At 62.3% G+C, this 67063-nt stretch overlaps 4 protein-coding genes across 12 annotated transcripts; 2 read left to right on the forward strand and 2 right to left on the reverse strand.

Annotated features, from left to right (window-relative positions):
- Positions 1-2924: 2924 nt before the first annotated feature.
- On the reverse strand, positions 2925-4015 carry LOC140903694 (heparan sulfate glucosamine 3-O-sulfotransferase 1). Its single transcript, XM_073325390.1, has one exon. The coding sequence runs from the start codon at positions 3925-3927 to the stop codon at positions 3013-3015; it is 915 nt and encodes a 304-aa protein (XP_073181491.1). The 5' UTR covers positions 3928-4015; the 3' UTR covers positions 2925-3012.
- Positions 4016-11919: 7904 nt separating this feature from the next.
- On the reverse strand, positions 11920-26647 carry POLM (DNA polymerase mu). Of its 4 annotated transcripts, none has more exons than XM_073324846.2 (14): positions 26521-26647; positions 22006-23377; positions 20700-20947; positions 19231-19441; positions 17936-18116; positions 17719-17808; positions 17293-17463; positions 16693-16764; positions 15463-15583; positions 14917-15049; positions 14578-14638; positions 14051-14284; positions 13544-13623; positions 11920-12218 (listed from the first exon to the last, which is right to left on the reverse strand). In XM_073324846.2, exons 4-14 carry the CDS (start codon positions 19410-19412, stop codon positions 12014-12016), a joined length of 1530 nt encoding a protein of 509 aa, XP_073180947.2. In that variant the 5' UTR covers positions 19413-19441; positions 20700-20947; positions 22006-23377; positions 26521-26647; the 3' UTR covers positions 11920-12013. The 4 variants fall into 4 exon arrangements, with proteins under 4 accessions (XP_073180947.2, XP_073180948.2, XP_073180945.2 ...); XM_073324847.2 differs by having other exon boundaries at positions 14096-14284; positions 14536-14638; positions 26521-26646; XM_073324844.2 differs by having other exon boundaries at positions 14536-14638; positions 26521-26643.
- LOC140903496 (N-acetylglucosamine-6-sulfatase) lies at positions 16247-35804 on the forward strand. Of its 5 annotated transcripts, none has more exons than XM_073324841.2 (13): positions 16247-16497; positions 27763-27822; positions 28411-28614; positions 29839-29904; positions 30555-30653; positions 31742-31906; positions 32233-32315; positions 32814-32932; positions 33151-33254; positions 33588-33689; positions 34208-34318; positions 34887-34994; positions 35297-35804. In XM_073324841.2, the coding sequence occupies exons 1-13, from the start codon at positions 16414-16416 to the stop codon at positions 35438-35440; spliced, it is 1449 nt and encodes a 482-aa protein (XP_073180942.2). In that variant the 5' UTR covers positions 16247-16413; the 3' UTR covers positions 35441-35804. The 5 variants fall into 5 exon arrangements, with proteins under 5 accessions (XP_073180942.2, XP_073180939.2, XP_073180941.2 ...); XM_073324838.2 differs by lacking the exon at positions 16247-16497 and adding an exon at positions 20376-20558; XM_073324842.2 differs by lacking the exon at positions 16247-16497 and adding an exon at positions 22183-22431.
- Positions 35805-37484: 1680 nt separating this feature from the next.
- Positions 37485-55447, forward strand: SH2D6 (SH2 domain containing 6). 2 transcript variants are annotated; one of them, XM_073325156.1, is made up of 10 exons: positions 37485-37651; positions 39464-39498; positions 46078-46198; positions 46350-46402; positions 47121-47202; positions 47631-47744; positions 52893-52942; positions 53259-53342; positions 54508-54661; positions 54980-55447. In XM_073325156.1, the coding sequence occupies exons 1-10, from the start codon at positions 37639-37641 to the stop codon at positions 55324-55326; spliced, it is 1053 nt and encodes a 350-aa protein (XP_073181257.1). In that variant the 5' UTR covers positions 37485-37638; the 3' UTR covers positions 55327-55447. The 2 variants fall into 2 exon arrangements, with proteins under 2 accessions (XP_073181257.1, XP_078706769.1); XM_078850643.1 differs by having other exon boundaries at positions 54503-54661; positions 54980-55191.
- The last annotated feature ends 11616 nt before the right edge of the window (positions 55448-67063 follow it).

Below are 67063 nucleotides of genomic sequence, written 5' to 3' on the forward strand. Positions count from 1 at the left end.
CTGTCTCAGAGAACACACACAGCACAAAAACAAAGCCTTTCTTCTCTCTTTCTTCCCCCCCTTCCTTGGTCCTTGTGGTCAGGTGCCACCTAGGTTAATAGAACTGATTAACCCCTTACAGGTAAGGGGATTCTGTACCTCTGGCCAAGAGGGATTTTATATTACTGCATACAGAAAGGTTGTTTCCCTTCCCTTTATATTTATGGCAGCTACCTCCCAGTACTTAGTTTCCTCCTATCCTCTATCTAGATGGTTTGGCTTTCTAAACCTTTGGAACAGTGCTACTGTGAGCTGAACAGTGAAAATGGGGCTCTTGCATCAAACAGCTAAACGAAAAGTATTTGATGCTGGTGTTGCTTCTGGAATACTGTGTCCAGCTGTGGTGTCCACAATTAACAAAAGGCGCTGAAAAATTGGAGAGGGTTGAGAAAAGAGACATGAGAACCATTAAAGTGTTGGAAAACATGGGGTATAGTGCGGGACTCAAGGAGGCTGAGCTATATAACGCCTCAAAGAGAAAGTTAAGGAGTGACTTGAATGTAATCTAAAGTATGTATGTAGGGAAGAGAGACTTGATAGAGGGCTCTTTATGGCTGCTTCCAAGGGGCCCATCCTCTTAGCCCCCAGTGTGTGGAGCTCTTACAGAAACGTTGTCAGGTACTGGGGAAGGTGCTCAGCATGGTAATGTCCGTTCAGGTCAGACCTGGAAATTGACATCGTAAATGGTCAGTGTGGGAATAATCATCTCCCTTCTCCTGTCCGGTCTGGCAGTTATGTAACAGGATGTACAGGGCAGCAGACAGGGTGGAAAATCCTCACACTCCTGCCAGGGGCATGTATTGGATCTAACCCCATCAGTGGAAGGGCTCCTGCGTGTAGAATTTTAGCATTTTCCATTCAAAAATACATATTTTAGAGGGAAAGTTGTCTTATTTCAAAGCTTTGGATGGAGGGGAAAAACTTTCCTCTCATCTCTATTACAGAGCAAAGCCCTAAATTGGAATTTGGCCCTGGGCCTTTTGCTCAGGACTCCATTCTGTGCTTCAGCGTAGCAGCCGTGTTAGTCTATATTTGCAAAAAGAAAAGGAGGACTTGTGCCACCTTAGAGACTAACCAATTTATTTGAGCATAAGCTTTCATGAGCTACAGCTCACTTCATCAGATGCATACTGTGGGAAATATGGAAGATGTTTTTATGAAAAAATGGGTGTTTATCACTACAAAAGGTTTTCTCTCCCCCCACCCCACTCTCCTGCTGGTAATAGCTTATGTAAAGTGATCACTCTCCTTACAATGTGTGTGATAATCAAGGGTGGGCCATTTCCAGCACAAGTCCAGGTTTTCTCTCCCCCCCCCCCCACTTCATTAACATGCACTGAGGGAACAGGTTGGGGGAACAAACAACCCCAACAATGCAGACACCATTTCCCTAGTGTTTATTGTACCCAATTAAAAAAATCTCAGCAAACTTAATGTGCGTTCAGCTGGCAGCAGCCAGCCTCAGTGCCGGCAGCAGCCCCTGCATCCGCCCAGCTGGGTCTCCCTGACAGGTCAGACAAAAAGTTAAAGCCCTGATGTTCAGTGGGATACAGGAATGAGAAGACAGCCCCGTTTGTTACCCTGGGGGAGGGAGCCCCTAGGGCTGAGCTCAGCTAGGGCTGGGTGTGAGGCTGTGCTCTAGCTAAGGGCGTTCATCCCTATTTCCTTTGCTGCAAGGCCAAGGCCCTTGATGGCTCAAACCCCACGCAGGACCGGGGCCTGGCACTGTTAACGCTCACGCGGGGTGGGCCGGCGGGGGCCACGCTTCAGTGCTCCGGGTCTGAGGCTGTGTTCTGAGTTACGTAGCAAACGGGGGGAGGGGGACGTGCCCACCCATGGGCTGTGAGTGACTCCAGCACCAGAACCGCACCCCCTGCCATCTCTAAGGGTGCCGCAGGCAGCTGTAGTTCCCAGAGCCAGACACTAGAGGGCGGTAACCACAGTGCTCTCAGCGGCCATGACACCTGTGCGGGCGAAGGTGCAAGGACTGGGTGCTTGGCCTGGCCTGTGGCTGCTCCTTCCCTCGGCGTGCTGCCGGCGGGTGGGCTGGCCCAGCTGCTCCATGGGCACCGGCCTGCAATGGCCACGGGCGACCGGGGGCAGCTGAGCTCGGCATTGGCTGGGCCACCACAACCACCAGTCCCCCCTGCGGTGTGGGGTGGGGTTCTCATGGGGGGGGGGCGCCTTGTGGGCTGCAGCCTGAAGGGCTTGTGCAGTGCACTGGGTGACCACACCCTGCCTCCCCTCCAGGCGGGAGTCAGCCAAAAGCCAGAGTAAGGGGGCGCCTGTCTTCAGCTGCCAGCCTGCCACAGCCAGAGTGAGCCTGACCCAAGGGAGGGGGTGTCTGTTGCGTTTAAGGGGAGCTCTGTCGTGTTTTCACCTTAGGCTGGGGCTTGCTTAGGAAGGGCTGGGGCATAACTCAAGGGGGGCCCATAACGCTGTGTATAGCCCGCAGAGAAGACCCTGCAGGCTGGCTGGGGAATTCAGCCGGCAGGAAAGGGGGCAGCCTGGAAATGCCTCTGTTGGGAGAGGTGGGTCTCCAGTCCCCCCAGGGAGGTGGCAGGTTGGGAGCTGGTAGCCTGAAAGGGGGGATATGGAGGCAGATGCCCTGAATTGTAGAAGGCCCCTGTCCCTTATCCCCCCTGCTATTCTGCCTCACCCCACGGCTCTGTGGGGCAAATGTTTCTTTCTGGGCCCTTTTGGGAGTGTGCTTCTGGGGCAGCTGTGGACCTCGGCCTTGTCCCGGCAGGGAGGAGCCCCCTGCTCCTGCCCTGATTGGTTCCTCCCACCCCCTTTCCCATCTACACTCCTGTGCCCAGGGGATCCAGCCCCAGCAGGACCCCCCTCGCAGCCTGCTCTGAGCACCTAAGTCCTCTGAGCTCGGGGGTGGGGGGAGCTGCCCTGCCTGTCCTGATACCAACATTTCACAGCCTCTGCCTGGGGGGGCTCTGCCCCTGCGGGCCCCAGGCCCACTCAGCACCAGTTGAACGTGCGCCCCACCAGGCTGAAGAAGTGCTCGTTGTGGGCGCTGAAGTAGGTGCAGAGCTGCTCCAGCAGCAGCTTGGCGATGGGCGGGTGTGGCCGCCCCTTGGACTCGTCCAGGCAGCGCTGGCGGGCCCCGGCCTGCAGGCAGTAGAAGCCCTTGGTCTGGTTGAAGTAGAAGTTGTCGGGGCCCAGCCGGGGCGCCAGGCCCAGGAACTGCTCCACGCGGCGCAGCTCGGCCAGGGGCTCGCGGATCAGGCCGCCACCGTCCACCACGTGGATGTGGGCTGGGGGGAAGGCGGCCAGCCAGCGGGCCAGGTGCAGGGCGTAGAGGCTGCGCTGGATGGGCTTGTAGCGGGTGTCGAGGCCCCGGTCCCCCCGCACCAGGAGCTGCTCCAGGGGCGGGTAGGGCTTGCAGCGCGCCTGGCGGTTGTGCAGGATCTGGGTGTAGTCCGACACCAGCCGCTCCACCGGGTCCCGCACGATGAGCAGCAACCGCATGCCAGGGGCCAGGGCACGGACGCGCGCGGGGACCCGGGGGGAGGAGAAGTAGCCTGGGGTCTTCTCCACGGTGAGCTGGCCAGGGCGCGAGAGGGGCATCTGCTGGCGGTACCAGCCCAGCCCCCGGCGGTAGTTCTCCTCCCGGTTGAAGAAGTGCACCTCGGAGCGGGCAGCGGCCACCTGGGGGTGCAGCGCCAGCATCTCCAGCAGGGCTCGTGTGCCCCCCTTCCGCACCCCGATGATGATCCCCTGGGGCAGGCGGCGCTGCAGGCTGCTGACTTGGAACCCGGACGCGTTTCCCAGCCGTGGAGCCGCCTGCGCCCAGGACTCCAGCGTCCCCTGCTCCAGGCAGGCCCCCCCAGCCTCTGCCAGCAGGAGCAGCCAGCCGGCCCACCAGCAGGCCATGGCTGCCCTTGCCCAGGGAAGATGGGCACAAGTAGCCTGGGCTCTTGGCAGCAGCTGGGGGTCTCACAGCCACCCCCCTTCCATGGCCAGGGTTAACTGCAGGGGCTCCCTTCCCTTGCTCCCAGGGGGCCCCGCCCTGCTGCTGGCTGGCAGAGCCCCTTCCCTGGCACTGTCTCCGCTCAAAGGGGCAGCGGGGCGCTACGGCCCCCGTGCATCTCGCAGGATTCCAGCCCCGCTCCGCTTCCCAGGGCGGCTCCGGTGCTGGAACCCTCGTTCGATTAACCGGCTCCTCAACGCCTGACGCAGCCCCCTGCGGGAGGAAGGGGAGAAACGGGGCATCAGTAGGACGCACAGGGCTCCCTCTGATTCCCCGGCACAAAGTGACCCAGCCGGAGCAGCCCGGGGATGGATCGGGACTGACCTGCGTGAAATAACAGCCCCTGGGGCAGGCACCTCCTGGCACGGAGTGCCCAGTTGGGCATCAGGGCCCCCGCAGAGTGCATGCATGCTCCCCCTGCCATGCTGACAGTCCCCCCCAGGTCCATTCTCAACCCCCCACCTCACCAGCCATGCCCCCCCAGCAGACCCAGAGCAGCTCCTCCGCGCTGGGTTTAAAGACCCCCAAGGTCCACCCTCCCCCATTTACACCAGTTTAAACCGGCAAGTGACCCCTGCCCCCACTGCAGAGGCAGGTGACCCCCCCCCCCCGCCAATCTGCCCAGGGCTTGGGGGGGGGGGTTCTTCCCGACCGGTGTGCAGCGATCAGCCCCCCACACACACAAACACCCCCCACGTGCCCACACAGGCCCGGCCAGCCCCGCCCCACAGGAGCTGCTGCTCCGGCTGAGCGGGGCACCAGGGAGCCCCCCGGCAACGCACGTCCCCCGCCTGACGCCCTCACTGAGCCCCCGGGAGCCCCGCTGGCGTCAGCGAGCGTCGAGCCCCGTGTCCCGGCCCCCGGGGGAGGGTGTGTCGCCGTGGACACCGCGCGGGGGGGTTCCGCGCGCCCCCGCCGGGAGGGGCCGGATCTGCAGCTGGGGAGGGGCTGCTGAGACCCAGCAAACTCATCTCTCGGCGGCGCCCCCCGGCCAACAAGGGGGGCAGATTCCGGCCTCTCTCCGGGCCGGGCCCAAGCGTCTGCCCGGCGGCGGGAAACCGAGGCAGGAGGGGCCGCTCCCAGCGCCCCAGTGCCGCGGGGGAGGGGCCCCGCTGCCGGCCCGGCTCTGGGGGGGGGGCACAGACAGACCCGGCACCCGCGCCCCCACGCTGACGGGCAGGACAGAGCCAATGTGAACCCCCCAGCTCCTGGAGGCTGGGAGCCAGGACTCCTGGGTTCTCTCCCGGCTCCAGGAGGGGAGTGGGGTTTAGTGGTTGGGGGGGGGGTCTGGGAGCCAGGACTCCTGGGTTCTCTCCCGGCTCCAGGAGGGGAGTGGGGTTTAGTGGTTGGGGGGCGGGTCTGGGAGCCAGGACTCCTGGGTTCTCTCCCCGGCTCAGAGAGGGTAATAGTGGTTAGAATGGGGGAGGGCTGCGAGCCAGGACTCCTGGGTTCTCTCCCTGGAGTTAAGGAAATGTGGGGTCTTGGATGGGTCTCCCCTCTCTCAGCTTCCCCTCTGGGGCTAGTGACATCCGCCCCGGAGGGGCTGGAGCAGGGCCGGGGTCACTCCCAGCTCCTGGCACTGCGGGTCCTGCCCGTCTCTCCGGGGGCCGCTGTTTGGCTCGGTGACGTGTTTCGCTCTGACGAGGCGGAGCCCCCGGGGACGATCCCCACTTCCTGGCGGATGCTAATTAGAGGGGAGCCGGGGGTGGCAGCGCAGACTGTCACCGCGGGCACGGGAGGGTGTTTAAAGGGACAAAAGCCTCAATATGGGGGTGGGGGAGATTGAGCCCCAGCCCCCGGGGGCCCCCTGTGTGGCTGCAGCGCCCCCCCCCAGGAATCCAGCTGACCGCCGAGGAGGGGAGAGGGGGCCCCAGGGCTTAATTTGTGCCATGGCTTGTCTGGGCTGAGCCTGGCCCCCCAGTTATGAATGAACTGCTCGAGCCCCAGCACCTCTCCTCGGGGGGCACCGCGCACAGGGGGCAGATTCAGCGCCTGCAGGGCACCCAGTCAATGCCCCGGGTGGCATCATGCCAGGGACCCAGCCGGGACAGCACCGTACCAAGGGCCCGGCCCCCATCTCCTTCCCCGCACGCCATTGTACCGGGGACCCAACCCCCCCAGTCCTGGCACCTGTACCGGGGCCTGCCCTTCCCCTCCAGGGGCACAGACCTGGGCACACAGGGGTGAGAAACACTCCTGCTCCGGGCCCCCTAGCCCGGCGCCCCTCCCTGCCTGCCCCCCCCCCCCAGTGCAGGCGGCGGCGTCTCCGGCAGGGCTGGGAGCCAGGCCCCCCCGGAACGAGTGTAAATGGGTTACAACGCCGCCCCCCACCGGCGCCCAGCTCTGAGGAGCCCCTGACTCAGCCTGCCCCCTCCCCCCACAGCCCCCCTCGCCCCCCCATATCCATGTCCCCTCCCCGCCCACACCCCTCATCACTCGCCCCCCTGCCCTAGTTCCCGAGCTGGTTGCCAGACGGGAGCGCGCCCTGCTGGGGGGGACGGGGGGTGTCGGGGCTCGCCTTGGGTCGGCAGGTCCCCGGGATGCCCCGGCGCCACCCTTGGGACCCACCTGAGAACACGTGTTCGGGTCCAGCCGCCCGGGTCCGCACGGGCAGCTCCACACTGCGGCGCCCCCCGCTTCCGCCTCCGCCCCCCGCCTTCCAGCCGCCCCCTGCCTCAGTTTCCCCAGCTGCCCTGGACGTCTCTCGCTACGTCCGAGCACGATCCCAGCCCAGGGGAGGCGGCAGCTTGGAACTGGACCGGGGGCTGCTCCCGGAGCCGGGCTGGGGGAGGGATCCGGCCGGGGGCTGCAACTCACTGGCTGGTCCGGGAGCGAAGCGACACCGCCGATCCGACCCCTGGGAGGGACCCGCCGCTGGGCCTCGGCCCGGCCCGGCCCGGCCCGGCTCGGCTCGGCTCGTTCCGTCCGCGGGGCGGCTCCTGCAGCCCGGGAGTCAGCGCGGCTCCGGGGTGCCGGGGCCAGCGGCTTTGTAACCTGCCGGCCCCCCCGGCCCCGCCCCCGAGCCGCCCCTGCCCCGCCCCCCTCTGGTTGTGCCCGGCCCCGCCCGGCCCCAGGCCACACAGAGCCCCATGTGCCCGACTCCCCGTCAGGGGCTCTGGCTCCGAGCCCGCTTCCCCCTCGCAGGGTGGGGCCAGGCATCCACAGAGCCGGGGGGAGGAGGAACTTACCCCCAAGCCCACAGCAAGTCAGAGCTGGGATGGAACCCAGGCGTCCTGGCTCCCAGCCCCCGCTCCCCTCCCCGAGCTGGGATGGAACCCCGGCGTCCTGGCTCCCAGTTCTGCGCTGTAACCATAAGATTTAATGCAGGGATGCGAAGTGCAGGCCGAGGGCCAGAGGGTACCACCCCCTGCGCCCACGTGTGGTCCCTCCTCTGGTGTGTGTGGGGCGGGGGGGGGGGCAGGTAGCCATTGGCCCCACTCCCTGGCCTCAGCATTGCACAGGGGCCCAAAGAGCCAGGCTCTGGGCTGGGTATCCACCCTGCCCGCTCACTGCCACCCCGAGAGCTGGGCTTGCCCAGCCCGTCCTACCCACCTGCCAAAGCAGGACACCTGCCCTTTAAATGGGCCAGCTCTTCCCACCCCCCCACCCCCCCATGGGTGTGTGTGTGTGTGTGTGACACAATTACACAGATTCCGTAGCTCAAGTTCACCCAGAGTTCACAACCCACTGACCTCCCCCTCGCCCTCCCGGGGGAGCAGCAGGTGTTAAATCATTAAGGGAGGCTTCAAAAATTAATGTCTGGCAGAGAGAATCTCTGCAGTGCCCCTCCCCGACTTTCCCTCCCTCCCTTTGCAGCCCGCTGCCTCCCCTCTTCTCCCCTCCCCAGATCCTGCCCGTTTCGGGGGCTCCCCCCGAGTTCCAGCTCAACCCCTTGGCTCTGCGTGAGGTGGGGCCCCCAGTGCCGGGCACTGCCCCGGGGAGCTCACAGCCTAAACAAAGAGGAGAAACTGAGGTACAGCGAGACTAAGGGGCTCAGCAACCACTCAGCTCTCTTGATTCCAGCGCTGGACCCACAAGCCTTCTGCCCCCAAGACCGCTTTCTTCCCCGCCTGCCCGTTTCTCTGCTGCTCTCCTGCAGCAGGCCTCAGGCCCAGGTCTCCTGCAGCAGGCCTGGTATCAGCCCTTCACGCCTCCGCCCTGCCCGAGCCAATGGCAATGGCTCGTGGGAGCTTGGCACACGGGTCCATTTCCTGGGAGCAGCAGTGACGGGAAACCCAGCCCCCCACACGGGGATACACTCAGAGAGCAGGGCCCCTTCCAAGGGGCACCGTCTTTGGGGGCGGAGGTTGGCAGCCACCCTGACACAAGCAGAGAATCATCCACAGCCCCCAAGCCCCATGGACCCGTATTCACTCCCCCGGCGCCGTCCAGGGCTGAAAGGGGCAGCGGGGAGCTGTCGGTCCCCCCAGGGTACAGGCAGGCAGGGGGCAGCGTGCACAGCCCCACACCTGCTGAGCTCTGTCCAGAGCCAGACAATTGTCCCATCTCCCCCTCCCAGCACTGCCCTCTTGCTCGCCCGAGTTGGGAAGCAGCCAGTAGGAGCCCAGCCCAGCTGCAGGAGACCCCGAGCGGGGCAGGCAGCCAGGGTGTGGTATCAGGCTCTGGGCCTGGCTGTAGCTCAGCTTGCTGGGGCCTGGGGACGAGTCTCTTTGACCCCCTCTAGGGCTGGAGCCGCCAGCACTTCCCAGCCACTCAGTCATGCAGAGTTCGGGTTGAATCCCCCCAAAACCATCCAGGGGTCTCACTCAGAGGGTTACTGACCCCAAGGCCAGGGGCCGCTCTGGTCCCCACTGTCCCCACAGCCCCTCCCGCGGGGGCCATGCTGTGAGCCCCATTGGACAGAGGGGACTAGGGCCAGAGCCTGAAACAGGAGCTGGGCTTGGTGGCAGACCAGGGCCATGCAGGGACGTGACCCAGGCCTGCCAAGCTGCATCTAGTGGCATCGCCCCAGGCCTCGCCGCCTCCGGGAGCAGGGACAGGCCCACAATGGTGCCGAGGGGCATCTGCCATTGGCATTCACAACCCCATGCCCAGCTGGCACCTAACCCTGCAGGCGTCACCTCTCCGCTGGTCGGCATGTGCAAAGAAGCCTGAATCCGAGGGCTGCTGGGAGCCTGGGCACCCCCTGACATGGGGCTCCCACAGCAGGTGGCCCCCATGGGGGCCACCCCCATAGGCACCTCAGGAGCAGGCCTCAGCCCTGCAGCCTGGCCTCACATCCACTGGGGCAAGCAAGTGCTGGGGCCTGGGCCCCTGCTGAGGGCAGAGACCTGGCCCGGGGCCCCTCCCAGCCTGGCCCAACTACCCGCTGATTATTTACACGAAGCAGAACAGTGCCAGCAGGAGCGGCTGAGCTCCCCACCCCCGCAGAGCCCATGGCCCGGGAATCGGGCACTCACAGGCCACGTGGGTTCAAGTCCTTGCCCCAGATCAGGGCCTCGAACCCAGCTCACGTCTCAGGAAATGCCCTGGCCACCAAGCTGTTGGCTGCCACGTGGTGCGTCGCTCGCGCCGGCTGAGAACTCTGGGCAGAGATGGGCACCGCTCTCAGCCTGGCAGTCAGATGCCTGGAGGCCCGGGCCAGCAGGAGCTAAAAACCTGTGAGGGGCAGGGCCTAGGCCCCCCTCCTCTGCATTTCACTCCTGGACGGCTTAGGCAGCTGGGGTTCTGGCCTGGGAGCCAGCTCTCCCCACGCATGGGGTGGGCAGCCTAGACACTCAGCTCAGGGGTCCCCTGGGTGGCAGCACCTCTAGGAGTTAGGCACACCAGTGCCTGAGTCCAGGGGCGAGTGCCCACCCCAGGTGCCCAGCCCTGGCCTAAGGACTTGGGGCCCACGCCCATCAACAGCAGGACCCCGGGGGGGTGAGGGGGTTGGGTTTCTTTTAATTCAGCCTATGGGGCAGGAAGGGGGCTGAGTCTGCCCATGGGGAGGGGGGCTGGGTGTCCTGAGCCCCCCTCTCCCACGTGGGAAACTCCCTGATGTGGCCCTGCTCGGCGGATCATTGCCCGAGCAGGGAAGGCTGGCCTGAGGCCTGGGCACTATGTGGGCCCAGCGTGGGGAGCTGGCTTGGCACAGAGGGGGTAGGGCCCTGTGCGGACAGAAGCGAGAGCCATGGGGGCCCAGCACCAGGGTCTCACCCCATCCATTGCTGCTCGGCCAGGGTATCTCCCGCCCCACTGATTGCCCCTCTGCTAGCTACAGCCTTGCCCAGCGAGCCCAGCCCCTCCCTGCAATCACCCCCTGGCCCCGCTGCCCTCTGAGTGCGCCTTGCCGGGCCACCCCAGCTCACTGCCACGCTCCTGGTGCTGCCCGGGCCCCATACCCCCCACGGCTGGAGGAGACGCTAATGGAAACGGACCAGGAGCTGCCTGAGACCCCCCCACCGCATCAATAATGCAGGGGAGCAGCTTCCAGGCCGGCTCACAGGTGACGCTTTTCACACTTCGTTATCTGCCATTTCCGCCCGACTGGCCACAGAGGGTGGCACGGGGGTGAGGACAGGCAGCCAGCTGCTTACCCAGCCACCATGCTGCCACAGGGGCTGAGCCCCTCCCCCACCTCAGCAGGGTCAGGGAAACTGAGGCACAAGTCGATAGCACTGATTGCCAAAGCCACCAGGGGTGTGATGCCAGTGTCATTCATAGACATGGTGCCCCATGTCTTGGGAGCTCCAGGCCAAGGGACTTGCCCACGGCCACTGCGATAGAACCTGGGCCACAGACAGCAGGTCAGGAGTCAAGACCTCAGCTCTGTTCCTGGCCTGTAGGTGGTTGTGGGCATCACTGCCCCCCCGTGCCTCAGTTTCTCCATCTGTCCACTGGGGCTCTGAGCCGCCTGTGGTCTCTCCAGCCCGGGAGCTCCTTGGGGCAGGGCACATCTCTGTGCAGCGCTGGTCACCACGGGGCCCTGGTCTGGGGCAGCCCCTCCAGGGTTACTGGGACAACAAGGGTAGGGACTGGGAACTGACCAGGAGCCAGGCTGTCCCTCCTCCCAGCACCCACAGCTTGGGCCCCTCCCCCCTGGCCTGGCCTGGCCCACTCCCTTGCAAAGCTGGGGCCAAGGCCCAGTGACCCAGGAGGCTGTCAGAGGCCCCAAGGGGGCACAGGGCCACGGCCAGATGTGCAATCCCACCCCTGGACCCCAGTCCCACCAAGGGTGGGGAAAGAAGCCCCCATCCGTATGCCCAGCCCATAGCCCCCTCTCAGGGCTGGAACCCAGGAGTCCTGGCTCCCACCCGGCTCCTCCCACCCTGAAGACAGCCGGGGATCATGTGCTCGCGAGCACAGTGAAGGCCCTGGGGACCTGGCCATGGTCCCCCCCATGCAGAGCAGCGGTGGCAGGAGGTGCTGAACCCTGACTGACCCCCGGGGGGGCCCTAGGGGCAGACAGCCCCCCCAGCCAAAAGGGCTGGGTTTGATGGGGCGGGGGGCAGCTTGTGATGGGGTCATGGTGGGAACCACCATGAAATATTCATAGCCCCGCTGCATGCCTGGCACAGAGCCCGGCCAGCTGGGCCCTGGCAGGAGAGACGGAGATACCAGCCTGGCTCCCCTGGCTGTCCGACTCCTGGGGAAGTGGGGCTGGGCACCCCCATGGCACCACTGCGGGCCCCCTCCCCTGAGCCATAGGAGCCAGCTGTACACACCCCTGGACCCCCCCGCTCCCTGGACTCCCCCCCCCGCTCCCTCCCCCCTGAGCACCCAGCAGTGGGACTGATCCCTTCCCCAGGGGACCCCATCCCTCTCCTGCTGCCGCGGAGGTAGACAGAGCCCTGCTGGCCAGGGGCGGGGGGGACGCACCGCAAACAGGGGCCACGACCTGCAGAGCTGCTAGTGTCCCCCTCCCCTGAACCAAGCAACCGGCCAGCCAGGAGTGCGGGGAACACGGGGCCGGGGGTTTATTGATCAGCCCTAGGGCGCTGGGCACAGACGCGGGGGGCTCAGTCCACAGGCACCAGCCTGGCTGGGTCACTCGGGGAACACACTGGAGGCAGCCAGCACGGGTGGCAGTAGGGGCCGTTTCCAGGGCTGGAGAGGGGATTCCTGGGCAGTGAGGGGTCTCTGCGGGGGGCACGTACTCCAGGGTTCAGGCGTTTCTCTGTGCGGGGGGCACATACTCCAGGCCCAGGTGCTGGAAGATTTCTTCTTCGGACGCAGCGGGTAGAAAGAGGTTCTGGAAGGAAAGAAACCAGCGCCCGAGCTGACAGCGGCTCCCCAGGGTGATCGCAGCCGGCAGGGCAGGGGACGGGGGGTCCTTACGCGGCAGCTGGAGCCAGGCTAATGCAGACCCTGCTACCGCACTGCTCAGGCGACGTCCCGCCCCGGAGCTACCATATGCCGGCGCTGCACACCCGCCCCCGGGGCTGTGCCAGGGGAGTTCAGCGCTGCACAGGGAAAGCCCCTCTGATTGGCTGCCCTTCCCCAGGAGGCGGAGCAGTGGGGAAGGCAGCCAATCAGGATGGTTACAGGAGGCGGGCAGAGTGTTGCCCCACCACCCCTTGCGAGGTATAGGAGTGTTTTGGCAGGGGGAGGGGAACAGCCAGCATCACTCCGCGGGGCTGGGGGAGGAGAGGGGGCAGAAAGAGACCCGCAGCTTTGGGCAGCTCCACCCCCTCTTCCCCCTGTGACCAATGGGTAAGTCTGCCCCTGCCCCCCGCCGGGACGGGCAAGGACCCTGGTGCTGCAGAGGGGAATGAGGGGGGCAGATTCGCTGTGGGCAGCAGTGGTGGGGAGAGCAGAGTTAATGAATGGGAACGTCGGTGGTGGGGAACAGCTGGAAGCTCCCTCGCCCCCTGGCACCAGCAAGAGCCCCTGTGGGGGGCCAGAACTGGGCATCGGCAGCCCCCCGCCACACGCCGGCCACAGCCACCATCACCCCCCCGTGCGCTGTACACCACACAGCACCGGCCACACCGACTGTCCCCCATCGCGTGCTGGGGATCTCAACAATCAGAGTATCGACCAAGCCACACGCACCCCGCGCTTTCCTGGGGCCGGTGCTCCCCGCGCTGCCAGGCTCAGCCACGTTGGTGCTACCCCAGGCGTACCGGTGCTGTGCCCGTGGGCCAGGCAAGAGGGACCGCGGATTTCGCTACCCCTCTGAAGTCAGGGACCCTCCACCCAGGCCCCTGTAGATCGCTGGGCTGCCTGCGACTGGGGAGTCGGCTGAAACCAAGGCTGCGGCTCAGCCCCACCGGCTCATGCAAGGCACGGCAGGGAGCAGGCGAGAGGGCATCTGGGGGAGGGCAGTGCCAGGGCCTGCAAGGGTCATAGGTAGGGCCCAGCACCTGGGTGTCCCTTGGGTGGGGTAGCGAGGGCCTGGGGATCCCTCCCGCAGAACAAAGGGTGCAACCACCTGCCCTGGGGTGGGCTCCTCTGGGTGCCAGGTCTCTGCAGGAACGTCACCACCGGGGGCAGGATCGAACCCCAGACTAGGCTTCCCCGGACCCGTCCATTCAGCCCTGTGTCCCCACCCACGCCTGGCGCTGCTGTACCTGCCTGGTGTCGTACAGGGCGTGGCTGTTCAGGACCATCTTCCTCTCACGGCTGGCGAAGCGCCGGAGCTCACGCTCGAAGTGCTGGGGAAAAGGGCACAGACCCCGGAGTTACCGCCGGTCGCTCGGCAGGGACTCGGAGCCTGAGGTCAGGGCGGGGCTTGGCACGGAGGTTCTGGTTCAGACCCAGCTGGGAAGCGCTGACCTGGGTTCGGATCTCAGCTCCCCTGCACATGGGGCATCTGGCCCACTGGAAAGAGCTGTTTGGATCCAGATTCAGAGCGCAGCATGGGTGGGGCAGGGTGCGCTGGGCTGGGATCTAAACCCCCCGGCCCCCTGCCGCAGGGTGGGACAGGCTCAAATCTAGAACCCCACCGCAGCAGGGCTGGGCCCTAGAACCCAAAGCCTCCCCTGTAGGGGCTGGCTCATCTCTGGCACCTGCCACGCCTGCATCCGGAGGTCCGGCCCTCGCCCATGTCTATCGGCTCCCCCTCCCTGGCCAGTCACCTACCCGGGAGCCGGTCCAGCCAAGCAGAGCGAATGGGAACTGACTGACCGGAGCCACGACCAGGTCCACCCTGACGGCCTTCCAGCCTCGGGCTGCGCCCGGGCCCCCCTGCACCTCCAGGCGGAATATGGAAAAGCACCTCTCGAATCGGTCCATGACGTCCCTGCCCCCGAGCGGCTCAGGGCCCTCCCGGAGCCCGTAGCTGTTCTCCTGGCTGTGCTGATAGAGTATCAAACCCTGGGGGTGGGGGGAGAGCACGCACCTCAGCCACGTGGGGTATTTCCAGGGCCACCCACCCCACCCGCCTAGTGCCGACCCCGAACCACGAGCTCCCAGTCGCCTCCAAGAGCCCAGGGAGAGAACCCAGGTGTCCTGGCTCCCAGCCACCGGCTCTAACCGCCAGACCCCACTGCCCTCCCAGAGCCGGGATCTCTCCCCCGATCTGAGGTCTTTAAAAAATGAACCCTCAGGTCCCGCCCCTCCCGCACCTGGCTGTCCAGCCAGCTGACGACGCGGCTCAGCAGCCCCACCTCTCTGCCTTCCTCGGGGTGTGTGAGGAGAAGGTCGACGTCATGGCCACGCGGCTTCCCCCTGCGCGGGGAGAAACGGACAGTCCCTCAGCAGCACGTACGCCCCAAGCCAGCAGGGATTCCCCACGCCCAGCGGGTTTAAGAGGCAGGGGCCTGTCTGGCTTGGGGCTGGGATCCCCCCGGCACAGGCCGTGCACGCTGGGGAGAGCACAGCCGCACACACGCGCATGCTCCCAGGGAGACCTGACGTTGGTTCTTTCTTTGCCATTTCCACTCGGGAGGCAGCAGGGTGGCAAGCTGATGCCCCTCCCCGCAGAGAAGGGCCCCCCAGCCCGTTACCGTCTGAACCCGCCGGCCAGCGTCACTGAGGCTCCGGGCAGGAACCGCTTCACTGCCTCCTGCACGGCCCGGCTGGTGGACTCTGCCTCACTGCGCTCCACCGGGGTGTTGAGGTCGCCATAGTGCTGCAGCCCTGCGGGAGAACCACCGGAGCCGTCGCTCAGGATCCCAGGGCCCGAGTCACCGGCCGGGAGACGGGTGCCAGGCTCCCTCCCCGCGCCCTGCTGCATGGGCCGCGCCACGGCTGGCCGTGAGGCTGCCGGGCTCAGTGCCTCCCGTCAGGAGCACACGGCCACCACGGAAAGCTACCGGGGCCCACAATACCAAACCAGCAGCAGCCCAGGTCCAGCCCAGCTCACGTCTCCCTGCCCCCGGGCACTCGCCCCTCCCACGTCTGCAGAGTCCAGGCCAGGGCGTTGAGGGCCCGTGTGACAATGCCAGGCAGCGTGGGCCGGGAACGAGAGCCTGAGGGACCCCCAGCGGGCATCCATGTCCAGCAGCCTCGGGGCACAGCCCCACCCTGGTGCTTCTCCCGCAGTTCCTCACCTGCTTGCTGCTGCCTGGTCAGTTTGGTGTTTCGCTCCTGCAGGTCCAAGAGCGTCCGGAGCCCCTCCTGGTACCACCGGCTGGCCGTCCTCACCCCAACCCCGAAAATCTTGGTGAAGAGCTGCGGAGACAGGAGCCAGACGGTGCTGGCTGTGAGTGAACCCGTGCGATGTCACCCCCTAGCGGCTGCACTCGCAGCTGGGATAAAGCAGCTACTACTGGTGGCAGCCACGGGAGCGCTCCTTTAGCTTAGGAAACAGAGTTAGAGGAGCTGGGAGCTGTGTGTCCTGGGCCCTATACTGCTAACAGGGATCCCCCCTTCAGCTCAGCTGGTATCTCTACCATATAATTAACCTGTCAATCAAACACCTTACGGCTCCAGCCTGTACCCAGGAAGGGACCCTCACCGAGAGGCTGAAAGAGACACGCCGTGAGGTCCAGTCATGGCTGACCCATGGTGCCATCAGGAGGGAACCTGTCTGAGCCTTTTCAACACCACGGCCCAGGCCCATAAACCCGCTGGAGCTGGCAGGTGGTTAAAGCAGCCACCAGAGGGCAGCCGGGAGCAGCCGCTGAATCCCCAGCTCAGAGACCCCCACTTCCGAAACCAGGCCCAGCATGTGGCCCACCCTGGCCCCAGCTCAACCCCCTGCTCAGGATCGAAGGCTGGGGCCTCCAGAGATTGCCTAGCTCAGCGCCCGCTGGACCAGCCAGGGCTCCGGGGGGCAGAGGCGGGCACGTCTCAGGGCTCCAGGCCTGGCCCGGGGCAGGCGTGAGCTCAGGGGGAGCCGTGTGGGCAGACAGGGTGGACAGAGCTGGCAGAGCGGTGGTAACAGGGCGGAACGAAGCTCCACACGGGAGGATGAGGCAGCTCGGGGCCGGCGCAGGAGATGGAGCCTAGAGAGAGCGATAGAGACGCCAGAGGAGGGTCCCCAGGGGGCAAGCAACACGATGGAGCCAGGAGACTTGGACTCCAGCATCTCTGTGAGGGCTGCCGAGTCGGAGCCAGTCCCCAGCTCCAGCCCCTCGGCACAGGTTGGCACCTTGCCCCTCTGGGGCAGAACCCACCCTCCTTGCCCACCCACCGAGCCCCAAGAGAATCCCCACCGGCCGTGAGCAGCATGGGGCATGAGACACTCGTTCCCAGTGGCAGGGGGCAGCAGCCAGGGCCCACGAGCCCCCCGACCCCACCAACAGCACCCGGCCCCACACCCCTCCCGGCTCTGGTACCTTCATAGTCCGGTATCTCTCCGACAGCTTCACTCTCTCCACCTCCGTGCAGACGCCATCTTCCAGCACATCCTGCCCGAGAGAGACAGCCCTGAGCCCAGCGCCTGGCCCTCCCATGGGGCCGGAGCGGTGCCCTCAGCCCAGCCCCTCGCTGCAGGACACGACACCCCGGTGCCAGCTCCGACCTGGGACAGCCAGGGGCTGCGGGGCACTGGCAGAGCTGGGGGGCAGGGAAGGGATGGCAGGGGGCTGCAGGTTGTGGCCGAGGGGCACTGGCAGAGCTGGGGGGCAGGGAAGGGATGGCAGGGGGCTGCGGGTTGTGGCCGAGGGGCACTGGCAGAGCTGGGGGGCAGGGAAGGGATGGCAGGGGGCTGCAGGTTGTGGCCGAGGGGCACTGGCAGAGCTGGGGGTCAGGGAAGGGATGGCAGGGGGCTGCGGGTCAGGGTTGGGGGCACTGGCTGAGCTGGGGGGCAGGGCAGGGATAGCAGGGGGCTACAGGGTCTCTCTGGCTCTCTCCAGTTCAGTACCCCCAGATCAGGCCTCCCCCCCCCCCAGGCCTGGCTCCTGGGGGCCCTGTGGGGCTAGCCAGGGGGGAGTTACCTGGATGACCCGCCGGGAGTGCTCCCCGATGCCAGGCAGAGACCCCAGCTCCTCCAGGGCGCCGAGCCGGCCGGGCAGGGCCTTCAGCACCGAGGCTGCCCTGGTGAATGCCAGGCTGCGCCCCTCGCTGCCGCTGAACCCCGCCTCCTCCGCCAGGGTCTCCAGCGCCTCCTGGGACAGAGCAGAGTCACTGAGGGCTGGGGGAGCCAGGGAGCCAGACTCACCCCCCCACCCGGCACCGGGAACTGCAGCTCAGCCCCATGGCAGCCAGGGGAACCCCAAGTGCCTCCGAGCACCCCCAGGACCAATCCCCCCCAGCTTTTGCAGCAGGCCCTGCCACCTCCCGCCCCTCCCAGCTTCAACGCCCACCTCCCCTGGCCGTAGTGCCCCCCCAGCCCCTCCCCGGCCCCGTGGGGCAGCCTGTACCGTCAGCGGCTGGTTGCTGTGGAGAAGCGGGGTCCGGCGCTGGCAGGCGTACGGTGCCATCTGCCGCCCATGCGGAGCCAGCTCTGCCACCTGGGGTGGGGAGCAGGGAGGGTTTCAGTGCCAGGAACCCAGGAGACCCTCACCCTGCCCAGCCCCCAGCATGCCCCGTCTCCCCTTCCTGCTCAGGGGCCAGGAGCCCCCCCACCCCCCAGCTCACCCTGAGGCGGTGCCGGGACTCAATCTCCACGGGCCGTCCGGCCCCCATGCTCTCCGTGAACCAGCTGATGTCCAGCAGGGCGGGGTCCCCACCGTCACCGCACTCCTCCCGCTGTTGCTCCAGCCACTGGGCCACCTCGGCCCCCGAGTTCTGCTCCGACACCACGTGGGTCACCGCGGCGCTGGGGGGCCACCACCGGGTGGGGGAGAAAGGGATGAGAGGGGGCGTCAGGCTGGGACCCCAGGAGGGAATCGGGGGAGCGACGTGAGTCTGGGGGGCTTAGGCTAGGACGGAGCATGGCTCTGCCCTCCACTTACCCCACGCCTGGGCTTTCCACCCCACCCGCACAGCTCCGCCTGTGCCCCTCACTCCCAACCCGCAGCCCCCTGCTAGACCAGCCCTGGGGTTCCTCACCCCACCCCCACTCTGCCAGTGCTCCTCACTCCTGACCTGCAGCCCCCTGCAACTCCAGCCCTGGGCTCTCCCCAGCTCTGCCGGTGCCCCTCAATCCCCACTGCAGCTAACCCAGCCCTGGACTCCCCCTGCACCCACAGCTCTGCCGGTGCCCCTCACTCCCGATCTGCAGCCCCCTGCCAGCCCAGTGCTCTCCCCAGCTCTGCCGGTGTCCCTCACTCCCGACCCACAGCCCCTGCCAGCCCAGCCCTGAGCTCCCCCGGTGCCCCTCACTCCCAACCCACAGCCCTCTGCTGTCCCAGCCCCGGGATCTCATGGGGAGAGAAGAGACCCATTAGATTTTTCCGAACGCCCCTCAGTACCAGCTAAGGGGGATCTAACCCACCGGGACCCAATAGCCTTGCCCAGGCTCAGCTGGATCCACCAGGTGCCACACCAGATCCGGTGTCCCAACCAGGCCATGTCTCCCTCCCGTGTCTCCCCACTCAGCCAGGGGAGATCAGGCCAGGAGCAGCCCTGGGCAAGCCTAGCGCCATCAGGGTGCCCCTCCACTCTGGGCCCCAGGAACCCCCGGGTTGGGGGAGGGGGGTGATGGGTGACGAGTGAGTGGGGGAAAGGGGCGCAGCCAGGGCCACCCCTGCCTTGCGGGGAACCTGTCAGGTCCGGCCCTTCTGGGCTTTGCCAGGCCTCGGATTCACAGGCCCCTCATCCTGCCAGGCTGGCCAGCTGCTCTCCCTGCCCCCCAGTTGGATGCCCTAGGCTGTGGAGGGCTGGGGGGCTGCAAGGGGTCAATGAGGTGAGGCTGGCAACAGCCATGGGGTCTATGGGGCGGTGCCCCATCTCCCCCTTGTCCCGGGTCACCCACCCAGGTCCCTTCTCACCTGTAGGCCCTGTCCACACGGAAGCCCTTGGCCCGGGCCAGCTGGGTGAGGAAGGCCCTGCGGCTGGCACCCATCCGCTTCTCCACCAGGCACAGCACCACGTCGGGGAAGCGCCCAGGCCCTGGGGGCCCGGCTGGTGGGGACGGGGCCCTTCTCCTCTTCTTCAGGGGCACCAGGGCCATGGCCCCAGCAGGACCCCGGGCGGGCTAGGCTGGGGGAACACGGGGGGGGGTCAGGGACAGTAGCCAGGGTGCCCCACACAGCAGGGCCCCCCCAAAACTCAGCAGGGTCAGGGAGTGGGGGCGGGGGCAGGCCGTGGCTGCGGGGAAAGGGTAGGACTGGCGGGCTATGGGGCTGGGGGGAGGGCTAAGGGGGGTCAGGGCTGGGGGGTCACCAGGGGAGCTCTGGGGGAGGGGATTGCACGGGGGTTTATGGGGGGGCTGGAGGAGGACAATGGGAGGGGTCCCTATGGGGGGCCTGGAGCGGGGGGGGGGAAGCTATGGGGGGAGGGGGCCTGTCCGCCCCCGGCCCAACCTGCCCAGAAGCGACGCGTGAGCCTGAGGCGGAAACGCCCCCGCTCCACGTGGGTCAAAGCCGGGCGCAGCCACGCCCCTTATGCAAATATAGCCACGCCCCCTCCCGCGCTCCTGGAGGTGCCGGGTCGTATTGGAAACCCGGGAGTCGGGTGGGCACCGCCCACTGCTAAAGGACCGCCCCGTTTGGGGCGGGGCCGGGGCGGGGCTTGCCGGGGGCGGGGCCGGGCCGGGGCATGTGGGGGTTTGTGCATTTGCAGCTGTCATATGATCGGCAAAGTTGCGCTTCCTGGAAGTGCGCTGGGGGCTCGGTGCTCGGCGCTGGGCAGGGGATCGGGACTGGGCTCGGCGCTGGGCAGGGGATAGGCGCGGGGCTCGGCGCTGGGCAGGGGCTCGGGGCTGGGCTCGGCGCTGGGGAGGGGCTCGGGGCTGGGCTCGGCGCTGGGCAGGGGATCGGGGCTGGGCTCGGCGCTGGGCAGGGGATCGGGGCTGGGCTCGGCGCTGGGCAGGGGATCGGGGCGGGGCTGGGGGCTCAGACCTCGGCGCTCGGCGCTGGGCAGGAGGCTGGGGGCTCGGCGCTGGGCAGGGGGCTGGGCCAGGAATTGGGGCTGGGCTCGGGGCTGGGTAGGGGGCCGGGACCGTGCAGCCTGTGGGGGTCGCAGCCCAGCCATGGGGCACCCGGCGAGCTGGGATGCCCTGCTGGTGCTGAGCGCCGCCTGGCAGCTGGTGCTGGGGGGCCCGCACAACATCGTGCTGATCCTGACTGATGACCAGGACACGGAGATCGGGGGCATGGTAAGTGCCTGGGGCCGCCAGCCCCTCCCTGGCCACAGGGCATGGCCACCGTTACTGCCAGCCCCCCCCCATGCTCCCCGTGTCATGGGCCCCTGTAACACGGTCACACGTGCCACGGGCCCTCCGCGCTGCCAGCCTCACCTGTGTGCTTCTTGTGCCACGGACCTCACAGCCCCTCTAGAGACCTGGTGTTTGATCCCAGCCCAGCCACTGTGCAATCCTGGGCAAGTCACTTCCCCACCACGTGCCGCAGTTTCCCCTTGGCAGGTGGATGATGGTCGCTACTCCATGAGCGAATGTCCGTGAGCGGTTCAGGGCTCGCAGTGCAGTGTTATGACCCGCCACTCCTGGGTTCACTGACGTGTCCACAGGCTTCTGGAATTCGCACTCTGTGGCGTTGGAGGGTGGGAAATTGCCCCTCTGAGTCAAACGCACCTGAATTCTCCACCCCCCTTTGTGCCTAGCCATTGGCCCCCTCACCCGGACGCTGTCACCTGGGGCTCTCAAAGGTGGGTCAGTATCGTTATCCCCGTTACAGAGGGGAAACTGAGGCACTAAGAGGGACTTGGCCGTGGACTTGCACAGTAAGTCAGTGAAAGAGCTGTGAACCCAGGTGTCCTGGCTCCCAGCCCCCTGCTCTAACCACTAGACCCTACTCCCATACTCTGTACAAGCCGTTTATGCTCGAGGGGTGTAAATGCCTGGGGGGAACCCGGTCCGTCACTCGTGACCCACAGCACGTGCCACTTCCTCCTTCCACTTCTGGTTCTGCTCCTCGGCTCCCAGGGCCGAGCTGGCTGTTACCCCAGTAACACAGTCACGCGTCCTGCGCTGCCAGCCCCACCCGTGCGCTCCCCGTGTCACGGCCCCTATAACATGGTCACGTATGCCACGGGCCCATCCACGCTGCCAGCCCCACCCGTGCGCTCCCCATAGCACTGGGCCCCTGTAGCACTGATCACACAGCCATGGCATGGTCCTGTGATAGTCGCCCCCCTTTGTAAAGGATCCGTGGCTGCCGGGCCCCTGTGAGAGCTGGTGCTCGCTGTTCTGCCACGGCTGGGACCCCTCTTATAAGCTAAGACTGGGGGTGCAGCTGACGCGGTTCTATCCCCACTGCTAGATGGAGCCACGTTCCACCCACGGCACAGGCCCGGGGGCACCGATCGGGGCCACACTGCATGGCTATGCCATGGCTTAGCCGTGTCACGGGCCCTTGGGGACACAGTAAACACACAATGCGCAGCCCAGCCCCACCCACACCACTGCCTGCCCCACCGCCCAGCCGCGCCACCCACCCCCGCTGCAGTGGGACTGACCCAGATACTGCCAAACTTCTCCTAGACAGGGCGCTCTCCTGGAGCCAGCAGAGCTGGGTTCTAATCCTGCCTTTGTTGGTGGCAATGGGCAAGTTACTTCACCGCCCTGGCTCAGTTTCCCCTCTCACCATGTGTCGGTCTTGCCTGTTCAGACTGTGAGCTCTTCAGGGCCGGGCTGTCTCCCAGAGGGGGGCTGTGTCCGTACTGATCCCCGTCAGGGCGCTGGTCGGCCCCAGCCTGGCGGTTGTTTTGAGTCGCTGGCGCATGACAGGAGCTGGGGTGTTTGGCGCGTTCTGTGCAGCTGCGCAGGGTTTATTATCGCGTGGTTAACCCCGAAGCAGCTGGCAGTTCACACTCGGAGCTGGTGGCTCTGCTGACCCCGGGGGATGCAGGGGCTTGCCCGCATTTGGAAGAAAAGCAGGATCCGAATTGCTCTCCGAAGTGCAGTGCTCCCCGTGGATGCATGGTGGGGTCCGTCTGTCCCAGGAGGGCACGGAAAGCCTGCAGCTGGGCAGGGTTGATGACTGACCATCATTGGCATGTTTGGGAGCTTGGTGAGCAAGCGGGCCTGATGGAGGGAGGGGGCTGTCCAACCGTCGTGGTGGGAAGGGCGGGTCTCATGGTTAACCTCACAGCTCCTCTAGAGACCTGGTGTTTGATCCCAGCCCAGCCACTGTGCAATCCTGGGCAAGTCACTTCCCCACCACGTGCCGCAGTTTCCCCTTGGCAGGTGGATGATGGTCGCTACTCCATGAGCGAATGTCCGTGAGCGGTTCAGGGCTCGCAGTGCAGTGTTATGACCCGCCACTCCTGGGTTCACTGATGTGTCGACAGGCTTCTGGAATTCACACTCTGTGGCGTTGGAGGGTGGGAAATTGCCCCTCTGAGTCGAACGCACCTGGATTCCCCACCCCCCTTTGTGCCTAGCCATTGGCCCCCTCACCCGGACGCTGTCACCTGGGGCTCTCAAAGGTGGGTCAGTATCGTTATCCCCGTTACAGAGGGGAAACTGAGGCACTAAGAGGGACTTGGCCGTGGACTTGCACAGTAAGTCAGTGAAAGAGCTGTGAACCCAGGTGTCCTGGCTCCCAGCCCCCTGCTCTAACCACTAGACCCTACTCCCATACTCTGTACAAGCTGTTTATGCTCGAGGGGTGTAAATGCCTGGGGGGAACCCGGTCCGTCACTCGTGACCCACAGCACGTGCCACTTCCTCCTTCCACTTCTGGTTCTGCTCCTTGGCTCCCAGGGCTGAGCCGGCTGAACTCCGAGGGGAAGCACCCGGTGTCCTGCCGGCTGGGACGGGAGCCTTTCCTCCAGTGCAGCAGGCATTGGGCTGAGGCCACGCTGGGCCAGAGCCTGTCTGGGAGCTGCCGGGAGCGTGGTGCTGTGTGTCAGGTCACCTCTATGCCGGGCGATCGAACATCAATCCTTCAGGCACCGCCTTGCCCTCGCTGACGTGCCAGCCTGGCTGCTCCATACCCTTAACACCGCCAACACCTGTGGAGGCCAGAGCGTGAGGGGACACGCTGGGGGGACCGATCCTGCTCTGGGCGCCGCAGGGTGGACGTGGCGACCAGGGACCGCAGCTTGGAGCTGTGTTGGGTGACTCCAGCTGAGGCTCTGCCCCGATCACCTGGGTCGCGTAGGGGCCTCTACGCGATTCTCTCACCTTGGCACCTTACACACATCACTCCAAGGCCCCGACCCTGCAGTGAGCCCCTGGTGGAGACTCGCTTGCTGGGTGGGCGGCGGGTGCAATCCAGAGGTGCCAGGTGTGTGGGCCGGGGAGTTAGAGCAGGGGAGAGCAGCCTTGGGGGAGCAGCAGTCACTCCCCTCCTCTCTCCCCGTCAGCCCCTCTGGGTCCAGCAGGCTCTGAGCCCAGGGGCCAGTGCCTGATTCTGGTGCGTTGCCCCCGGGGTGAATCACGAGTGACAGCCCGGGAATCGATGGAGCAGAGCCAGCGGGGGAGGGGAATCGCACCCCAAGGACCAGGCAGGGGACAGTGGCTGGGCCCAAGTCGGATTTGGATACTGGTGTCAATCTGAAGTGACTCTGGATTTAGCCCAGGCTGGGCTCTGAGCTGGCCCTGCCCTCAGCCCTGCCCTCAGCGCTGCTGTTTAGTATTGTTCTCATCACGAGGCTAGTCATCCGGCACCCGACCGGCCAATTGCCCCACCGCCAGCCTTGTGCAACCCCCTCCCTTCCCCCTGTGCAAACGCTGGGCTGAGCAGAGAGGTCAAGAGATCAGCGCCCGGCCCTCCCCCCTCCAAGCTGCTCTCCCCTCCTTCCTGAGCTGGGGGTGTCACGGCTCCACAGGGTCCTCTCCACGGCTCTGGAACAGTCCCTGGCAGGACCCCATCAGTGTGTCAGCCCCCCGAGGGTCACACTCTCACTGGGGCCAGCCCCTCAGCTTCCCCGCCTCCTGGGACCGACCCCCAGAGCCTTCAGCACCCCGGGGTCATGCCGTGAGCTCCCTGCAGCGAGCCGAGTCCCCGGGTTGGAACCTGAGGGAGACTTGTACCCCCAAAGGGAGCACTGCACCCCACCTTCCCTAGACTGTGGTCACGCTCAGCCAGCGCGGTAGGAGCAGTCGGGGTTTATTTGGTGTCTGGAACACAGGGTGGAAAGTCCTTGGTTAGCACAGGGAGCGGAAAGTGACAGCCTGGTCCAGCAGGGTCAGCCCAGAGCCCTCTGCCCCCTCTTTGGTGCCAGTCCAGGAGAGACTCCTGCTTCCCGCAGCCCCACACTTAACACCCCTACCTGGCCCCTCCACAACCCTTTGTTCTCCAGCTGCTCCCACCCAGCTGGCTTCCTGCAGGTGGTGGGGGTGGGTGGGGGGAGTGCCTTAGTTGCTAGGTACCAAATATCCAGGGGAATTGGAGTGGTCATTGTCCTTTCAGGCTCTGGATCTCTGCAAACAACCTAGTCCCACTACCTAGTAACCATGCAGCACATGAGGAAACTGAGGCACATACACTATCCATACAAAATACAAAAAATGCCCACTTTGTCACAGGGAGATTCCCCTTTCCGGCTGGGTCTCTCTCTGCTCTGGTCTGTCAGCCCCCTTGTGCAGGTCGAACCCCAGGCCCTCAGTGGGGAAGCATCAACTCTTCGAGCTAGCTGCTAATTAGCTGGTAGCAGTAGTCGGTTGTTCGCCTCTGATGCAGAACAGCCCCAGTTGCACCCCACACGGTCACACCCGCCTCGCATGTGCGGCCACTGCAGCCCCATGTGCTTTAGTCAGACACAGGGTTTTGTGCTCAGGGCAAGTGTACAAGGTTGCCTGGCCTGCCAGCCGCGGCTCGCGCCCCAGCCCGACCGACCCAGCCCTTAGAGCCAATCCTTATTGTGTCCAACAGGCCCAGCCAAGCGATCTGATGGGCCCGTCAGATCATGGGGGTTCCTAAAGCACAAATGAGACACACCAAGCGTCTATGAAATGTAGCCAGCTCCGGGGTGGAGCGTAGCGGGCAGAGATGCCAAGGGAAAGCCTGAGCATTCCAAAATGACCGGGGGTGTCTCAGAGCTCTCAGGTTTAAGGTCTTTCCCCTTTAACGATTCCACATTTATCGCTAACCCTAATTGCTGTGTTCTATTGAGTTGTTCTTTATACAGCACCATGCGGGGCGTGGGGGGAGGGAGAGGGGGGATATGGTGCCCGGTTCCTAAGCAACTGACAGTCAAAGTGACACTTTCCAGAGCAAAGGGTAGCTCTAGAGGAATCACCGCAGTGAATCAGACCAGGGTCCATCTGGCCTAGCTCCAAGGAGCTCCCTGTAGAGTAAATTCCTTCCTGACCAAGCTGGGAGAGGTTGCAAGTGCTTTGGAGGACAGCATTAAAATTCAAAATGATCTGAACAAACTGGAGAAATGGTCTGAAGTAACTAGGATGAAATTCAATTAGGACAAACGCAAAGTACTCCACTTAGGAAGGACCAATCAGTTGCACGCATACACACACATGGGAAGTGACCGCCTAGGAAGGAGCGCTGCGGAAGGGGAGTCTGGGGGTCATAGTGGATCACAAGCTAACATATGAGTCAACAGTGTAACACTACTGCAAAAAAAGCGAACATCATTCTGGGATATTGTCAGGGTTCCTTCCCCACTCTGAACTCTAGGGTACAGATGTGGGGACTGGCATGAAAGACCCCCTCAGCTTATTCTGACCAGCTTAGGTTAAAAACTTCCCCAAGGTACAAACTTTGCCTTGTCCTTGAACCGTATGCTGCCACCACCAAGCATTTCAAATAAAGAACAGGGAAAGAGCCCACTTGGAGACGTCTTCCCCCCAAAATATCCCCCCAAGCCCTACACACCCCCTTTCCTGGGGAAGGCTTGATAAGAATCCTCACCAATTTGTACAGGTGAACACAGACCCAAACCCTTGGATCTTAAGAACAATGAAAAATCAATCAGGTTCTTAAAAGAAGAATTTTAATGAAAGAAAAGGTAAAAGAATCACCTCTGTAAAATCAGGATGGAAAATACCTTACAGGGTTTTCATATTCAAAACACAGAGGATCCCTCTCTGGGCAAAACCTTAAAGTTACAGAAAACAGGAATAAACCTCTCTCTTAACACAGGGAAAATTCACATAAACCAAAAGATAAACTAATCGGCCTTGCCTGGCTTACCTCTACTGGTTGCAATATTGGAGACTTGGATTAGGATGGGTTGGAGAAGATGGATTTCTGTCTGGCCTCTCTCAGTCCCAAGAGAGAACAACCACGTAAACAAAGAGCACAAACAAAAGCCTTCCCCCCACCCAAGATTTGAAAGTATCTTGTCCCCTTATTGGTCCTTTGGGTCAGGTGCCAGCCAGGTTAGCTGAGCTTCTTAATCCTTTACCAGTAACAGGAGGTTGCCTCTGGCCAGGAGGGATTTTATAGCGCTGTGTACAGAAAGGTGGTTACCCTTCCCTTTATATTTATGACAGATGTATTAGCAGGAGTGTTGTATGCAAGACACGAGAAGTAATTCTTCTGCGCTACTCTGTGCTGATTAGGCCTCAACTGGAGCATGGTGTCCAGTTCTGGGTGCCACATTCCAGGAAAGACGTGGACAAATTGGAGAAAGTCCAGAGAAGAGCAACAAAATGATGAAAGGTCTAGAAAAAATGAGCTATGAGGGAAGATTGAAAAACTTGGGTTTGTTTAGTCTGGAGAAGAGAAGACTGAGCGGGGGAGATGATACCCGTTTTCAGGTACATAAAAGGTTGTTACAAGGAGGAGGGAGGAAGATGGTTCTCCTTAACCTCTGAGGACAGGACAAGAAGCAATGAGCTTAAATTGCAGTAAGGGTGGTTTAGGTTGGGCATTAGGAAAAATGTCCTGTCAGGGTGGTGAAGCCCTGGAATAAATTGCCCAGGGAGGTTGTGGAATCTCCATCACTGGGGATTTTTAAGGGCAGGTTAGACAAACACCTGTCCGGGGTGGTCTAGAGAATACTTAGACCTGCTTTGAGTGCCGGGGACTGGACTAGATGAGCAATTAGTGGCTGGCACATGCCCTGAAGCATGCGGGTTTATAAAGGTGTGTTCTGTCTAATGAAACCATCAATGTCGATCATACGCAGGGAATGGCTAATTCTTTTTTTTAAATCCGGCTACAGTTTGAGGGCTGTATGATACCCAGCGGCAGTGAGTCCCATAGGCCATTTCAGAGATTCTTGGGCTGTGCTGCTATTAAGGAAGAGGGGGATGGGAGTGTCTGATTTCCCTTCTCTAGTCTTTCCACTATTTTATATGCCTCTCTCACCTCCCCACGCCGCCGTACGGACTGGTCCGTCTGTTCCCTGTCTCCATGAAGGGGCGGGCGCTGTTCTGTCCCTGCCACATTGGGTTCACGGCTGGTGACTGGTTCCGTGTCTCCTTACAGACTCCGATGAAGAAGACGCAAGCCCTGATCGGCCAGGCAGGTGTCTCCTTCACCAATGCAGTGAGTGCCACGACGCTGTAGGGACACCCCCGCCGGAGACCGGGCAAACTGGCCCCCTCATGGGCCACGCCGCATGTGCCACGGCCGGCTCATGCACAGCTCTTCCTCTGGTCTCCTGTCCGTGTGGGGCAGGGGGACTGGCCGGGGACAGAGCCAGAGAGCTGCCTCAGGAGCTGAGACCACGGGAAGGGGGAGCCCAGACAGCACTGGTGGGGCAGACGGGGGCTCCCTGGCACTGGAGATCAGAGCCCCTCATGGCCTGGTCACCGGGACCCCAGCCTGACACCCACTCGAGGCCTTATGACCCAAAGGCCTGGTACGTCCCAGTGGGAATCCCCCCACCCCCCTTTTCAGCGGCCCAGGAGTGGCCTGGCTGCCTGACCAGAGTCCCCTGCCCTGCCTGTGCCCGGGGGGCCCTGCCAGCCCTCAGCCAAGTGTCCGGGACAGCAGCCTTTGTCCACCACTGCCTGGTGCTGATGCCAGGAAGGGGAGCAGGGGACAGGCCGCCCCTCCCGGGCCGGGGGATGGGCCTGCAGACCCCCGGGAGGGCTGCTGCGGCCGGGGCTGAACGTCCGTCTCTTGCCCCAGTTCACAGTCACGCCCCTGTGCTGCCCCAGCCGCAGCAGCATCCTGAGTGGGTGCTACCCCCACAACCACCTGGTGAGGAACAACTCCCTGGAGGGCAACTGCAGCAGCCTGGCCTGGCAGAAGAACCAAGAGCCACTGGCCTTCCCCGTCTACCTGCAGAGGCAGGGCTACCAGACCTTCTACGCCGGCAAATACCTCAACCAGGTAACGGGCCCCCACTGGCACCATGGGGCCGCACACCCGAGAGACCTTGATGCGTGACAGGCCATGGCCAGAGTGCTATGGCTGGGCAGGGAGTGGGGCTAGTGGTTAGAGCAGGGGGCTGGGAGCCAGGACTCCTGGGGTCTATCCCCAGCTCTGGTAGGGAAGTGGGGTCTAGTGGTTAGAGGGGAGGCTGGAAGACCCAAGACTGAGCCTGCTTGAGTTGGAGAGTCCTTGGGGTGGTGGTGGGGGGCCTTTGCTGCCTGCCACCTCTGTTCCGGGGGCCCCTTACTGGTGGTGCTGGCTGGGCAGGGGCTGTCGCTGGCCACGCGCTGGGGAACACCTCCTTGCTGCAGCCCAGGCGGCTGGCAGGGGACCCTAGTGCCCAGCTCCAGGGGAGGGCAGGGGCCACTTTCCGCTTTGAACGCCCAGGGACTTGTAGCCGCTGAACCAATGGGATTTTCGCCACTGAGTTCAGTGTGTTCAGGATCTGGCCTGGTACCAACAGGGTGTTGCTGTTTGGGGCAGAGGGAGCAACCAGGAGCTCCCTGGCACATCCCGTCATCCAGCCACACGGTAGGGCCCCAGCTGGACCCTGCGAGAGCAGTCAGGGGCTTCTGAGCTGACAGTCCCAGGGAGCTGGGGGGCTGGGTGGAGGCCGAATTGAGACAGCTGTGCAGCAAGAGGGAGGAGCTCAGGGTTGGGCGCTGGACCACGGTTGCCTCCCATGGGCTCTTTAGTGCCTAGGAGCTTCGCCCAGTGGTTTTGGAGCCTGGGGGCTGGGAGCCAGGACTCCTAGGTTCCATGCCAGCTCTGGAAGGGGAGTGCAGGCTAACGTTTAGAGCAGGGAGGGTCAGGACCCCGGGGTCTACTCCCAGCTCTGCTGCTGACCACATGTGCAGGATTGCACATAGCACAGGCCTCTCTGCCTCAGTTTCCACAGTGAAACGTGAGGCTAGTGACCCAGCCCTGCCTCACGAACAGGGCCATGAGGGTAAATGGATCCACCTTTGGGAGGCCATGGGACGCTGTGTGGATGGGGCCAGAGAGGTGTCTGTGTGGACACCCCGAGCATTGAACCAGGAGGCCGATGGCCCCGGGCTGTGCTTGGCTGCTGCGGCTTTCCCATCGCTGCCGGGGTTGGGGGGTCAGAGGCAGGAGCTTGGTCGGTTTCCTTAGTCCTCTGAGCAGTGAGCGTGTGTAACCGGGGCCTCTCCCCCTTTGCAGTACGGACACCCCGCGGCCGGAGGCATCCAGCATGTGCCCCTGGGTTGGAAGTACTGGAACGGCCTGGTAAATGCCAGCTCTGCCTCCCGGCAGCCTTTGCGCTGCATCTCGCGGCTTGCTCTGACCCGGGAGGCCTGGAAATTGCTGGGCCTTGCGGGGACCCGGGGCAGGTGGATGGTGGCCCCAGGTTGCTGCAACCCCTAATCGGTCCTGTCCGTAACCTTGGGGTTGGGGGACCCAGGACTGAGGCCTGGCCAGGAGCCAAGGTGATGGGCTGCAGAGGTTTAGCCTGGATCTGTTCCCTGCTCCAAAGAGCTCCCAGCATGCGTGAAGAGATGTGGGGAGAACATGGGGGGTGATGAGAGAAGGAGCAAGTGCCTGTTGGACCCTAGTGTCCCAGCTAAATCTAACCAAACAACTGCATTTTGTCTCTTTGGTGTCTCCCCCAGCCCTTGGGATTCTCCTTCCCGCCTCGCTGCGGCGTCCCTGTGCTCAGGGACCAGCAGCCACGCTTCACCCCAGAAGTGGCCGCACTGTGGTTGCATGGTGGGGTGGTGAGCCCCTCTGGGACAGAGAGTGACCTGTAACAGCCAGTCTCCACCCCCTGCAGGGTGCCGTGGGCGGGTGGGGCGCTGCGAGGCGGGGGCAGCTGGGCAGTGAAGGTGTGGGGGCTGCGGGTAGGCAGGGTGCGGCTCACCCCTGGGGCTGCCCCGCAGGTGGGGAACTCCCGCTATTATAACTACACCCTGTCGGTGGACGGGCAAGAGGAGCGGCATGGGCATCGCTACCAGGACGACTACCTCACGGATCTCATTGTGAGTCTCTGCCCCACGCCCGCTGGCCAGCCCCGGCTAGCTGCCACGCTGACCTCGCCAGGGGCTTGGAGCTGGGGCTGGTCAGGGGCCTGTGATTCCCACCCAGGATTTATGCTACAAACTGGGGCTCCCTCAGCTGGGCGTGGGGCCGATCGAGGGATAATCGAGTCGCCAAGGTGAGGGGGTGTGAAAACGGCCCAGGGGGTCGGCCAGCTAGGGCCGTGGTAATGGCTTGCGGGTCGTCTGTAGTCAGCGTCCTGGTCCAGTCGCCCCGTCCCGGCACCATGGACCCTGGATGGAGCGGGAGCGGAGAAGGGCTGCGGGGAGCCGATCTTAGCAGGGGAGCCCAGACAGCTGACTAACGCGGCGCCGGGCACAGGGTTCGCACGGTGGTAAACAGGCAAGGGGCCAGCGGGGGCTGAAGCTGAGAAGGGTCCAGCTGCCCCAGGGAGGCGCTAGATGAGTGCCCGACGGGGCGGACTGGACGGAGCTGTCCCATTGCCCATCCTTCTCGGACTACATCTCCCATGATGCACTGTGTGTATGCTCCTGTCACCCTGCTCCACCTCCCCTCAGCAAGAGAGGAGGCTGTGGAGCATCATGGGAGATGTAGTCCAACTGGGGAGCCCAGCCCACGGGGTGGGGGGGACGGGTGCCTGAACTGCCGCTCCCGGAGGCACCACGTCGTCATTGCCCGTGGGCAATATTCCCCATTTCGGCTTTTTGACAAAACTTGACATTTCCTAGGAACGCCCCTCCCCCGCACTCCTCCCATCCCCTCCCCCACCCCTACCCCTCACAGCCCTGAGTACCCTTCCCCACCCCCATGTCCCTCCCAGCCCTGCCCCACCCCGCCCCACCCGCCTCTCGTGGCTGCCCAGTAGGGGTGGGGGAGGCCTCCGCAGAACCCCATTGATCCCTGGCTGGAGTGGGTGCTGTGGGGTGACACAAGCCTCCCCCACAGCACCGCCCCACCCCCACTGGCCCACAGCTCTCCACCTCCATCCCCTCCCTGGGTGGGTCTGTCTGTCCGGCCCCCAGGGCTCTGTCCCCCCACAGCAGCAAGGTCTCTGCCCTCCTGCCTGCAGACCAACCGGAGCCTGGAGTTCCTGCAGAAGTGGTCCCGCCCGCCCTTCCTGATGGTGCTGGCCCCGCCCGCCGCCCACTCCCCGTGGACCGCGGCACCAGGCTATGCCACGGCCTACAGCACCACCAAGGCACCCCGGGACGGCAGTTTCAACGTCCACGGCAAGGTGAATGGGGACGAGGCCCCCGCCACGCACCGTGCCAGCATCCCGCAGCCCTGCCGGTCCCTCGCGGGGCCAGGGTGGGGGTGGGTCTCTCCCCTGGCGCGGCCGATGCCCCTGTCACGGGGGTCCGTGGGCTGGGGGTGTGACCACGGGGCTGGGCTCCAGGAGCCCACCGTGTGCTGCAGCCCTGCTCCCAGCACCGCGGCCAGGCAGTCCCCTGCGCTGTGACGCCCCCTCGGGGCAGAGGAGGTTACTGCGGGGGGGGGGCGCAGCCCCAGGCTGGGGAGTCGGGGACGCTTCCCCCCATGACCGCCCCCTTCCTCTTGCAGGACAAGCACTGGCTGGTGAGACAGGCCAGGAGCCCCATGGCTAACACGTCCATCGAGTTCCTGGACAAGGCCTACAGGGAGAGGTGAGGGGCCGCACCCCGCGCGGGGGTCAAAGGGGGCCCAGTGCAGCACAGGTCGGAGCCGGAGGCAGCTGAGCTGGCTGGGAGGGGGCAGGGTTGGGGGACTCATTGGGGGAGGGGACCGGGAGGGGGTCAGGAGATGGCCCAGGGATGGGGAGGGGCGGGTGGCCCTGCCTGGCTTGTGGGGGGGTTGAGGATGTTGTAGAGAAGGGACCGCATTAGTCTGATCTGGGACGGGCGCGGGGACACAGGCCAGGGGGGCCTAGGGGTCTGGTCGAGGATGGGCAGGGCCAGGATATCTGCAGGGGGACCACGGATCTGGTCTGGCCAGAGATTGGTGGCTCTAAGGGCAGAGGGACCCATCGTGGTGGTGGTCTCGCCTGGGGAGGCAGGGCTGGCTGGGGGCCGGAGGGGGAGGGGTCCCGGCCCAGGGTGCAGCAGCCCGCGTGGGAGCAGGTCCCTGGCTGGGGGCTGGGGCCGTTAACCCCTGTGTGCCCGCAGGTGGCAGACTCTGCTCTCGGTGGACGACCTGGTGGAGAGGGTGGTGGGCCGGCTAAAGGCCCTGGACCTGCTGGCCAGCACCTACATCTTCTACACCTCCGACAACGGCTACCATGCGGGTGAGCCCCTGGCCACCCCTCTGCAGGGCAGTGCCCGGGCTCCCTCCAGCACGGCCTGGCCTCGGACCCAGGCTGGGGCCGTGGAGCCGGGCCCGCGGGCTCAGCACGGAGGGGCTCCGGTTTTAGGGGTCACTGGCTCCATCCCCGGGGTCCCTGCAGGCAGTGGGGGAGGGGGCTTCCCGGGTGGGTGCAGGTGCTGACCCCTGCCCTCCCCGCAGGCCAGTTCTCGCTGCCCATCGATAAACGCCAGCTGTACGAGTTCGACATCCGGGTGCCGCTGCTGGTGCGGGGGCCGGGCATCAAAGCGAACCAGACCCGGTCGGTAGGTGCCCCCCGCCCCGGTGGGCAATGCTGCTGGGGCTCATGGGAAATCTGGGTTCCTGTGCCCCTCGGGGGCCCTGTCAGTGCCCAGAGAGTGGCACAGTCCCCCCCCCGTCCGCACGGCCCTGCCCTCCTCAGGAGCCAGGACGCCTGGGTCCCATCGGCCCTGCTCTGGGTTAGCCCCTGCTCGTCACGGCCAGCCGGGAGCTGGGCTGGGTGGGAACGGAGCAGGCGGGCGGACGTACTGGAGCCAGGGCAGGGACCAGGCCAGGGCCTGCCCTCCCCACGCCAGCCCCAGGACGCACAGTGATTTGTGCCCCTCTCCCCCGCCCAGGAGCCGATCCTGAATATTGATCTGGGGCCCACGTTCCTGGACATTGCCGGCCTCAACGTCTCGCAGACCGCCATGGACGGGCAGTCCTTCCTGCCGCTGCTGGTGACGCTGCCCGGGCCACCGGGGGGTGGCGAGCAGGGGCCTGTGGGGGGAGCTCCTGGCGACCCTAGCCTCTTCCAGCAGGGGGTGCTGGAGGGAGCGGGGCCGGGCAAGGTGCTGGCTGGGGGCTCCATGCAGGGGGCGCTGTGGAGAGTGGGGCAGGGCTGCCCCAGACTCTCCCAGCAGGAGGCGTTGCGGGGAGTGGGGCAGCCGCTGGCCGGGGGGGCTCCATGCAGGGGGCGCTGTGGGGAGCGGGGCAGCCGCTGGCCGGGGGGGCTCCATGCAGGGGGCGCTGTGGGGAGCGGGGCAGCCACTGGCTGGGGGGCTCCATGCAGGGGGCGCTGTGGGGAGCGGGGCAGCCGCTGGCTGGGGGGGCTCCATGCAGGGGGGCGCTGTGGGGAGCGGGGCAGCCGCTGGCTGGGGGGGCTCCATGCAGGGGGCGCTGTGGGGAGCGGGGCAGCCGCTGGCTGGGGGGGCTCCATGCAGGGGGGCTGGTCTAACCACCGTGTGCTTGGCCCCAGGTGACCCCGGCGCAGCCCAGCGCGTGGCGGGCGGATTTCCTGGTGCAGTACACAGGGGAGGGGTTCCCGGACGGGGACCCAGCCTGCCCGGCCCTGGGCCCAGGGGTATCGGTGAGTCCGTGCAGGCCGAGCCCCGTTGCTGCCGGGGGAGCCGGCGTCACTGTGCCCGGGCCCACGGGGGAGCCGTCAGGGCCAGGCCTCCCCTGCCCCGGCCTGCGGTGCCAATGCAAAGCAGCTGATCTCCACACAGTGTCGTTTGCAAACCCTGCCCGGCCCTCCCTGGCCCGCAGGCACCGTGCCTGGCCCTGCACAGAGCCAGCGCCCAGGGTGCCCCCTCTGGCATCTTCCCTCCCCCCTCCAGACCCCCATCGCCCCTCCCTCCTCCTTCCCAAGGGCTTGCCTTGTGCCCAGAGCTGGCTCCCGGCCCCAGTACATGGACTGGGGGCCCGGCTGTCTGTGCGGCACTGGGGGGGGGCTTGCACCCCATAAGGACAGTCTGTCACAGCTCAACCCAGCTGGCTGTTGGGGCTGGGCCCCCCTCTGGGGAGTGATGGTCAGAAGGCCGGGGGATGGGTGGGTGGGTCCATGGTGAAGGAGGTGTTGGGGATGCGGGCGGACTGGGGGGTCAGCGGGGGCAGAAGAGGCTGTAATGCACTGACAGTGACCCCTGGCCTCCCAGCAATGCTTCCCCGACTGCGTGTGCGAAGACGCCTTCAACAACACCTACGCCTGTGTCCGCGCCCTGCGTCCCCACGGCCTGCAGTACTGCGAGTTCGCCGACAGCCAGGTGAGCCAGGCACCGGTGCCCCCACCCGGGCCCCAGATGCTGCAGCCACATGCCCCCTGCCACAGCGCCCTACGCTGCACAGGCCGGGGCCTGCCCCCTGGCGACAGGCAGGGGTGGAGCCGGGGCAGATCTGGGGGGCTGGCAGGGGGATCTGGGGCTCCGAGGGCGTCCTGGGTCCGACCCCCAGGGAGGCCGTTGCCCATGGAGCCCCCTGGTTTGCCCAGGTGCTCTAGGTGGGGCAGGTGGGGTGCAAGTTCCCCGGGCTCCGCCCTGCTCCTTGCTGACCGGTGCGGCTCCTGCAGGCCTTTGTGGAGCTGTACAACCTGACCGCCGACCCCCAGCAGCTCCGCAACGTGGCCCAGAGCGTGGACCCCACCCTGCTGGAGGCTTTGAACCAGCGGCTGATCAAGCTCCAGGCCTGCGCAGGGCCCAGCTGCCGGGCCTAGGGGCGCCCGCCCCCCGGCTGTGCCAGGAACCCTCCAACGACTCAGCGCACTCCAAACACCCGGGCTCGATGGGCCCTGCCCCCTCCCGACCTTGGCCCCTTCCCAGGTTGCCCAGAGCCCAGCGCAGGATGCCAGGGGCCCCAGGGCTGGACAAAGGGGCTCCCCCCGTCCGAGTCCCCCCCATTTGCTGCCCCCCAGACTCGGGCTCTACCCTCAGGGATATTTCCGTCTTCACCCCAGTTTGTAGGTGTCCCAGCATCCCTGCCCCTGCTCTGCTGATTCCTCTGGCCCTGGAAGCTGCTGGGGCCCCCGATCTTCCCCCCACCCTGTGACATGAAGGTGAAATAAATTCTGGTTCGTAGAAGGGGCTTGGGTGTTTGTTTGCGGGTTCCTCCCTGGAGGCTCGGCCCCGTGGGACGGGGCTCGGCCCTGCCACCCCACCTGGGCTGCTGGTGAGCCAGGTACCCCGTGGGCCACCCAGACCCTCCTCAGGGTGCAGGAACCAGACTTCCCCCCTCCACTGCAGACCCCTTCGACACCTTCCCCACCTTCCAGCCCCATTTCCCACAGCCCCAGGTCCTGGGGTCTCGGGAGGCGGCAGGAGGAAAGGGGTACGAGGGAGGGGGCAGATTCTGCTCCTGCCTGTCTCCTCCCTCCCTTCCCATTGCTCATGCAAATCCCCAGCACAATGTGGGTTTGTGCCCTTTGGGCCATTTGCATCTGAGCAGCTGCTGGGCTGGAAGGGCTGGGCTGTGTCTCCCAGCATGGTGAGTCCAGGGAGCGCTGGGGGACTTGGGGCTCGGAGAGCAGGCCCTGCGGGGAGCAGCTCCATGCAGGGATGGCTTAGGGCTGTGAGCACCTTTGGATTCCCTGACCCGCAGCCCCCTGCCCTGGGCTCCCCGCAGCTCAGCCGGTGCCCCTCACTCCCGACCCACAGCCCCCTGCGAGCCCGGCCCTGGGCTCCCCACCCCACAGCTCTGACGGTGCCCCTCACTCCCCACAGCCCCCTGCTAGCCCGGCCCTGGGCTCCCCACCCCACAGCTCTGACGGTGCCCCTCACTCCCCACAGCCCCCTGCTAGCCTGGCCCTGGGCTCCCCACCCCACAGGTCAGCTGGTGCCCCTCACTCCCCACAGCCCCCTGCTAGCCCCGCCCTGGGCTCCCCACCCCACAGCTCTGACGGTGCCCCTCACTCCCCACAGCCCCCTGCGAGCCCAGCCCTGGGCTCCCCACCCCACAGCTCTGACGGTGCCCCTCACTCCCCACAGCCCCCTGCTAGCCTGGCCCTGGGCTCCCCACCCCACAGGTCAGCCGGTGCCCCTCACTCCCCACAGCCCCCTGCTAGCCCGGCCCTGGGCTCCCCACCCCACAGCTCTGACGGTGCCCCTCACTCCCCACAGCCCCCTGCTAGCCCGGCCCTGGGCTCCCCACCCCACAGCTCTGACGGTGCCCCTCACTCCCGACCCACAGCCCCCTACGAGCCCGGCCCTGGGCTCCCCACCCCCCAGCTCAGCCGGTGCCCCTCACTCCCAACCCACAGCCCCCTGCTAGCCCGGCCCTGGGCTCCCCACCCCCCAGCTCAGCCGGTGCCCCTCACTCCCCACAGCCCCCTGCTAGCCTGGCCCTGGGCTCCCCACCCCACAGCTCAGCCGGTGCCCCTCACTCCCGACCCACAGCCCCCTGCGAGCCCGGCCCTGGGCTCCCCACCCCACAGCTCTGACGGTGCCCCTCACTCCCCACAGCCCCCTGCTAGCCCGGCCCTGGGCTCCCCACCCCACAGCTCTGACGGTGCCCCTCACTCCCCACAGCCCCCTGCGAGCCCAGCCCTGGGCTCCCCACCCCACAGCTCACCCCCAGGCTGAAGAGTCCCACAGTGGGGGGGACAGGGCTGCTGACTAGATCCAGCAGGGGATGCCGTGGGGGGGCGCCATGGGGAGTGGGGCAGTGACTGTGGGGGGCACCATAGGGAGTGGGGGTGCCATGGGGAGGGAAAAAGGGGGATGCTGAAGGCTCTTTGGGGATAGGCTCCCCTCTGCCCCCCTTCTGCCCTGACCCCACTCTGGATTCCTTTCAGAACATCTTCGGGAGGAGCTGCAGCCCGTGAGTAGAGCAGCCTCCGGGCTGAGGGCTGGGGGGTCCATCCCTGGCCCTGGCCCCGCCGCGGGATCAGTCCCTGGAGGCCAGAGCCTGGATGGGCACATGGGGGGCAGGGGTAGGGTGACCAGGCGTCTGATATTAGGGGCTTTGTCTTATACATGCAACTATCCCCCCCACCCCAAAAAAGAAAATGTGTCTAGTTTTCACACTTCCTGTCTGGTCACCCTAGGCAGGGAGACCGGGGGGGGGGGGGTCACCCGGCTGGGAGAGTGGGGGAGAAATGTGCAGGCAGGGCGTGATGTGCAGGGCAGTGGGGTGATGCAGGCATGGGGGGCTATGCAGGGGGGTGATGTATAAGTAGGGGCATAGCGAGCAGATCGAGGGACGTGATTGTCCCCCTCTATTCGACATTGGTGAGCCCTCATCTGGAGTACTGTGTCCAGTTTTGGGCCCCACACTACAAGAAGGATGTGGAAAAATTGGAAAGCGTCCAGCGGAGGGCAACAAAAATTATTAGGGGACTGGAACACATGAGTTATGAGGAGAGGCTGAGGGAACTGGGATTATTTAGTCTGCAGAAGAGAAGAATGAGGGGGGATTTGATAGTTGCTTTCAACTACCTGAAAGAGGGTTGCAGAGAGGATGGCTCTAGACTGTTCTCAGTGGTACCAGATGACAGAACAAGGAGCAATGGTCTCAAGTTGCAGTGGGGGAGGTTTAGGTTGGATATTAGGAAAAACTTTTTCACTAGGAGGGTTGTGAAGTGCTGGAATGGGTTACCTAGGGAGGTGGTGGAATCTCCTTCCTTTGAGGTTTTAAGGTCAGGCTTGACACAGCCCTGGCTGGGATGATTTAGTTGGGGATGGGTCCTGCTTTGAGCAGGGGGTTGGACTAGATGACCTCCTGAGGTCCCTTCCAACCCTGGTATTCTATGATTCTATGTGGGGGCAGGGCAGTGGGGTGATGTGGGCATGGGGGGGCTATGCAGGGGTGGGGGTGACATGGGCACAGGGCAGTGGGGTGACATGGGCATGGGGGCTATGCAGGGGTGGGGGTGATGTGGGGGCGGGGCACTGGGGTGTTGTGGGCATGGGGGGCTATGCAGCAGGGGTGATGTGGGGGCAGGGCAGTGGGGTGATGCGGGCATGGGGGGCTATGCAGGGGTGGGGGTGATGTGGGGGTAGGGCAGTGGAGTGATGTGGGCATGGGGGGCTATGTGGGGGTGAGATGATGTGGGGGTGATGTGGGGGCAGGGCAGTGGAGTGATGTGGGCATGGGGGGGCTATGCAGGGGTGGGGTTGATGTGAGGGCAGGGCAGTGGGGTGATGTGGGCATGGGGGGGCTATGCGGGGATGGGGTGATGTGGGGGTGTTGCACGGGGCAGGGCAGTGGGGTGCTGTGGGCATGGGGGAGCTATGCGGGGATGGGGTGATGTGGGGGTGTTGTGCGGGGCAGGGCAGTGGGGTGATGTGGGCATGGGGGAGCTTTGCAGGGGTGGGGGTGATGTGGGGGCGGGGCAGTGGGGTGATGTGGGCATGGGGAGCTATGCGGGGGTGGGGTGATGTGGGTGTGATGTGGGCATGGGGGAGCTATGCAGGGGTGGGAGTGATGTGGGGGCGGGGCAGTGGGGTGATGTGGGCATGGAGGGGCTATGCAGGGGGAGTGATATGGGGGTGATGTGGGGGCAGGGCAGTGGGGTGATGTGCGCATGGAGGGGCTATGCAGGACTGGGGGTGATGTGGGGGCGAGGCAGCAGGGTGATGTGGGCATGGGGGGCTATGCAGGGGTGAGGTGATGTGGGGGTGATGTGGGGCAGGGCAGCGGGGTGATGTGGGCATTGGGGGGCTAAGCGGGCGGGAGGCGATGTGGGCACCATAGGGATGGAGCAGGGAGGCTCATGGGGTCCTATTGTGTCTCCTCCCCACAGGCCTCAGACCCCACCCCCGCCCCCCGAGCGGCCGGGTAAGTGATGGTCCCAGCCCCAGGAGCCTGGGGGGGTCAGTAGCAGCAGCCGGCTAAGCCAGGCCTGGGATGGCTGCATTACTCCCCCAGCCTGCCCTGTGTGGAGGGTGTGACGGGACCCCCCAGTACATCCTGTGACCCCTTAACTCGCCAGCCTGGGTTGCCCCTCACAGAGCTTCGCCAGCGACAAACAGCAAACCCAGCCCAGCGCTGCGATCAGTCACCACCAGCATGGGGAGCCTCACACCCAGCTACATTGCGTGTTCCCTGAGCCTCTCATGAATCACCAGAGAGGCACCAGCCCATCACTCAGCCCCCAGCCTTGCACCCCAGAACTTCCTCTGCTCAAGGGCCCCTTGCACAGTGCAAGCCCATTCATTAGTTCACCGCTTCGACAGAGGGTACTGAACACACACCAGCCCCTGTTAACCTGAGCTCAAATTCCCTGAGCACTTCCACCAAACCCCATTGTTCGGTGAAATAGAACACGGATTTATTACCAGAAAGATCGATTGTAAGAGATTATAAGTAGCAGGCAGAGAGATCAGAGTTGAAAGAAAAGGAGGACTTGGGGCACCTTAGAGACTAACCAATTTATTTGAGCGTGAGCTTTCGTGAGCTACAGCTCACTTCATCGGATCCGATGAAGTGAGCTGTAGCTCACGAAAGCTTATGTTCAAATAAAGTGGTTAGTCTCTAAGGTGCCACAAGTACTCCTTTTCTTTTTGCGAATACAGACTAACACGGCTGTTACTCTGAAACAGATCAGAGTTGGTTAGAACATAAGAGTGGCCAGACTGGGTCAGACCAAAGGTCCATCTAGCCCAGTGTCCTGTCTGCCGACAGTGGCCAATGCCAGGTGCCCCAGAGGGAATGAACAGAACAGGGACTCATCAAGTGATCCGTCCTGTCGCCCGTTGCCAGCTTCTGGCAAACAGGCTCGGGACACCATCCCTGCCCAGCCTGGCTAACAGCCATTGATGGACCTGTCCTCCATGAATGTATCTAGTTCTTTTTTGAACCCTGTTATAGTCTTGGCCTTCACAACATCCTCTGGCAAAGAGTTCCACGGGTTGATTGTGTGTTGTGTGGAAAAATACTTCCTTCTGTTTGTTTTAAAGCTTCTGCTTCTTAATTTCAGTTGAAAGAAAAGGAGTACTCATGGCACCTTAGAGACTAACCAATTTATTTGAGCTTAAGCTTTCGTGAGCTACAGCGCACTTCATCGAGTGAGCTGTAGCTCACGAAAGCTTAGGCTCAAATAAATTGGTTAGTCTCTAAGGTGCCATGAGTACTCCTTTTCTTTTTGTGGATACAGACTAACACGGCTGCTACTCTGAAACCAATAATTTCAGTTGGTGGCCCCTAGTTCTTGTGTTATGAGAAGGAGTAAATAACACTTCCTGATTTACTTTCTCCACACCAGCTTTTCCAGGCTGAAAAGTCCCAGTCTTACTAATCTCTCCTCATATGGAAGCCAGTCCATATCCCTAATCCTTTTTGTTGCCCTTTTCTGAACCTTTTCCAATTCCAATATATCTTTTTTGAGATGGGGCGACCACATCTGCATGCAGTATTCCAGATGTGGGCGTACCGTGGATTTATAGAAAGGCGACATGATATTTTCTGTCCTATTATCCATCCCTTTCTTAATGATTCCCAGCATTCTGTTTGCTTTTTTGACGGCCGCTGCACATTGAGTGGACGTTTTCAGAGAACTATCCACAAGGACTCCAAGATCTCTTTCTTGAGTGGTAACAGCTAATTTAGACCTCATCATTTATAGGTATAATTGGGATTATGTTTTCCAATGTGCATTACTTTGCATTTATCAACATGGAATTTCATCTGCCATTTTGTTGCCCAGTCACCCAGTTTTGAGAGATCCTTGTGTAGCTCTTCACAGTCTGCCTGGGACTTGACTATCTTGAGTAGTTTCGTATCATCTGCAAATTTGGCCACCTCCCTGCTTACCCCTTTTTCCAGATCATTTATGAGTATGTTGAATAGGACTGGGCCCAGTACAGACCCCTGGGGGATACCACTATTTACCTCTCTCCATTCTGAAAACTGACCATTTATTCCTACTCTTTGCTTCTTGTCTTTTAACCAGTTACCAATCCAGAGAGGACCTTCCCTCTTATCCTGTGGCAGCTTACTTTGCATAAGAGCCTTTGGTGAGGGACCTTGTCAAAGGCTTTCTGAAAATCTAAGTACACCATATCCACTGGATCCCCTTGGGGCACATGCCCATTGACCCCCTCAAAGAATTCTAGTAGATTGGTGAGGCATGATTTCCCTTTAACCCATGTTGACTCTTCCTCAACAAATTATGTTCATCGACATGTCTGACAATATTGTTCTTTATTATAGTTTCAACCAGTTTGCCCAGTACTGAAGTCAGACTTACCAGCCTGTAATTGCTGGGGTCACCTCTGGAGCCCTTTTCAAAAATTGGCATCACATTAGCTACACTCCAGCCATCTGGTACAGAAGCTGATTTAAATGATAGGTCACAGACCACAGTTAGTAATTCTGCAATTTCACATCTGAGTTCCTTCCAAACTCTTGGGTGATACCATCTGGTGAATACCATGAGAAATAAAAATAAAATGTCCAGTCTAAATTCTACAAACTAAGCAGGATTAGAATCAAGCATTTTCTCTCCTTAGTAGATGTTACAGGCAGCTCACAGTTCTCAATACACAGGCTGGATTCCCTTTCAGTCTGGGACCAATCTCCCCAGTTCAAAGTCTTTGTCCTCCAGACAATTGATCTTGCAGCTGTTGAGATGGGGGAGGGGAGAGGGCAAGTGATGTTGTCACTGCCCCTCTTTTACACTTTCATCCAGCCAGGATCTTTCTAGCAGCTGTGACGTGGGGTCAAGCAGCCCCCAAACTGCACCTGCCCTCTCTGAGGAGCCTCTGGGAGGGAATTGTTCTTGATGAACCATCAATGCCTGTCTGGCCAGTGATGGCTGCTCCTTTGTTGCCACTGAAAGGCTGGTTGTGGGTGTCTTCCCACCTCACAATGTATTTCACAATGTAACTGTGACGAAGTGGGACTGTTCTTAATGTTTCCTCTGAATAGTGTGGGGGTGCCTCAGTTTCCCCTAGGCAGTTCTTAAGTATCTAGGGGGTGGAGTAAGGGTGTATGATCATTGCAGAGCCCTAGAGGGCATGTGTGTGCCCTTACTGCACCCCTTAGATACTTAAGAACTGCCTAGGGGAAACTGAGGCACCCCCACACTATTCAGAGGAAACATTAAGAACAGTCCCACTTCGTCACATCTCTCCCCCCTTCGAGATCGAACTGAGCGGGGTCACTTTAGCTGGTGACCTGGGGAAGTTCGAAGCCACCAACGTTCCCATGGATGCCCCAGCATCTCTCCCATTCCTTGGTAGGAGTTACACCAGGTTCTTCCAGTTTCACGCCCTCCCTTAGGTCAGGGGTGGCCGATAGCACTCGCAGGCCGCATGTGGGAAGGTTTATTCAGCCCATGCCCTTTGGCCACCCCAAGAATGTCTCCCCATTGACCATTACCTTCTGCTCCCACTGGAGGTCCGAGGGGCCTGGCCCCAGGAAACTCCACACAGACATATAGGTTGGGGTCAGGAGTGGGAGCCTGTCCACATCCCCACCCATCTGGCTGACGGAGTCTATGGCCTTGGGACCCAGCAAGGGAGCTAGACACCGGGGCTTTTCCGCAGGGTCACCCTGGTTCAAGTCGCCAGCCTGCTCAAAGGCAGTGAGGTGGGCATCCACACCCCCCCCCCTCCTTAACCAGGGCAGCAATTTAGTCTCGAGGTTCCCTGCGGAACTGGCCCCCCGGGATCTATCCCCACTCACCCCGGGGAGGTCCCCTAGGCCTCTCAGCTCCCCACCGCCAGTTCATCCTGCTGCTGCTTCTGCAGCTCTTTCTCGGGCTCTCGCTGTCTCCCACGGTCCTCTTGCTCTCTCAGACTCAGCTCCAATCCCGTCCGTCTCCAATCCCCCGATGGGGAACCCGATCGTGAAGACCCCCGTCTGGTCGGGGACAGGAGTCTTGGCGATGCCTGGCTCCCACTCCAGCTGCTCCCAGATCCTGCTATAGCCCCAGTTGGGGTCAGGAATCTGTTCCTTAGAGCAATCATCCTCCTCCAGCTGCACGATTAACTCTGCTTTGGTGAACTTTCCAGCGCTCAACCCTCTCTTTTTGCACAGGGTTACAACGTCCTTCTTAAGGAGTCGGTGACAGGCCATCACTCCGCTCCTCCCAAGTTGTTGTGGACTCACAGGCCCGTGTGTTCTCAGCTCCCCACGGTTTCCAGGGAGAACCCCTAGTGTGCCAGCCCTTCTCGAGGTCACCTCCTCTTTGCCAGGGTCGAGCTGCAGACTCCTCTGCCCCTGGGACCGCTCGCTGCAATCCCCAGGGGAACCCTGTTACTGCACAGTCCTTCTCGCTGGTCACACACTCCCAGGGGTTAACCGCCCCCCGAAACCGCTCCTCTCTGAGCCTTCAGCATGCCTGGTCCTCGGCAATCCCCCTTCGTGTTACTGCTCCCCAGTCACTTACTGCAGGAAGCGCCATCCACAGGGTGCAGTATATCCCACCACTGCCACCAGTTGTCACGGAGTCCCTGGGCGAGGCTCTGGAACTGCTCCCCATGAAGCCAGTCAGGACTCTGGGGAAGTCGCCTCTCTGTGAGCAGCCTGTCTTCAGGACACACAGCTCACACAGCTTCCACCTTCCTGGGTCTGACCTCGGAGCATTCAGCATCCTCTGCCCCTCCGTGCGCTTCCCCCCAGTGAGTCCACTCAGGTGGGGCTCCTGGGGAAGCCAGAGGGTCCTGCACCCCAACTCTGCAGTCAGACGTGACTCTCAGCCACCCAGTAACACAGAAGGTTTATTAGACGACAGGAACATGGTCTAAAACAGAGCTTGCAGGTGCAGAGAACGGGACCCCTCAGCTGGGTCCATTTTGGGGGGCAGTGAGCCAGACAACCACGTCTGCCCTTCACTCCATGTCCCAGCCAGCCCCAAACTGAAAACCCCCTCCAGCCCCTCCTCCTCTGGGCTTTGTTCCTTTCCAAGGCCAGGTGGTCACCTGATTCCTTTGTTCTCCAACCCTTCAGCTCTCACCTTGCAGGGGGGAAGGGCCCAGGCCATCAGTTGCCAGGAAACAGGGTGTCGGCCATTCTCTGTGTCCAGACTCCTGCACACACCTGCCCTCTAGGGCTCTGCAATGATCATACACCCTTACCCCACCACCTAGATACTTAAGAACTGCCTAGGGGAAACTGAGGCACCCCCACACTATTCAGAGGAAACATTAAGAACAGTCCCACTTCGTCACAGTAACACGCAGACCAATGTTAACTTCCCATACAATGAGAGTACACACAATTCAACAGGATATTAATGTTAGATCAGATACCTCACAAGGCCCTCACATCATCACCTCACAAAGGTGAAAATGGTGACTATGGGGTTCCAGGGTACTACTGTGGGGGACAGAGTGTCATGGAGGGAGGTCCTGAGGGGTGGGGCAGGTCCATAGATGGGCAGGCAGAGCCACTGACAGCCCCGTGTGTGTTACAGAGAGCAGGGAGCATGCGGTAAGTATGGCCCAGGCACAACCCCACCCCTGCCCCGCCCACTGAACCCCAACCCCGCTCCCACCCACCCACAGCCCCACCCACTGCTCTCTGCTCTGCCCCGCCCACTTCACCGTAACCCCGCCCCCACCCAGACACAGCCCCACCCATTGCTCCCTGCCCCACCCTATCGACTGAACCCCCAACCCTACCCCCTCACAGCCATAGCCCCACCCACTGCTCCCTGCTCTGCCCTGCCCACTTCACCATAACCCCGCCCCCACCCAGACACAGCTCCACCCATTTCTCCCTGCCCCACCCTGCCCGCTGAACCCCCAACCGTATCCCGCCATGGCCATAGCCCCACCCACTGCTCCCTGCCCCACCCCCACCCCACCCTATGCACCCTGCCCCCACCTAGCCACAGCTCCACCCATTGCTTCCTGCCCCACCCTACCCACTGAACCCCCAACCCTACCCCCCCACGGCCATAGCCCCACCCACTGCTCCCTGCCCCACCCCACCCACTTCACCGTAACCCCGCCCCCACCCAGACACAGCCCCACCCATTTCTCCCTGCCCCACCCTACCCGCTGAACCCCCAACCCTACCCCCCCACGGCCATAGCCCCACCCACTGCTCCCTGCCCCACCCCACCCACTTCACCGTAACCCCGCCCCCACCCAGACACAGCCCCACCCATTTCTCCCTGCCCCACCCTACCCGCTGAACCCCCAACCCTACCCCCTCACAGCCATAGCCCTGCCCATTGCTCCCTGCTCCATCCCACCCACTGCACCCCCAACCCTGTCCCCACCCTGCCCACTGCTCCCTGCCCCACCCCCACCTCACCCTATGCACCCTGCCCCCACCTAGCCACAGCTCCACCCACTGCACCCCTCATGCAACCTCTCACCCCAACCCACTGTGTCCCCCAGCCATTGCTCTGCCCACTCCCCTATCCCCAAGGCAGCACCCACCTGCCCCCGTCCCACTCCGCAGGGTCCCAGTGTGGCGGAGGAGTCAGAGGAGGGGGACACGTATGAGGCGCCCCCCTGTGAGAGCCAGGCCTGGAAGGTGGCTCCAGCCAAGAGGCAGGAGGACACGGACGGCACCTACCTAGGTAACGGGACCTGGGGGGCAGGAGACTGGGAGGCTGGCAATGGGGGAAGGGAGCAGGGGGCTGGGAGTGGTGAGGGGCAGGGTTGGTGGGGGTTGGAAGGTTGGGGGGCAGCGTGGCCCCCTGTGCCCATCTCACCTGTCCCTGCCTCCAGATCACGCCACTGCCCGGCGCTGCTCGGAGCCCTTCACCCAGCTGCGAGCCACGGTGAGTGAGCAACCCCCACCCCACACCGAGCCCCCAGCACCCCCAATCCCCTCCCCCAACACCGAGCCCCCTGCACCCCCAATCCCCCTCCCCCAGCACTGAGACCGCAATCCCCCATTCCTTTCCTGCACCCCACACCGAGCCCTCTGCACCCCCAACCCCCCTCCCACACTCCACCCCACACTGAGCCCCCTGCACCCCCAATCCCCCTCCCCAACACTGAGCCCCCTGCACCCCCAATTCCCTTCCCCATGCCCCATCTCCCCCAGGCTGATCTTCCTCTCCCCAGGCTGAGCCCCCACACCATCAACTTGCTTCTTCTGCTCCCCCACCCCCAGTGCTGGGTCCTCCCAGCCAGCACCCCTGATGCCCCCTGCCAGGGAGAGATGAACAGACAGGGTGAACAGACAGGGGGCTCCCCTTCACCTAAGAGTCATGGGCCCCAGGAGGCCTCCCAGCCCCCTATTGCCCCTCCCATGCACCCTGTGGCCACCCTCTGAGGTGGTGACATGGCACCATGTGGCCAGGTACGTTCCAGGAGAGCCCAGAGAGCCCCATAGCCCACCACTGCCACCATTTACCCCATGGAACCACCCTGGCCCAGCCAGCTCCAAAACTGGGGACTCAGGAGTTGGGCCCAGGAGTTACTCATAGGGGGGCAGTTAGAGACCATGGGGAGCCTGGCTGGCTGGTAACCAGTCCCTGTTGTAACCCACAGTTCCTGTCGAAGCTCAGCCTGGTGCCTGGCACAGATGCTGGCAACAGAGAGGAGATGCCCCGGGGCCTGGCCTGCGGGAAAGGTGAGGGTCTGGGGGGTCTGGGAGGGGGCTGCTTTGTGGAGTGACCCCCTTCCCCACAGACCCCGAGTCCCCCCAGCCTGGGAGCCTGGCAGAGCCACTTGGAGGCACCCCGGGACCCATGCAGGCTGGCGCTGGCCACAGGGCTAGGGGAAGCCTGGCTCCCTGCCCACCTTTGGGGTCCCCGTTTGCCCCTGCCCCGTGTGGGAGGGGATCTCTTTGCCCAGGATAGTGATTGCCATGGTGACAGGTGGGCATGCTGATGGTTGCTGGGGTAGTCGCGTTGGGCCTGTGGGGCATCCTGGGGGCTGAGTCTTTGGAGCTGGGCCCTGGGGCCCCTTGGGCTCCCCACACGCCCGGCTTGGCCACGCAGCCTCTTGCCCCTGGGTGGCCCCTCGCGCCCGGAGCTGAGCCGCCTCCTTCCCTTACAGGTCTGGACAGAACCCGGGCAAAGCTCCCGCCAGCTCCCACAAGTCGCAAGGTCTCCCTGTCCGGCTCCTTACCGAGGCCCCTGCCGACACCTGCAGGCCCCACTGCACCCCGGGGTATGTGGGGCGCCGGGTTTGGTAGATGGGAGGTGGGGGAAGTTTCTGGGGGAGGACTGGGACAGCTGGGGGGGCTTCTCCCTGCGGGCTGGTGGGGGCTCCTCAGAATCCCCCAGGCCTTTCCTGGGGGCTCCCCAGATGGGGTCCCTCTGTTCTCTTCAGTCCTGCATGGGCTCCGGATGCTTCTGCCCATCCCATAGCCCCCTCCAATTCCTCCCATCACCCCACAATCCCTTACCCCCAGCCCGTCTCCCCCCCGCAATCTCTGTCCGCAGCCTGTCCCTATCCCCCCACAGTCTCTGCCCCACCCCAGGCCTGTACCCATGGACGTGCCCCACCCAGTCACATGGTTTAGTGTCTCAGGGCTCCCCAGGACTCCAGTGGTGACCCCCCTCCTTTCAGGGGGGGATTAGCCTCTGCTGCTCACTTCACCTTGTTCCTGCACCCACAGATCCCAGCCCGACCTCGTGGGTATTGAAGGGTATGTGCTGTTTAGGAAAGGCAAAGGCGGGGAAGTAGCATTGTCTATCAATGATGAGGTGGACTGTAAAGAAGTAAGAAGCGATGGCATGGATAAGACTGAGTCTGTCTGGGCAAAAATCACATTGGCGAAGAAAACTGCTGGAGCCTCCCCTGGGATAGTGCTTGGGGTGTGCTAGAGACCGCCGGGATCCGACGTGGATATGGATCAAGCCCTCTTTAATGTTTTTAATGAAGTAAATACGAATGGAAACTGTGTGATCATGGGAGACTTTAACTTCCCAGATATAGACTGGAGGGCAAGTGCCAGTAATAATAATAGGTTTCAGAGTAGCAGCCGTGTTAGTCTGTATTCGCAAAAAGAACAGGAGGACTTGTGGCACCTTAGAGACTAACCAATTTATTTGAGCATGAGCTTTCGTGGGCTACAGCTCACTTCATCGGATACATTCAGTGGAAAATGATAAGTAATAATAATAGGGCTCAAATTTTCCTGGCTGCGATAGCTGAACCAACAAGAGGGGATGCCATTTTAGATTTGGTTTTGGTGAGAACCTTAAGAACTGCATAGGGGAAACTGAAGCACCCCCACACTATTCAGAGGAAACATTAAGAGCAGTCCCACTTCGTCACATCGACAACCTTGGTTCAAGCAATCATGAGCTAATTCAGTTCAAACTAAACGGAAGGATAAACAAAAATAGATCTGTGACTAGGGTTTTTGATTTCAAAAGGGCTGGCTTTAAAAAATTAAGGAAATTAGTTAGGTAAGTGGATTGGACTGAAGCACTTGTGGATCTAAAGGTGGAGGAGGCTTGGAATTACTTCAAGTCAATGTTGCAGAAGCTATCGGAAGCCTGCATCCCAAAAAAGGGGGAAAAATTCACAGGCAGGAGTTGTAGACCAAGCTGGATGAGCAAGCATCTCAGAGGGGTGATTAAGAAAAAGCAGAAAGCATACAAGGAGTGGAAGATGGGAGGGATCAGCAAGGATAGCTACCTTATTGAGGTCAGAGGGATAAAGTGAGACAGGCTAAAAGTCAAGTAGAGTTGGACCTTGCAAAGGGAATTAAAACCAATAGTAAAAGGTTCTGTAGCCATATAAATAAGAAGAAAACAAAGAAAGAAGAAGTGGGACCGCTAAACACTGAGGATGGAGTGGAGGTTAAGGATAATCTAGGCATGGCCCAATATCTAAACAAATACTTTGCCTCAGTCTTTAATGAGGCTAAAGAGCAGTTTAGCGATAATGGTAGGACGACAAATGGGAATGAGGATATGGAGGAAGATATTACTGTACAGAGGTAGAAGCCAAATTCGAACAGTTTAATGGGACTAAATCGGGGGGCCCAGATAATCTTCATCCAAGAATATTAAAGGAATTGGCACATGAAATTGCAAGCTCATTAGCAAGAATTTTTAATGAATCTGTAAACTCAGGGGTTGTACCGTATGATTGGAGAATTGCTAACATAGTTCCTATTTTTAAGAAAGGTAAAAAAAGTGATCCGGGTAACTACAGGCCTGTTAGTTTGACATCTGTAGTATGCAAGGTCTTGGAAAACATTTTGTAGGAGAAAGTAGTTAAGGACATTGAGGTCAATGGTAATTGGGACAAAATACAACATGGTTTTACAAAAGGTAGATTGCGCCAAACCAACCTGATCTCCTTCTTTGAGAAGGTAACAGATTTTTTAGAGAAAGGGAACGCAGTGGATCTAATTTACCTTGATTTCAGTAAGGCGTTTGATATGGTGCCACACAGGGAATTATTAGTTAAATTGGAAAAGATGAGGATCAGTATGAAAACTAAAGGTGGATAAGGAACTGGTTGAAGGGGAGACTACAACAGGTCACACTGCAAGGTGAACTGTCAGGCTGGAAGGAGGTTACCAGTGGAGTTCCTCAGGGATCGGTTTTGGGACCAATCTTATGTAATCCTTTTATTACTGACCTTGGCACAAAAAGCTGGAATGTGCTAATAAAGTTTGTGGATGACACAAAGCTGAGAGGTATTGCCAATTCAGAGAAGGACCAGGATATCATGCAGGAAGATCTGGATGACCTTGTAAACTGGAGTAATAGTAATAGGATGAAATTTAATAGTGAAAAGTGCAAGGTCATGCATTTAGGGATTAATAACAAGAATTTCTGTTGTAAATTGGGGATGCATCACTTGGAAGTAACAGAGGAGGAGAAGGACCTCGGAGTATTGGTTGATCACAGGATGACTATGAGCCGCCAATGTGATATGGCCGTGAAAAAAGCTAATGTGGTCTTGGGATGCATCAGACAAATTGGAGGATTGGGCCAAAAGAAATCTGATGAGGTTCAATAAGAATAAGTGCAGGGTCCTGCACTTAGGACGGAAGAACCCAATGCACAGCTACAGACTAGGGACCGAATGGCTAGGCAGTTCTGCGGAAAAGGACCTAGGGGTGACAGTGGACGAGAAGCTGGATATGAGTCAGCAGTGTGCCCTTGTTGCCAAGAAGGCCAATGGCATTTTGGGATGTATAAGTAGGGGCATAGCGAGCAGATCGAGGGACGTGATCGTTCCCCTCTATTGGACATTGGTGAGGCCTCATCTGGAGTACTGTGTCCAGTTTTGGGCCCCACACTACAAGAAGGATGTGGATAAATTGGAGAGAGTCCAGCGAAGGGCAACAAAAATGATTAGGGGCCTGGAACACATGACTTATGAGGAGAGGCTGAGGGAACTGGGATTGTTTAGTCTGCGGAAAAGAAGAATGAGGGGGGATTTGATAGCTGCTTTCAACTACCTGAGAGGTGGTTCCAGAGAGGATGGTTCTAGACTATTCTCAGGTTTCAGAGTAACAGCCGTGTTAGTCTGTATTCGCAAAAAGAAAAGGAGGACTTGTGGCACCTTAGAGACTAACCAATTTATTAGAGCATAAGCTTTCGTAGTGAGCTGTAGCTCACGAAAGCTTATGCTCTAATAAATTGGTTAGACTATTCTCAGTGGTAGAAGAGGACAGGACAAGGAGTAATGGTCTCAAGTTGCAGTAGGGGAGGTTTAGGTTGGATATTAAGAAAAACTTTTTCACTAGGAGGGTGGTGAAGCACTGGAATGCGTTACCTAGGGAGGTGGTAGAATCTCCTTCCTTAGAAGTTTTTAAGGTCAGGCTTGTCAAAGCCCTGGCTGGGATGATTTAGTTGGGGATTGGTCCTGCTTTGAGCAGGGGGTTGGACTGGATGACCTCCTGAGGTCCCTTCCAACCCTGATATTCTATGATTCTCTGATTTCCAGTAGAGATAAGGAGGCGTTAGTACCGGTATACAAGGCACTGATGAGACCTCATCCGGAATAGAGTGCGCAGTTCTGGTCTCCCATGTTTAAGAAGGATGAATTCAAACTGGAACAGGTCCAGAGAAGGGCTACTAGGATGATCCGAGGAATGGAATACCTGTCTTATGAAGGGAGACTCAAAGAGCTTGGCTGGTTTAGCCTAACCATAAGAAGGCTGAGGGGAGATATGATTGCTCTCTATAAATATATCGGAGGGATAAATACCACGGAGGGAGAAGAATTATTTAAGCTCAGTACCAATGTGAACACAAGAACAAATGGATATAAATTGGCCATCAGGAAGTTTAGACTTGAAATTAGACAAAGTTTCTAACCATCAGAGGAGTGAAGTTCTGGAACAGCCTTCCAAGGGAAGCAGTGGGGGCAAAAGTCATATCTAGCTTCAAGTCTAAGCTTGATAAGTTTATGGAAGGGATGGTATGATGGGATAGCCTCATTTTGGCAATTAATTGATCTTCGACTATTAGCGGTAGATATGCCCAATGGCCTGTGATGGGATGTTAGATGGGGTGGGATCTGAGTTACTACAGAGAATTCTTCCCTGAGTATCTGGCTGGTGAGTCTTGCCCACATGCTCCGGGTTCAGCTGATTGCCATATTTGGGGTCGGGAAGGAATTTTCCTCCTGGGCAGATTGGAAGAGGCTCTGGAGGTTTTTCGCCTTCCTCTGAGGCACGGGGCACGGGTCACTTGCTGGAGGATTCTCTGCTCCTTGAAGTCTTTAAACCACGATTTGGGGACTCAATAGCTCAGACATAGGTCAGGGGTTTGTCCTGACCCACAACCCCTGCTATCCCGGCCCTGGGCAGAGGCAGCCGTGGTCTCTCCCCATCCGGGTGTGGCCTGTTTGGGGGCTGGGGAAGGTGCAAGTGAGCTGAGGCCGGGCGGAGCCGCTTCGTCTGGGACTGAAGGGGAAAGGCAGGCGCTTGCAGGCCGGGCACAGCCCCTGGTGTCTGTGAGCACCCCCTGGGGGCAGAGAGGGGGAGTGCACCGCACAGCCGCGGCGCCCTGTTCATTGAGGAGCAGGTGTCCAGTCTCCCCGAGGCTGCTGGGCCAGTGGCTCCTGCCAGGCCTGGGAGCTGGTGGAGGGTCAGGGAGCGAGGATCAGGCTGGGAGCTGGTGTGGGTCAGGCCTGTGATCTCCCCAGGTCCTGGCTGAGTGTCAGTGACTACGGCGCCCTCCCAGGGCTGGGCCCGTGGGCGATAAAGGACCCACTACTGCTGCCAGCTGAGGGAGCTCCACTCAGGCTCATGGCAGAGGCCTGGGAGCGTGGTGCCCATGGCCCGGCTGGACGTCTGCCGCATCTCCTCTTAACCCGTCGGTGTCCTGCCTCTTTCAGCCTCGAGCAAAGCCCCAGCCTGGCCCAGGGGCAGCAGATCCCCGGCGGAGGTAAGCGCCTGCCCTGCCTGTGGACTCGCTGTGCCTGGGGGGCGGGAGGGGTGGCACCTTCCTCCCGGAGCAGCCAGCACAGCCTCTGGGAGGGGCTCACCCCGGGAGGGGGAAGATATAAGGGGGGGCCCCAGAGCAGAGATATGAGAACTCTCCCTTCCCCACCCTCCCCATGGTGGTCCCAGCTTCACCCCCCACCCCACCCCACCCCACAGGCAGCCAGGTGCATTCTGGGAAGATTCATCTTGAGCGTGTCAAGTATTGCCATGGGGGAGGATACACACGGCTGCTCTCACCTCTCCCCTGTGCTCCCCAGGATCCTGGCATGCAGGACCAGGCCTGGTATGCCGGGAGCTGCGACCGGCACATGGCGGAGAGCGTCCTGCAGGCGGTCAATAAGGTACCGGCTGCACTCGCCAGGCGAGGGCGAGAGCAGGGCTTGGCACTGGGAGGCAGGACTCCTGGGTTCTCTCCCAGCTCGAGGAGGGGAGTGGAGTCGACTTGTTGGGGAGGGGCTGGGAGGCAGGACTCCTGGGTTCTCTCCCAGCTCGAGGAGGAGAGTGGGGTCGAGTTGTTGAGGAGGAGCTGGGAGGCAGGACTCCTGGGTTCTCTCCCAGCTCGAGGAGGAGAGTGGGGTCGAGTTGTTGGGGAGGGGCAGGGAGGCAGGACTCCTGGGTTCTCTCCCAGCTCGAGGAGGAGAGTGGGGTCGAGTTGTTGGGGAGGGGCAGGGAGGCAGGACTCCTGGGTTCTCTCCCAGCTCGAGGAGGAGAGTGGGGTCGAGTTGTTGAGGAGGAGCTGGGAGGCAGGACTCCTGGGTTCTCTCCCAGCTCGAGGAGGAGAGTGGGGTCGAGTTGTTGGGGAGGGGCTGGGAGGCAGGACTCCTGGGTTCTCTCCCAGCTCGAGGAGGAGAGTGGGGTCGAGTTGTTGGGGAGGGGCAGGGAGGCAGGACTCCTGGGTTCTCTCCCAGCTCGAGGAGGAGAGTGGGGTCGAGTTGTTGGGGAGGGGCTGGGAGGCAGGACTCCTGGGTTCTCTCCCAGCTCGAGGAGGAGAGTGGGGTCGAGTTGTTGGGGAGGGGCAGGGAGGCAGGATTCCTGGGTTCTCTCCCAGCTCGAGGAAGGGAGTGGGGTCGAGTTGTTGGGGAGGGGCAGGGAGGCAGGACTCCTGGGTTCTCTCCCAGCTCGAGGAGGAGAGTGGGGTCGAGTTGTTGGGGAGGGGCTGGGAGGCAGGACTCCTGGGTTCTCTCCCAGCTCGAGGAGGAGAGTGGGGTCGAGTTGTTGGGGAGGGGCAGGGAGGCAGGACTCCTGGGTTCTCTCCCAGCTCTGCTGCTGACTGTCTGTGACTGTGAGTGGGTCAGTCCCCAGCTGTACTGTGGGGTCAGTGTGGGGGGATGGAAGGGGCCCAGAGCCCGTCCCCGGGGCTGTAGGGACCCTGTGGTGGTTCCTCCTGCACCCAGGAGCTGCCACAGGTCTGTGCCAGGTGGGGCCTGGGCAGGCCTGGCAGCGTCTCCCAGCGCCAGGTTGGGTACCCGCCCCAGTGCTGAGCAGCCCCCCTGTGCCCCAGGACAGCGCGTTCATGGTGCGCCAGAGCTCGGGGCAGGGCTGGAATCAACCATTCACCTTGGTCGTGCTGTACAAGGGCCACGTCTACAACATCCCCATCCGCTACCTGGAGAGCAGCCGCCAGTACACGCTGGGCAAGGACGGGAAGAGCCGCGAGGAGGTGGGTGCCAGGAGGGCAGGGGGTGCCAGGGAGCCCTGAGGGAGGGGCCTCTCCCCTTCCCCCTTCAGGGGCAGCCTCTCACCTGGGAGCCCTGGGAATGGGGGGGGACCCCTGGGAAAGCTCCTGGTCGCCCCTGCTGCTCGCTTGGCCCGGGGGGCGGCGGGTGGCAGCCCCAGGCCGGGGCACTCAATGGACAACTGGGAGCCAGTGGAACTGGGCGGGGCACATCCGGCCCTGGGAACGGCGCCCCGCGGAGGGTCGGGCTGGTCCCATTGCCCCCAGCCGCTCTCTGCTGCCATCTCCCCTTTTCTCCCCCAGCGCTTCGACAGCGTGGCCAGCATCGTCCAGCACTACAGCGAGCACCCCCTGGTGCTGATCGAGGGCAGCTCCGCCTCCAGGGTGCACACCTGCCTGCTCTTCCCCGTCAAGCCCTGAGGGCTGGGCCCGGCTGCTGCCACCCCCAGCTCTGCCATGCGGGATGCGAGGCTCTCTGCCCTGGCTGCTGCAGGACGGACAGCAGGGGGCGCCAGCGCTGCAGAATGCCCCCGTGTGGGGCCATGCAGCCCCTGCAGGGGACAGGGCTTGGGGGGCTGGGAGCTCCCCGGTCCGGCTGGGCTGACTCCTGCTTTCGCCTCTACAGCCCCGGTGGGGTCCGGCTCCTGTAGCCCTTGGCTCGGGCCCCTCTGCTGCAGTGGGGGGTTTGGAGCCTTTGGGTTTCTCTGGGTCTCGCTTGGCCTGCTGCTCATGGTGGGATCTCCAAGCCCCTGGGGCTCCTGGCCAGTGTCAGGTCCCAATAAACGTTGGGATGCGCCTGGTGCTGCCTCCTGGAGCCTCTTTGCTGCCATTGCCCGCCCCCGCCCCGCCCCATTTGCAGGCTGGGACCTTTCCAGAGCTGTCCACTCTGTGCCGGGAACTCCCTGGCCTTGGCCTCGCCCCAGCAGCTAATGCAGACAAGCGTGGGGGAGGGCGAGGCAATGAGACAGGCTGCATCAGATGCTGGGCTGGGACCCATGGGGCTGCTCGGTTCGATTCCTGCCACTTCCCTGCTTGGTGCCTCAGTTTCCCTTTCCACCATTGTCTAGTTAGCCCCACCCACAGAAAGTTCCATGCCCGAATCGTGGTCTGTGGCTGCACAGTGCCCAGCACAACAGGGGCCCAAGCTCGCTCTCTGGGGCTGGCCAGGGGATGGTGCTCCCCCGCACCCCACTCACTGACCCATTGATCCAGCTACAAGGTGGGGGATGCTGCACACAATGCACCCACCCCCCACATTCCTGGGCTCGTGGCCAGCGCGCCCACCGCCCCGCTTCCTGGGCTTGCGGCCGGCAGGAGAGGGGCCTGGGGCCTGGGACCCTCTCCCCACCCGGGCCCCAAAGGGGCTGGAGTGGGGAAGCCCTCTGCAATGCCCACACAGACCACCAGGGGCCCTCTGTGTCCAGGAGTTGGGTGGCCCTGGCCCTGGCCCTTTCCCCTGGGCCGCAGAGAGCCCCCTGCCTCTGAGTCCAGCATCCCCGCCCCCGCACCCCCATCAGCCCATTCCCTGCCCCCAGGACCCATCTCTCATCTTGCCTGGGGGCGTTAGTGGAGGCCTTGCCCCCCCCCCAGCCCACATGGTGCCTGCCAGGCTTCTCGCTGCTGGGCAAAGCCCCTAGAGCCTGGGGCTGACAGATGCAGCGGGGCAGGGCCCCCTGCCAGGCCCCAGCCAGCTCTGGGGGAGTCTGGGGGACCCGCTGCCTTGGGGACCTTCCTCTCGCCTTAGGCTGAGCCGGGCACCCTGCAATGCCTGGGGGAGCAGCAGCGCCCCCAGGTCCTCTCTGCACCCCCCCGCCTCCAGCATCAGCCTCTGACCCCTGCCCGCCCCCGGCAGCATCTGCCCCCTAGCACCATGCTGGGGGCAGTGCAGACAGTGTGGGGAAAACGCCCCCTACTGGCTGCACGTCGGTGGAGTGGAGGCGGTTGGTACACCCTCCCCAGAGGTGGCTGCATGTGGGGGCACTGGTGGATCTCCCCCTCTCTGGCTGGCTGTGCAGCATGTCGGAAGCACTTGGCTCAAAAGGGGCAGGTGGTGGCAGAAGTGGGCCCCACACTGGGGTTGCCAGGCGCACGCAAGCCCAGCCTGAGCCATGGCTGCCCGGGGCCCTCACAGCTTGAGCAGCCCATCCCCCCAGGGGCGGGGTACGGGGAAACCCGCCAGGCCCCCTGACTGAGGGCTGCAACCGAACCAAGCACATGCCATGGGGGTCAGCCAGAGCCTGGCCGGGGCTGAATGTCGGCGGAGGCAAACTGTGCCAGGAGTGCCAGGAGCCTGGCTGGCACAGCTTAGGGAACGGGCCGCAGGGCCTTTCCCCTGCAGTACGCGCCCAGGTCCGTCGGGTAGGATGGGAACTGAACACACTCACCCTGCAACTGGTCTCTCGCACTCTCACCCACACACAGAGTCCTGCGTCTGTTCACACCCCCGACATGCCGGCTGGTCTCTGTCTCTCACACACACACGGACTGTTCACACGTGCACACAGTGTGATTCTTCACACTCACCCCACACTTTGGCGGTCCCCCAGCTCTCTGCCTTCCACTAACGGGCGAGGGTGGCAGCCAGTACCCCATTCACAGGGGCTGTCCGGCTGCCAGCCAAAGACCCTGCCCAGGCTGTGCTTACAACAGGGCAGGGTGCCCCGCGACCCCTAGAGCCGCTCTCAAGCTGGGGGGCCCCATGCATTACTGCCATGTCTGTGCCCTCCCCTGCCCCTAGGAGCCTGGGCCAAGGTGGGACCTGCTGGGTGGCCAGGCCTGGGACAAGGCCACAGCCGTGGAGGGGCTGGAGGCTGGGAGCGAGATCTACCACCCGCCGGTGGGGCCGGGAGCAGAGAGGATTCTGGGATATAACCCAGGCAGGGCCAGGGCGGGAGCAGAGGATTCTGGGATATAACCCAGGCAGGGCCAGGGCGGGAGCAGAGGATTCTGGGATATAACCCAGGCAGGGCCAGGGCGGGAGCAGAGGATTCTGGGATATAACCCAGGCAGGGCCAGGGCAGGAGCAGAGGATTCTGGGATATAACCAGTGATGAGCTGCCACGCTCTTAACCGGTTCCCGCCTCACCCCACGAGGGGGTCGTGGCCCACCCCTGCCCCCCGGGGACTCCTGCCCCATCCACCCCCCCCGCGTTCCTTGATGCCCCCCCCAGGACCCCTGCCCCATCCACCCCCCCTCCCCTGTCCCCTGACTGCCCCCAGAACCGGGCAGGAGGGTCTCGTGGGCCTCCGTAGTGGGTGCCTACCCCACCCTAAGAGCCAGAGGGACCTGCCAGGGGACGAGGTGGGGAGTCCCGGTGGTGCTTACCTAGGGCAGCTCCCAGGAAGCATCCGGCAGGTCCCTCTGGCTCCTAGGGGCGGGGGAGCGTAGCTGGGGGGGAGCAGGGGGAGCGGCCGCTCCCCCCACTGATCACATCAAAAGTGGCACCTTAGGCGCCGACTCCCGGGGTGCTCTGGGGCTGAAGCCCCCACAGGGAAAATTTGGTGGGTGCAGAGCCCCCCCGGCAGCTCCCCGCCCCCGGCCCCAGCTCACCTCCGCTCCGCCTCCTCCCCTGAACGCGCCGCCCCGCTTGGCTTCTCTGCCCCCCCACACCCCACCCCCACCCCGGCTTCCCACCGAACAGCTGATTTGCGGGAAGCCGGGAGGGCTGAGAAGCAGGCGGCGGCTTCGGGCTCAAGCCAAGGGTGGCGGAGGTGAGCGGGGGGATGTTCCCCTGCACGCCCCCCCCCCGGGTTACCTGCTGTGGCGCGGGCGGCCCTCCTCGCCGCCCCCCCCCCCCGCTCACCTCCGCCTCCCTGAGCCTGAGCGCGAAGCCACCGCCTGCTTCTCAGCCCTCCCGGCTTCCCGCCGAACAGCTGATTCGCAGGAAGCTGGGGGGGCGGAGAAGCTGGGTGGGGTGGGGCGGCGCGTTCAGGGGAGGAGGCGGAGGTGAGCTGGGGCCAGGGGTGGGGCAGGGAGCTGCCAGTGGGGGCTCTGCACCTACCAAATTTTCCCCGTGGGGGCTCCAGCCCTGGCGCACCCACGGAGTCGGCGCCTAAGGTGCCACTTTTGGCCGGTTACATTTAGAAGCCCTCGCGGGACAACCGGTTCTAAAAGGGCTTCTACATTTAACAACCGGTTCTAGCGAACCGGCTCCAGCTCACCACTGGATATAACCCAGGCAGGGCCAGGGCGGGGAGCAGAGGATTCTGGGATGTAACCCAGGCAGGGCCAGGGCGGGGAGCAGAGGATTCTGGGATGTAACCCAGGCAGGGCCAGGGCGGGGAGCAGAGGATTCTGGGATATAACCCAGGTAATGCCAGGGTGGGGAGCAGAGGATTCTGGGATATAACCCAGGCAGGGCCAGAGCACGGAGCAGAGGATTCTGGGATGTAACCTGGGCAGGGCCAGAGCACGGAGCAGAGGATTCTGGGATGTAACCCGGGCAGGGCCAGAGCACGGAGCAGAGGATTCTGGGATGTAACCCAGGCAGGGCCAGGGCAGGGAGCAGAGGATTCTGGGATATAACCCAGGCAGGGCCAGGGCAGGGAGCAGAGGATTCTGGGATATAACCCAGGCAGTGCCAGGTCGGTAGCAGAGGATTCTGGGATGTAACCTGGGCAGGGCCAGGGCGGGGAGCAGAGGATTCTGGGAGATAACAGAGACTTGACTTGGTGGGGTAGCTCACATGACTGGAGCACGGTCACAGATGGGTATAAACTGTTCAGGAAGGACAGGCAGGGGAGGAAAGGGGGTGGATTTGCACTGTAGGATTGCTCAGAGCTCCAGTATGAAACAGGAGAAAAGCCTGTTGAGAGTCTTTGGGTTACGTTTAGAGGTGAGAGCAACAAGGGCGATGTTGTGGTGGGCGTCTGCTATAGACCACCAGACCAGGAGGAGGAGGTAGACGAGGGTTTCTTCAGACAATTGACTGAAGTTTCCACAACACAGGCCCTGGTTCTCCTGGGGGACTTCCATCACCCTGACATCTGCTGGGATTGCAATACAGCGGTGCACAGACAATCCAGGACGTTTTTGGAGAGTGTTAGGGACAATTTCTGGGTGCAAGTACTGGAGGAACCAACCAGAGGGGCCGTTCTCCTCTTGACCTGCTGCTCACAAACCGGGAAGAATTGGAAGGGGAAGTAGACGTGGGTGGCAACCTGGGCAGCAGTGACCATGAGATGGTCGAGTTCAGGATCCTGACAAAAGGAAGAAAGGAGAGCAGCAGAATACGGACCCTGGTCTTCAGAAAAGCAGACTTTGACTCCTTCAGGGAACTGATGGGCAGGATTCCTGGCAGGCTAATGTGAGTGGGGAAGGAGTCCAGGAGAGCTGGCAGTATTTTAAATAAGCCTTATTGAGGGCACAGGAACAAACCATCCTGATGTGCAGAAAGAATAGCAAATATGGCAGGTGACCAGCTTGGCTTAACAGAGAAATCTTCGGGAAGCTTAAACACAAAAAGGAAGCTTACAAGAAACTTGGACAGATGACATGGGAGGAGTATAAAAATATTGCTCAAGCATGCAGGGGTGTAATCAGGAAGGCCAAAACACAACTGGAGTTGCACTGAGCAAGGGATGTGAAGGGGAACAAGAAGGGTTTCTACAGGTATGTTAGCAACAAGAAGGTGGTCAGGGAAAGTGTGGGACCGTTACAGAATGGGGCATGCAACCCAGTGACAGATGATGTGGAAAAAGCTGAAATACTCAATGCTTTTTTTGCCTCGGTCTTCACAGCCAAGGTCAGCTCCCAGACTGCTGCCCTGGGCAGCACAGCATGGGGAGGAGGTGCCTCAGTGGTGAAAGAACAGGTTCAGGACTATTTAGAAAAGCTGGACATGCACAAGTCCACGGGTCCAGATCTAATGCATCCAAGGGTGCTGAGGGAATTTGCTGATGTGGTTGCAGAGCCATTGGTCATTATCTTTGAAAACTCGTGGCGATCGGGGGAGGTCCCGGACGACAGGAAAAAGGCTAATGTAGTGCCCATCTCTAAAAAAGGGAAGAAGGAGGATCCGGGGAACTACAGGCCAGTCAGCCTCACCTCAGTCCCTGGAAAAATCATGGAGCAGGTCCTCAAGGAATCAATTCTGAAGCACTTGGAGGAGAGGAAGGTGATCAGGAACAGTCAGCATGGATTCACCAAGGCACGTCATGCCTGACCAACCTGATTGCCTTCTGTGACGAGATAACTGGCTCTGTCGATACGGGGAAAGCGGTGGGTGTGATACATCTTGACTTTAGCAAAACTTTCAATCCGGACTCCCACAGTATTCTTGCCAGCAAGTTAAGGAAGTATGGGCTGGATGAATGCACTATAAGGTGGATAGAAAGCTGGCTAGATTGTCGGGCTCAACAGGTTGTGATCAACGGCTCGATGTCTAGTTGGCAGCCGATATCAAGCGGAGTGCCCCAGAGGTCAGTCCTGGGGCCGGTTTTGTTCAACATCTTCAATAACGATCTGGATGATGGGATGGATTGCACTCTCAGCAAGTTCACAGATAACACTAAGCTGGAGGATAGGGATAGGATACAGAGGGACCTAGACAAATTGGAGGATTGGGCCAAAAGAAATCTGATGAGGTTCAACAAGGACAAGTTCTGCACTTAGGAGGGAAGATTCCCATGCACCACTACAGACTAGGGACCAGCCTGCTAAGCAGCAGTTCTGGGTTCCCTAGGGAGGTGGTGGAATCTCCATCCTTTGAGGTTTTTAAGGCCCAGCTAGACAAAGCCCTGGCTGGGATGATTTAGTTGGGGTTGGTCCTGCTTTGAGCAGGGGGTTGGACTAGATACCTCCTGAGGTCTCTTCCAACCCTGATATTCTGTGATTCTATATAACCCAGGTAGTGCCAGGGCAGGGAGCAGAGGATTCTGGGATATAACCCAGTAGTGCCAGGGTAGGGAGCAGGTGGGAGCCAGCCCTGGCATGAGGGGCGTTACAGGCTGGTCTCTGAGCCTGAGCCTCCCTCTGGCAGAGCAAAGGCCAGGCCCGGCAGAACTCTGGCAGCATTTCTGGTCACCCCCCGCCCCCCGCCACTGGCCCCACTCCTGGGGGTTACCACGGGCGAGAGGGATGCCCAACGGGTGCTTCGTGAGCTCCCCGGCCTCTCTGCAGGAAGCCTCCTGCCTCTTGCCAGGCCGTGGCATGGCCCCTGGTGCTGACATTTCATGTGCGTGGCACAGGGCTATTCCGAGGTCCCAGATCCCACCTATCGTCCTCACCCACCGCCGCAGCACTCCGAGTGCCCCTCGCTTGGCACCGGCTGTGCAGAGCCCACAGGCACCTCAGAGCCTGTCCATGCCCAGCGGGAGGGGGCACAGCAGGATGGCACCATTGGCAGGTGGGAGCTGGGTCAGTGTAACAGCTGGCCCTTGGAGGAGAGGGCAGGGCACCCCTGCAGATTCACCCCTTGTGGCCCGGGTGCATGCCAGCCCCGGCCTGACACAGCTGCACTGCTCAGCGTATAAGAGCAATGTGGATCCTAGCAGATACGATGGGCATTGAGCAGACAGCGAGCAGGAGGCACCCCCCCCCGGGCCCAGGGAGGGCCTGTAAGACTGCAGGGCCCCCCCGCACGAGGATCGTGGGAAGCACCAATGGGGCAGAGCCAGAGCCCAGCTGAAAGGGCCCCTTATCTCTCCAGTACAATGGCCACCAGCCCTGCCCAGGGCAGGCAGGATAATGCTGGGCCAGGACATCCACAGCTGGACAATACTCGGCACACGGCCAAGGGGCAAGCGATGGAACACAATGGGCCGCATTCGGCCTCGCCGCTACTGGGGTAAATCCGGAGTCACTCCGCTCGGCCGGATTCGGCCTCGCCGCTACTGGGGTAAATCCGGAGTCACTCCGCTCGGCCAGATTCGGCCTCGCCGCTACTGGGGTAAATCCGGAGTCACTCCGCTCGGCCGGATTCGGCCTCGCCGCTACTGGGGTAAATCCGGAGTCACTCCGCTCGGCCGGATTCGGCCTCGCCGCTACTGGGGTAAATCCGGAGTCACTCCGCTCGGCCGGATTCGGCCTCGCCGCTACTGGGGTAAATCCGGAGTCATTCCGCTCGGCCGGATTCGGCCTCGCCGCTACTGGGGTAAATCCGGAGTCATTCCGCTCGGCCGGATTCGGCCTCGCCGCTACTGGGGTAAATCCGGAGTCACTCCGCTCGGCCGGATTCGGCCTCGCCGCTACTGGGGTAAATCCGGAGTCACTCCGCTCGGCCGGATTCGGCCTCGCCGCTACTGGGGTAAATCCGGAGTCACTCCGCTCGGCCGGATTCGGCCTCGCCGCTACTGGGGTAAATCCGGAGTCACTCCGCTCGGCCGGATTCGGCCTCGCCGCTACTGGGGTAAATCCGGAGTCATTCCGCTCGGCCGGATTCTGCCTCGCCGCTACTGGGGTAAATCCGGAGTCACTCCACTGGGCCGGATTCGGCCTCGCCGCTACTGGGGTAAATCCGGAGTCATTCCGCTCGGCCGGATTCTGCCTCGCCGCTACTGGGGTAAATCCGGAGTCATTCCGCTCGGCCGGATTCTGCCTCGCCGATACTGGGGTAAATCCGGACTCATTCCGCTCGGCCGGATTCGGCCTCGCCGATACTGGGGTAAATCCGGAGTCATTCCGCTCGGCCGGATTCGGCCTCGCCGATACTGGGGTAAATCCGGAGTCACTCCACTGGGCCGGATTCGGCCTCGCCGATACTGGGGTAAATCCGGAGTCATTCCGCTCAGCCGGATTCGGCCTCGCCGATACTGGGATAAATCCGGAGTCACTCTGCTTGGCCGGATTCGGCCTCGCCGATACTGGGGTAAATCCGGAGTCATTCCGCTCGGCCGGATTCGGCCTCGCCGATACTGGGGTAAATCCGGAGTCACTCCACTGGGCCTGATTCTGTCCTGCTAATACTGGGGTAAATCCAGAGTCACTCTGCTGGGCCAAATTCTGCATTTTTGACCCCGGGGTAAATCCGGAGTCACTCTGCTGGGCCAGGCTTGGCTTTCAGCCCGTAAACGGTCTGAATGAGGAGTGACTCGCTGACTGGGCTGGAGTCACGCTGGATTTAGACCTGTGTAAGTGCAGGTTGGGGACAGTGGGCCAGGTGGGCGAACTGCCCTGGGCCAGCTGGGAAAACAAGCTGGAAAGGATCCAGCTAGAGATGGGCTTGAGCATCCCCCTTGGGCAGGGGTGAAAGTAAGTCAGAGGATATATCCGGCTCCTGAGCAGGGGGCGTGGCCTCAACTGGAAGAGGCAGGGCCTTAAATCCCCGGGGCCCCAGATTTAAAGGGCCAGGGCTCCAGCCTCGGTAGTGGCAGCTGGGAGCCCCGGGGCTCGGGGGCGATTTAAAGGGCCCAGGGCTTACTTTCACCTCTGCCCTTGGGACCCGGGACCAGCCTCCCCCGGCTCCGGGTTCTAGGTCGGCTTGTTATACAGCCCCCAGCCCAGCTGCTAGGCACGGGCTCCTGGGGGAGCAAGCACCCATGTGGGTCCAGGGGCCCTCCACTCCCCACTGCCCTGTGCTGGGAGCTGGCAAGCAGGAGCCGAAGCCCTGGGGCAGGCAGGCAGCAGACGCTGGGGGCTTGGCAGCCTGAGGTGCCAGCGAGAAGCCCTGAGCCGTGGCCACCGTGCGGGGGGAGGGGAGTTTGGCAGGCTGGGGCTCACTGGCAGAGGGCAGTGTAGGACGCTGGCCTTGGCACTGCCCCTGCTCTGCACCCGGGGCTGCCCATCCAGGACCCCTCGCCAGCTTCCCCCAGGAGACGCCTGGCATCACAGGCCTGGGGGAGTCCCTCAGACCCATGCTCCCCTGCAGCCCTTCCCCCCACAGCTCAGCTGTGGCTTTCCCAGCCCGTTGCCATCCCAGAGGCCAAGGTGCCCGAGTGCCTCAGGAGAAAACAGCCCAAATGCTCCGGGCCCATGGAGCCTCCCCCAAGTGCGATGAGTCCTGCACCTAGCAGGCCCAGCTCCCACAGCAGCCCCTTGCCCATGGCAGGCGCCTTTGGGTGTCCCTCACATCACCAAGCTCCTCACCCAGGAGGGTGTGTCATAGCCTCCTACTGCAGATGGGGACTCGGAGTCAGCGGCAGAAATAGGAGCAGAATCCCAGCGTCTGGCTGCCCCCGTTCCCTGCTCTAGCCACTAACCCCCTGCCCCCCCAGCCCGCTTTCCTGTGCGCCTGTTCTGGCCATTGGCAAGCTGGGGGATGGCCGGGAACAGGGCCCAAGGCCTGGCACTGCCCCAAGTGCTCCTGGAAATGCAAACAGAGCCGGGCTGGGAGCCAGGCCAGGCAGGACCCAAACAGGCCAATCGCAGGGGCACGTTGCATCAGCTCCCGGCTGGGCTGGTCCCTCGCCCAGCACACGGAGGAAACCCTATGAGGCAAGTGCCCAGAGCCTGCCTGCAGCGAGCTGGGGCCTGGCCGGGGAGCAGCCTCTGAGCATCTCCCCTGAGCGGGGGCCTCCCTGGCTAGTGCGGAGCTGGAGGAAGGGTCTTGTTCCCAGTGTGGACCAGGGGTATGGCCGGGGCGCCTGCGCTGTGGCTGTTCTCGGCCCCCCCAGGGCCCACAGGAAACAAGAAGCAGAAGCAAGATGGGGTCAGGCCCCAGGCACTGGGCGTGCTGGGCCGGCCGGGTGGATTTCTGAGCCGCTGTGGCAGAGCCGGGTCCATGGAACTGATTGACACCCGCCTGAGCTCCAGCCACGGCTCCAGGGCCCTGCACCCACTGGCTCCGGAGCTCAGTCTCCCACGGGTGCCCTACTTTTAGCCCCTTCTCCCAGGACTGACTCGGAAGGATCTTTCCCACACGCCACAGCTGCTGGGGTCAGGCGCAGGGCGCAGCTGCCGGCCCAGAATAGCTGCTTTGCAGCAGCCTTGCAAGGCCTCCCAGCTGGCGTTATGCTGAACCGACTGGAAAGGAAGGTGGTGGGGCTGGGCCACGCCCCTCATACCTGTTGCCATATGACACACAGAGCCTCCACGTAATGTGTGACCTCCGCACTGCGGCCGATCAGCAGCCAGCGTGTCTCCCCCTCCCCCGAACAGCCAGCACTTTGCTTTGACGCAGCAAATGTCGTGTGCAGCAACGTGGGTCCTAGGCCCTGTAGTGCAGAGAGCTGCTGGTGATTCTCCTTCCCTCTTGTGGAAGCAAGGGGGTTCTGGGTTCTTTTTCTGCTGCTGCCGCATGTGCCCCGTGGCCGTGTGTGGAGGAAGGATGCAGGATCCCACCACAGATGTCCATGAATTGGTCACTAGCCCCTGACAGATTCTCTGTTACAGCCTAGCTAAGCAGCCTGGGTGAGAGTCACAAGGGCCATGTGCCACGTGTGGCCCACTTCAGTCCTAGGGGCTCAGGTGCGTCCTGGTGCCTGAGCCTTGGCCGAGCCCTCGTGCATCCTGGTGCCTGGGCCTTGCTCTGATCCTTCTCACTGATGCACAAAGACCTGAAACCACCCAGCCAGGAAACATGTGGGCCAGAGCCCTAGAGTGACAGGCTGCTCCACTCTCCCGCTGCAGCCCTGCCCCCCCTTGCACCCCAGGCCTGGGGAGATGAGGGATCAGAGAGGGTGGGTATCAGCTCACCAGGACCTTCCCCAGAAAGGTCACTGCCTCTGTTTGGCAGCGGGTCCTGAGCACCATCAGAGTGATCCCCTGCCCCACGCAGCCCCGATGCACACTCACGTCCATATCCAGTCAGGGTGCAGACAGACGCTGGCCTTTCCTCCCTATCAGGATCTGCACGGGATGGGGGGTGCCCTCCTCCCCCCTGGCAGGCATCTGCTCTGGGCAGCTGAGATGTCACATAGCGAGGGCAGCTTCCCAGGGACAGAGCCAGCTGCACCTGCACTCAGAGACCTTCGGAGGGCAGGGAGCTGAAATGCATCTGGGGGTATCCCAGCTCCCATTGGGCCTGATCCTGCTTCACTTTCCCTGCTTCAGGAGAGTCACTCTGGATTGACTCTGGATTGAGCGAGATCAGAATCAGGCCCCTTTACCATCACTGGCTCCAGTTAAAATTGCTTCTGGAGTTTGGGGCAAGGAGGCCAGGATCTGAGAGCAGTGAGGTTCCCAGTCCCACACGTGCTCCCCAGGCACCTTCTCAGCCACCTCCCATGTTTGGGGCTACAGGATTAAACCGAACCACGTCTGGGACCAGCTGGCAACTCTTAGGCCCTGTCTACACTACGGCTCTGCAGCGCTGGAGAATCCACGCCCTGAGCCACGCAGCTGGGTAGAGGCTGAAGTTTCAGCGTCGCTCAGACCTTCCATCTGGCGAGCTGGCCTTGAGCTTCACCGCAGGGCTGGATTCCCCCCGGTGGCCCCTGCCTCCCACCCAGGCCCCAGGGACGGCGGGACCCAGGTTCTTCTGCGATGCCAATCACGCCCTGGTCACCCTC

This window comes from Lepidochelys kempii, chromosome 26 (assembly GCF_965140285.1).
Source record: "Lepidochelys kempii isolate rLepKem1 chromosome 26, rLepKem1.hap1, whole genome shotgun sequence".
NCBI classification, from domain to species: Eukaryota; Metazoa; Chordata; order Testudines; family Cheloniidae; genus Lepidochelys; species Lepidochelys kempii.

Coding starts and splice junctions, on each gene's coding strand:
- LOC140903694 (XM_073325390.1), bottom strand. CDS start 3,927: ATGGCCTGCTGGTGGGCCGGCTGGCTGCTCCTGCTGGCAGAGGCTGGG.
- POLM (XM_073324844.2), bottom strand. CDS start 19,412: ATGGCCCTGGTGCCCCTGAAGAAGAGGAGAAGGGCCCCGTCCCCACCA. Junction 17,809..17,935: donor AGTCCCGGCACCGCCTCAGG/GTGAGCTGGGGG, acceptor TCCCCACCCCAG/GTGGCAGAGCTGGCTCCGCA. Junction 15,584..16,692: donor AGAGATACCGGACTATGAAG/GTACCAGAGCCG, acceptor CTGTCTCCGCAG/CTCTTCACCAAGATTTTCGG.
- LOC140903496 (XM_073324838.2), top strand. CDS start 20,433: ATGGGGCACCCGGCGAGCTGGGATGCCCTGCTGGTGCTGAGCGCCGCC. Junction 31,907..32,232: donor GTTTCAACGTCCACGGCAAG/GTGAATGGGGAC, acceptor TTCCTCTTGCAG/GACAAGCACTGGCTGGTGAG. Junction 33,690..34,207: donor AGTCCTTCCTGCCGCTGCTG/GTGACGCTGCCC, acceptor GCTTGGCCCCAG/GTGACCCCGGCGCAGCCCAG.
- SH2D6 (XM_073325156.1), top strand. Junction 47,203..47,630: donor GGGCCTGGCCTGCGGGAAAG/GTGAGGGTCTGG, acceptor CTTCCCTTACAG/GTCTGGACAGAACCCGGGCA. Junction 52,943..53,258: donor GCAGCAGATCCCCGGCGGAG/GTAAGCGCCTGC, acceptor TGTGCTCCCCAG/GATCCTGGCATGCAGGACCA.